This window comes from Schistocerca nitens, chromosome 1 (assembly GCF_023898315.1).
Source record: "Schistocerca nitens isolate TAMUIC-IGC-003100 chromosome 1, iqSchNite1.1, whole genome shotgun sequence".
In the NCBI taxonomy this organism is placed as follows: Eukaryota; Metazoa; Arthropoda; class Insecta; order Orthoptera; family Acrididae; genus Schistocerca; species Schistocerca nitens.
This window is the reverse complement of record NC_064614.1, coordinates 1035274095-1035346183: the sequence shown is the minus strand read 5'-3', so window position 1 is coordinate 1035346183 and position 72089 is coordinate 1035274095.

Sequence of the window (72089 nt, the reverse complement as noted above, 5' to 3'; positions counted from 1 at the left end):
ACCTTCAATTAGCACTGCACCAGATCTCCGACAATAATCATCGGTTACAGCCTTCACTCGACGTCCCTCTGCAAGATCGCGGAGTGGAACCATTATGTCATCCGCGTAAGCACAACCTGCTGTTGTGTCCGGAAAGCGTCCAAATTTTCGGCTGGGATGCCACAATGAGAAGTAAGGGATCCAGTAACAACACAAACTCATTGACACTGGGCTTCCTTGAGCCATTCTCCTGCGGATATTTGTTCGGGGCGTCAGTTGGCCATTAACAAAAATGGTTCAAATGGCTCTGAGCACTATGGGACTTAACATCTGAGGTCATCAGTGCCCTAGTACTTAGAACTACTTAAACCTAATAACCTAAGGACATCACAAACATCCATGCCCGACGCAGGATTAGAACCTGCGACTGTAGTAGTCACGTGGTTCCAAACTGAAGTGCCTAGAACCGCTCGGCCACACCGGCCGGCGGCCATTAAAAACAGCCAAAGCTGATATATCTGTAAACAGATTTGAGAGCACTCGCCGTGTGTCAACAGTAAAGCCAAGTCTCGAGAATCCGAAGCAAGATGTCGTGGAGTTGAGGTGAATGCCTTATCAAACTCTAAAAAAGCAAGGGCACGAGGGTCAGACATTGTGGTAGCGACTGAAACCACGTCACGACACTGGACTGTAGGGGTAAGAATGGTATGACCAGGTACACAGCTTTGATGTTTTCCAACAATCGTCACCATCAGATCGACATCCTACTATTAACTGCACTCACCACAGTCTTATAATGAAAGTTTAACAAAGGAATTGGGCGAAAGCTATCAGGGAGCCGGTCAAGGGCGTTTTGGGATTAAAACAACCTTCCCCACTCTGAAAGAGATCGGCACTAATCTCTCCTGTAACACTTCATTCGAAAGGGATGTAGAAGTACCACCCAACAGAGGGAGAAAATGCACGCAAAATTCTTTGGGACGTCCTTCCAGATCTGAGGACTTTTTGTGAAGGTGATCCCATAATGTTTATAAACTTCCTCAGCCTGAAGGGCAGTTAAGAACGTTCCATTATGTTCATGTTTAATTGTCATATCCAACGTGTTGACTAGTGGGTCGTGAAAGTTATCAATTGACGCATCGACGTCGTAGATGACGATATAGTTTGGTGTAAGACAAGCACTATATTGATTTGCCCCATTACGATACGTCTATCATTTGTCGTGGGAGAATGCCGAAGAAAATCATAGAAGGAAGTCAGTTCTTCCGTGACTAAAGAACGTTGCTTGATCGCAGTTCCGAATTTTCTAATTGTAGCTTCTTCAACTTCAACAATTTGGACTTGACACGAATAACGTGATCGATAGCATCATAACGTTCACGCAGGATGGAATAGCAAAATTCCTGAGTTCTCCGAAAGTCCCGCGTTTTGGCAGCACAGAAAAGTAGGAAAGCTTGCCTGAGCCTGTATTGTGCCGGTTGTGTCCACCAGTCAAGGATGGAACAATACTTCCCAGTGGATGGGAGAGTACGCTCCTGCAGGGGTCGCATCACGTATCGAGAGCGACGTTTCAAATCCATGGAGTGCGAAACTATGTGACCAATTGAGAGTTGCAGTCTCAACGTAGTGATCCGCAAAGGATGCAGGGATGATTTCAACATCAAAAATACTATCGCTCAGTCTTCTGACAAATAAAACCTATCCAATCTGCTACTAGAAGTCGCAGTAAAGAGGGTAAATTTTACTAACGTCGCGTACTTAAAACCTCAGACCTCTTTCAGGAGTAAGGAGCGGACCAATTAATGTAATTCACGACAGAAATTAAAATTTGAAGATTGATCTACAGGACATTCCACGCAGTTAAAATCACCAACCAACAGAATGACCAGAGAACACTTACACAACATATAAACGACTTCCTCCGTATAAAAACGCGAACGATCCACTGTGCGACCAGTGCCAGACGGTGCATATAAAAGAACCGAAGTAAGGTTAAAAAGTTGACAACCTATGTCCTTGCGAGAATCTAACATTTCCACCTCAGCAATAGGAATGTCTTCGCGAAAGAGTAAGGTGGACCCCATAGAATATTCGGGTTGCTGTATTAAGGATCATACGAAAACTAAGTAAGGAGAAATGCCTAAATAAGACCTCCTGTAAGAATATTACGTTCGAACATGAATAATAAATGAAGCCAGTCGCAATTCTGATTCCACACGATTAACGTTTAAGGAAAGGAACGTGTAGACTTGGGTCATTGGCCACACTTTTAGTAACTTCACTCATGTCTTGACAACACATGGCCAAAATTATACAGGGATATACGGAGCGTACCGAGAACATTTATGTAGACAGCTGATCCTCAAGGTCCACTGCGGAATCCACAGATGAATGAGAACCCCCGTCATCGGAACCTATTTTTCCTACATTCCTTACTTGTCACCAAATGGTCGGGTTCTATATGCTATTTCTGTATGCTACGTGGCATGGTGGCCTCTGCAGACGCAGGTGTGGGAGGGGTCATAGGCACAGTTTACTGCCCCTCAGTACAAGGTACATGTAATGCATTTACAGTCACTAAGGTGGAAGCATTCTGTGGAGCCATCAATGCTACAGGCGACACTTTGTTGCTAATTTTGTTCTCCTCTGGAATTACTGAAGACATCAAATTCCGTAAACCGTCGGCGGTTGAAGACGAAGGAGCAGGACGACATTTCCACGTCTCAGACTGTAACGGGGCACTTAAGGACGGGTTGTATGTGTGTGGGGTGTGGGTGGAGGGGGTTGTGGGGAGGAGGGTGGGTTGCTCCCTTCCCACACGGAGACAGCTCGGAAGGAGCCACTTCCCGAGCAGGAGGGATGCCGCAGCCACTCACCGTACTACGGAGGGGGCATCCTATCAATGAGAGGAACAGTGGCAAAAATTGATGCGGAGTAGGTTGGGGTAGAAGAAGGCACAGCCAAATTCTCATCGTGTGTGCGACGTCATTTTTTTTTTTTCACTGATGCAGGTTCTATCCAGGGGGCAATAGGATTGTTCAAAAATGGTTCAAATGGCTCTGAGCACTGTGGGACTTAACTTCTGAGTTCATCATTCCCCTAGAACTTCGAACTACTTAAACCTAACTAACCTAAGCACATCACACACATCCATACCCGAGGCAGGATTCGAACCTGCGACCGTAGCGGTCTCGCGGTTCCAGACCGTAGCGCCTAGAACCGCTCGGCCACTCCGGCCAGCAAAATGATTGTGATCATGTCGGGGAGGTAAACGAGGAAATTCATTTGCATGGTTTGCAGTATTGTCTTTCCGGTCATTATGATCCAAAGCAGAAGTAGACCCCACTTCGTGAGTGGAAGGAACATATCAGCAATCGTTCATTTACAGCGCTGCACTAATGACAGCTTCAATACAAGCATGATCCGCGGGGAATTGGACCAAACGTGTCCACTTTCACAAGATATGAAGTGCGTTCCCTTTTGCCCATGACATGAATTCGGTTAACACATACTTGTAAATGTGTGGAGTATTGCGTTTGGTATGCAATTCCGCAAAACGAATTCCACTATCACACTTTAATCTGTGTTGAGTAGACCAACGTTCACGACAGATGTTTTCCACCTTACCATAAGGAGTCAATATACCCTTTAGAAAGTTCTGCCGGCCGCGGTGATCTCACGGTTCTAGGCGCGCAGTCCGGAACCGTGGGACTGCTACGGTCGCAGGTTCGAATCCTGCCTCGGGCATGGATGTGTGTGATGTCCTTAGGTTAGTTAGGTTTAAGTAGTTCTAAGTTCTAGGGAACTGATAACCACAGCAGTTGAGTCCCATAGTGCTCAGAGCCATTTGAACCATTTTTTTAGAAAGTTCTCATCTACCTCCGGTGGGAGGTTGAACGGTAGAACATTGGTGTAGTCTCAGCAGTTTGGTACCATAGGAACTTACCACAAACATTGGTATAGTCAATTTCAGCATCTGCGAGTGACACCATACTGACGGAATTATCGCGATGCCCGAAAGGGACTTGAGAACGATGTCGCGAGAGTAATCCTTCAATCTGCGTCAAAATAAGCGGTGTAGACCTGATCATAGTTTACATGAATTATATCGACAAGCCAGTGGTGGATTTCTTGAGAACCGGCCTGCAAGTGTCGCATTGTTTCATCGAATGTAAACCGCACAGTACCGTTTCGTGGAATACACGTGGAAACCATTTCAGCGATAGCTGAGCGGCCGTCGTCGCTGCAAGTAGACGAACACAAACTATCATTAAGGCGCAGCGGAGGCGCTACGATTCACTCTACAACCAGAACAACACTAACGAGGATAACTTCATACAACCAAAGATTATTTAAACAAGCAGGGTTCCTCTCGGCGCTCCAAGTGAAACTACCCTTTGATCTCAGGTGTCTCTGAGTATTATACGATATTAATTACAAAAGATCATTTGTGACACATTGCGTATTTCCTTTAAGTTTTATAAATGGGAAATGATACTGAGAGAGGTTTATTCTACTGAATTTCTCTTTAGAAACGAGGTTCTCACACTATTGCATAAAATCCCTAAATATAAAGCATATGAAAGAAAACGTCTTCATTCAGGGGAGTGAAGTTTTGAGTCAAATAAATGTGGCTTTGCACACAATAAAGCTCTTAAAGTAATAAATAAAAGGTGAATGATGACGGACTAATCTCGAAAGACTTAAGCGAACACGGTCGACAGCATGTAAGGAGATGTAGTAAAATCACTGACCCTTCCTTCAATTTGTGCATTCCACATTCTGTCAATGATCTTCCTCATACATTTAGTTCAAAGTGGAAATGTTATTTGGATATAAATTGATGGGCTGAGAAAGGTTTCAGAATCGTCTCATAGTAAAAAAGGTACTCACTGCCTACTTGAAAACTCCTTAACTGATGTTATGGTATTATTTCTAGTCTTTAGAGAATGTACTTGAATAATGTGATCTTTCAGGATTGGGACTGTTGTGGGATGTAACGGACGTCATGAAGTGGGAAACATTACCATGGCTGAATATGAGTCTCTGCTGCAGCATAATTTTTTGGGTGTAGCAGAGCGTTTTGGTATGAACTACCGAAGCATTAAAAGATGTGGTGTGTGTGTGTGTGTGTGTGTGTGTGTGTGTGTGTGTGTGTGTGTGCGGTACGGCAAGAAGTAGTAAATTTACAGAGGGACACGGGTTTACCATGTCATTTTATATGGCTATTTCCAGGAACAATGCTATTCTTCACACAATTTCGGTACGTTATGAACACTTCAACATTCCTAGAATTTCTCATTACGGACATAACCCACGGTACGCCATCTCCTGTTGCGAGAAAGTAGACCTCGGAGACTAGAAATGAAATGAACGCAGACGTCAGAGAATTTCATTATTTTACGCACTGCAAGACACTATTTTGTACTACTTTATGACTGTGCATAGAAAAAAACTCAAGAAATGATTTCATTTCGCTGCTGTAGAAATACGAGACCTGGTTATTAAAGCATAACGAAGACTGTATCCAAAACTGCGTGAGAAATTCACACGATAAAACTGCTGAACTTTGCGAGTGTCGCTTTAGATCGAGATTACAGGAAATCACATACTAAATGCATTATCATCTGCCATTAATGTTCCGTCAGTCGCACGTTGTTAGAGTTGAGCTGTTACATGGCTACATTGATGTATTTAAAGTTTTTATCGAGAATACCTACAGTCTTATGGAGAATTTACTACCTACATAAGAATAAATCACTTTAGAACAGGGGCTACTATTATTTTAGATAGAAATAACAGTGTCGGTTATTTTAGAAACTGTTGTGGTAGGTGTGATATTTGAAGCACGTGTTGTTAATGCAAACAATTGTAAAGCATATATGCCAGGCGTTTGTGTTATTTTGCTTTGGGACTGTGTAATTTGTGTCCCCCAGAAATATGAAGAAAGTACCAGAATCAGAGAAATTTTTAATTTCTTATTTCTTGACGTATGATTTTCATCACGTATGTTGCAATTTGATACACTTATGTAAATTACTTCGTGCATAATTGGGACTTGCTTTACACTGGTGAGTCTCAACTCCTTTGATGTTGATGGGACGTTCCTAAAGACATAATTTTATACTAAGAAATATCTTGACTCACGCAGAATCCTTACTTTAGAACACGACCTTACTGGTAGAACCCCGATTATGTGTCAGGCTCCAGTTCAGAAGGTGCATTTGCAGTTCAGAACGTTCATTTTCAATTCAGGGGCACATAATATGTAATTATACTAAAAAAATTGGTCGGTACAATATAATAGCGAAATACGTGGAGATTCACTGCCAGTAAATAACCATGAGCCAATAATAAATACAAAAATTTATGACATAATTGATGAATTAACGATTCCTCATGGCAAACATGATCCTGCTCGTATAATCCTAGTTAGAGACTTTACATCCATGATTTTCGGTTGAGTTACTTCAAAATGCTGACCAAACCTGATAACCATACACCTAACACTGCCATTTCCCGCATAAAACCAGGTACATTGGGCAGGAATAAAAGGAATAATAAGAACGTTTTCTAGAACTATAAGCGATAACTTTTCATTAGAATCATATTTAAGAATGTTGCAGAGGGCGTAATACCAATAGAAACAAACATTTTTAAGTTTCACCAGTTAGCAGGGTAAACCCTATTCAATGAAAACAAAGCATGAGCCGACATACCAGTAATAAGAAAAAAACAAAATGTGTTTGCGAATCAGCATTTACTTCATCATCACATATATGACTGACGATTAAATATTTACATATGTAGTCGTATCTATTCTATATGACAACACCAATCAGGTTGTCGTATGAGACTGTACTAGTTATGGTATCTGGTCGCTTGAAAGATGTCACAGACTTCCATGAGACCACGTTATTTGACATCAGACATCAAAAAGCTTAGAACAGTGACAAATTTGATATAACGCTCACCTAAATCATGCAGCTCTTTCCTTCAGCTGATTTGATGAAATGGTTTAAAATAATCTTATCAATAAAGACATTTGAGTAGTTGAAACATTGCTTGTTGTGAACTGTGTGTATTTACATTCATAAGGGACTATCACTTGCCTAGGTCAAAATTCGTTCATTCAGATTACACCAGTAGTTAAGCTTTTTCAATTGTCACGTTAATTCGAAGTAACAGTAGTACTGCTTTTATTGAAGTTTTGGGCTGTAAGACTGTTTATCTTGCCCGCTTCAAGAATTGTTTGCCTAAATGGGTGGTAGTTTAAAAAAAAAGTTTTAATAACTTCTGTAACCATGAGTATACGGCCAGCTGCTTATAATGGTATTATTCTGTAACTGCTTTTTTCCAGTGTTTGTATCTCGGTTTTGTCAAATTAATCTCTTTTTTTCTACTGTATCCCCAGATTGTGGCTCGGGTTTTCGATCCAGCAGACTTCTTCCCTGATACCTACCTTAACAAAGTTTGGTCGGGAAGTAATTCCACGCCCAGGTTATTCACCTGATATTGCTTCCTCAGACTTTCACCTTTTCCGCTCTGCGTCGAACAACCTTAAAGGCACTTCCTTCCCGGATGAAAATGCGCTCCGAACGTGGTTCGAGGAGTTCCTCAGCTCAAAACCGACTTGATAACCACAGTCGCGGGTCCGGAAAGCTACCGTCGCGTTGGCAGGCTGTGTAAATGGTCTAGGAGAATATATTATCGATGACTAAAGCCTCTGTTACGTGTTCTGTTGTGTTTATTATAAAACGTATGGAAAAACGTGACGAACGTATGCATTAACCCAATATAAACAATCTACCCGGTGATATTTGTCGTAATGGTGAAGTACCTTAAACGGAATATTATCATAAATGACTTAATTTTCTTCTCTGATGGCGCTAGTCAGTAGAAATATAACACATGAGGCTCATAATCATACTGAGGATATCTCATACGTATCGTAAAACTTGCTGGGTTAGCATGACTGTAACGATATTTAAAAGTATAGTTATTTCAGCTTCGTTGAAAGTACGTAATTTTAGACCTGCATATGCGAAGGCAGTTACAATTAAATTTAAACAGAGTACCAGAGAAAAGTTCGCAGGATCTGAAACCAATAACTGTATAATGTGGAATTTTAATTACGTTGCAAGGGCAATTAACTTTCATCTCCCTCTCCATAATACGTATGTTCACAGAAAAAGAATAAGTCTATTGCTGAAAATACAACACAGGTTGTACAACTTAATTATCTGCGTGTAAATTAATTACCTTTAAAAGTCATCCTTTTTAACACAGTTACTCAGTTCGCGTTTAAAAGTCTGAGAGCAGAGTTTTAAAATTTTATTTACAAAAAGTATTTGAACCCGTCAGATCTATTAAACACATAGTAACTATTGGATAATTGAATTAATTGTCGCTGTTTGTTGGATGAAAACCATTTGCTTATTTTAACGGAATGGTATCAGATAATTTAGTGAATGTAGTGTTCTTCGGCTGATTCCACCATAAAACAACTCAGGTCTTTCTGTGATGATTCATTTGTGGAGTCGGCTTTCGAGATTATTAAAAGGTATGCGGGATTGTTTGAGAAAGGACAAGCTGCATGGGCCAAAGCGCGTGGAAATCTGGGGGTCGTTGCCTGGAGAATATGGAGGCGGCTGTGTAAGACAACCTCCCTGAAATCCCTTCAAGATATCCATCACTTGATTTGCAACGTCTGGGATTGTCATGAAGCATCACAAAGCACAGTGTTTCCGAGTAGAGTATACTGCAGGAGCTCTTTTCCTTTTCTTTTAAGTGCGCGATTTCAGTTGAGTAATTGTGCTACATTGTGTCCAAAATTCTCTGTTTGACCCGGTTGCAGCAGATCATTTTAAACAACATCGACTAGGACGCATTTTGTTACCTCAGAATCGTTACCTCTGAATCGGCTTACCAAATTACCCAGTCACTGCACGTTGTCTCTGACTTAGCTTGTTGCCGGCCGTTGTGGCCGGACGGTTCTAGGCGCTTCAGTCCGGGACCGCGCTGCTGCTACGGTCGCAGGTTCGAATCCTGCCTCGGGTTCGGATGTGTGTGATGTCCTTAGGTTAGTTAGGTTTAAGTAGTTTCTAAGTCTAGGGGACTGATGACCTCAGATATTAAGTCCCTTAGTGCTTAGGTCCATTTTGAACTTAGCTTGTACTCTAGGTGCTTCTACATCTACGTCTTCCTGCAGATACACAAATACTTCGCAAGCCACCGTGCGTCGTGTGGCGGGAGGTACGTTGCACCAGTACTAATAAATACTCTTCCTGCTCTACTCGCCAATAGAGCAGGCAAAAAACAATTATCTACATACCTCCGTACGAGCTCTAATTTCTCTTATGCTCGCGATTCCTACGTGAAAAGCACGTTGGCGGCAGCACGATGGTTCCGCAGTCTGCTTCAGACAACAGTTCCCTAACTTTCCTCAATACTGCTTCGCGAAAAGAACTGCGCCTTCCCTCCAGGGCTTCCCATTTCACTTTCCCAAGCATCCCTGTAACACTTGCCTGCTGATCGAATCTACCGAAAACAGGTCTAACAGCCGACCTGTGAATTGCTTCGATGTCTTCCTTTAATCCGACGTGATGATGTTCAGAAACACTCGAGCAAAACTCAAGAATGCGTAGCACTAATTTTCCATACGCTGTCTCCTCTACAGAAGAGCTACATGTTCCAGAAATTCTTCCAACAGGCCGGAGCCAATCACTCGCCGTCCCAGCTACCGGCTCGACTTCATCGTTCCATTACATGCAACGTTACGCTCAGATATTTGCTCGATGTGACTGTGTCAGACAGCAGAAAACCAGAGTTGTATTCTAACGTTACAGGATTGTTTTTCCTAGTCATCCGTATTAACTTACACTCTTCTACATTTAGAGGAAGCTGCCACTCACCACACCAAGTAGAAATTCTGTCTCAGTCATCTTGTGCCCACCTGCTGTCACTCAACTCAACATTGTCACCAACAGACAACCGCAGCTCATTTATGTATATACAGAATAAGAGCTGCCATACCACACCTTCCTGCGACAACGTACTGCTTTCTATCACTTGAAAAGTCTTCCATCCTTTCAAATATTTCGGAACCTAATCCATGTGCTCGGACCTTCTTCAACAGTATGCAGTTGGCCATTGTGCAAAGATTTTGTGGAAATCTAGGAATATGGATTTTGCCAGTTTCCCTTCGTCCATGGTTCGCAGGATCTATGTGAGAAAAGGGCAAACTGAGTTTCGCATGAGCGATGCTTACTAAAACCATGCTTATTTGTCGACAGAAGCTTTTCTGTGTCAAGGAAATTTATTACATTCACATTCAGAATCCGAAACACACAGCAGGCGGCTACACCGGTAGCAGGGGTTGTGTGGCGTGGACTGGGCGGTGTTTTAGGTTAGATGGCCTCGGGCAAGTACAGAAAGGGCAACAGCCTCAAAGGGTGCGGGGCAAAGTCAGGACATTCGGGGACCAAGCAGCAATCGATATTGTAATTGTAAACTGTCGAAGCTGCGTTGGTAAAGTACCGGAACTTCAAGCGCTGATAGAGAGCACCGAAGCTGAAATTTTTATAGGTACGGAAAGCTGGCTGAAGTCAGAGATAAATTCTGCCGAATTTTTTACAAAGGCCCAGAATGTGTCTAGAAAGGATAGATTGCATGCAACCGGTGGTGGCGTGTTTGTCGCTGTTAGTAGTAGTTTATCCTGTAGTGAAATAGAAGTGGATAGATCCTGTGAATTATTATGGGTGGAGGTTATACTCAACAACCGGGCTAGGTTAATAATTGGCTCCTTTTACCGACCTCCCGACTCAGCAGCATTAGTGGCAGAACAACTGATAGAAAAGCTGGAATACATTTCACATAAATTTCCTCAGCATGTTATAATCTTAGGTGCAGATTTCAATTTACCAGATATAGGCTCAAAAATGGTTCAAATGGCTCTGAGCACTATGGGACTCAACTGCTGAGGTCATTAGTCCCCTAGAACTTAGAACTAGTTAAACCTAACTAACCTAAGGACATCACACACATCCATGCCCGAAGCAGGATTCGAACCTGCGACCGTAGCGGTCTCGCGGTTCCAGACTGCAGCGCCAGAACCGCGCGGCCACTTCGGCCGGCTTTACCAGATATAGACTGTGATACTCAGATGTTTAGGACAGGTGGTAGGGACAGAGCATTGAGTGACATTATACTGAGTGCACTATCTAGCAATTAAACAGAGAACCGACTCCTGGAGATAACATCTTGGACCTACTGATAACAAATAGATCCGAACTTTTCGACTCTGTAAGCGCAGAACACGGAAACAGTGATCATAAGGCCGTTGCAGCATCCCTGAATACGGGAGTAAATAGGAATATAAAAAAAAGGGTGGAACGTTTATTTGTTTAGCAAGAGATATTCGTGATAAGTGCAAGCTAAGTTAGGAGCCAATGCCGCATAGTACTCTCTGAAAAACCGTTAAATTGGGGTTCCATCTGGGCACGGAGACTTATTTAATCCTCAGTTGGTTCTCTACGCCATGGGTACGTACACTATGTGATGAGAAGTATCCGGACACCTGGCTGAAAATGACTCACAAGTTTGTGGCACCCTCCATCGGTAATGCTGGAATTCAGTATGGTTTGGACCCCACCCTTAGCCTTGATGACAGCTTCCAATTTCGCAAGTACACGTTCAATCAGGTGCTGGAAGATTTCTTGGGGAATGACAGCCCATTCTTCACGGAGTGCTGCACTGAAGACAGGTATCAATGTCTGTCGTTGAGGCCTGGCACGAAGTCAGCGTTCCAAAACATCAAAAAGGTGTTCTATAGGATTCAGGTCAGGACTCTGTGCAGGCCAGTCCATTACAGGGATGTTATTGTCGTGTAACCACTCTGCCACAGAAAGTGCACTATGAACAGGTGCTCGATCATGTTGAAAGATGTAATCGCCATCGCCGAATTGCTATTCAACCGTGGGAATTAAGAAGGTGCTTAAAACATAATTCTAGGCCTATGCTGTGATAGTGCCACGGGAAACAACAAGGGATGCAAGCTCCCTCCATGAGAAACACGACCAAACCATAACACCACCACCTCCGAGTTTTACTGTTGGCACTACACACGCCGGCAGATGACGTTCGCCGGACATTCGCCATATTCACACCCTGCCATCGGATGGCCACATTCTGTACAGTGATTTGTCACTCCACACGTTTTTCCACTGATCAGTCGTCCAATGTTTACGCTCCTTACACCAAGCGAGGCGTCGTTTGGTATTTACCGACGTGATATGTGGCTTATGAGCAGCCGCTCGACCGTGAAATCCAGGTTTTCTTACCTCCCACCTAACTGTCATAGTACTTGCAGGGGATCCTGATGCAGTTTGGAATTTATGTGTGAAGGTGTGGATAGATGTCTGCCTATTACACATTACGACCCTCTTCAACTGTCAGCGATCTTTGTCAGTTAACAGACGTGGTCGGCCTGTACGCTTTTGTGCTGTACGTCTCCCTTCACGTTTACACTTCACTATCACATCGCAAACAGTGGACCAAGGGATGTTTAGGAGTATGGAAATCTCGTGTACAGACATATAACACAAGTGACACCCAATCTCCTGACCACGTTCAAAGTCAGTGAGTTACACGGAGCGCCCCATTCTGCTTTCTCACGATGTCTAATGACTACTGAGATAGCTGATACGGAGTAGCTGGTAGCAAGTGGCAGCGCAATGCACCTAATATGAAAAAAGTATGCTTTTGGGTGTTTCCGGATACTTTTGATCACATAGTGTATTTCTACGTTCTCCACTCAGGAGTGTGTGCGACAGTTAGCGGACGGTATTTATGTGCGATCCTCCTGCGTAAATGACTTCTTAAACGTGGAATTTAATGCTTCATCTTTCCTTTTGTTGTTTTCTGTTGCCATCCCAGACTGGTCGTTGAGAAACTGGACGTAAACCTTCGATACCTTTAATAATTTTTGGTACGATAACTTCCTCGGATCCTCGCAAAGATCTTTCGCTAATGACAGTGGAAATCGTACGTTTCGCGCATCGAACTTCTTACGGACGGACATATTTCTAGTAACCTTTCCCTTTAGATGAAATGATAATTAAATAGACACGCTAGCTGCATACAGGCGTTGATGTACTTCATTGGGGACATGTTGAAAATGTGTGCCCCGACCGAAACTCGAACCCGGGATCTCCTGCTTACATGGCAGACGCTCTATCCATCTGACCCACCGCGGGCACAGAGGATAGTGCGTCTGCAGGGACTTATCCCTTGCACGCTCCCCGTGAGATCCACATTCCCAACATGTCCACACCACTACATTCGTAGTGCGCCTAATAGATGTTTGCCCATCATACTCATTACTCGTGGCAGATTAATCTACCAAGTCCCGTACGAGTTCGGACATAGCGTGTGCGTTCGCACTAGAAGGTCAATGAAGTACATCAACGTCTGTATGCAGCTAGGGTGTCTATTTAATTATCATTTCATTTCTAGCAAAGCTGCATGGTCATCCACGGTAACTGTCCTTTCGGGAACAGATACTACCGTCATATATAGTTAAAATATGGCTTCCCGGCCATTGACCTTCTTGTGCGAACGCACACGCTATGCCCGAACTCGTACGGGACTTGGTAGATTAATCTGCCACGAGTAATGAGTATGATGGGCAAACATCTATTAGGCGCACTACGAATGTAGTGGTGTGGACATGTTGGGAATGTGGATCTCACGGGGAGCGTGCAAGGGTAAGTCCCTGCAGACGCACTATCCTCTGTGCCCGCGGTGGGTCAGATGGATAGAGCGTCTGCCATGTAAGCAGGAGATCCCGGGTTCGAGTCCCGGTCGGGGCACACATTTTCAACATGTCCCCAATGAAGTACATCAACGCCTGTATGCAGCTAGGGTGTCTATTTAATTATCATTTCATTTCTAGCAAAGCTGCATGGTCATCCACGGTAACTGTTGTTTCGGGAACAGATACTACCGTCATATATAATTTCCCTTTAGACATTTCCACGTTCTTTTTTGAACCGAGAATGCTAATTCTCTGCTCCCTCAGCATTTCCCGGATTTTTTTTTATTAAACCTCGGTGATTTTTCTCTATTCCTAATCCTCTTACTTCGCATATTCGCTTCCAGAACACGACTTTCAAACAGTTTAATCGTGTTCCATAATTTTTCTACGTTAGTGAGGTTGGGTTGTTTGGGGGAAGAGATCAAACAGCGAGGTCATCGGTCTCATCGGATTATGGAAAGAAGTCGGCCGTGCCCTTTCAAAGGAACCATCCCGGCATTTGCCGAGAGCGATTTAGTGAAATCACGGAAAACCTAAATCAGGATGGCCGGACGCGGGATTGACCCGTCGTCCTCCCGAATGCGAGTCCTGTGTGCTAACCACTGCGCCACCTCGCTCGGTCTACGTTAGTGATATTGAGTACGTTATCTAAGCGACGCTAACAATTGTTTACGTCCTTTTTCTAGCATAAATACTCTGCTAGCCTTCTTGTTGGATTTATTAATACCTATCGTCGCTATAGTAACATCATGATCACTAATATTCGTCTCTATACTGACACTGTAGATAAGGTCAGGTGTTTTTGTAGCTACACGATCGAAAATAGTTCCATTGTATGTGGGATGTCTGACCAGTTGTTCAAAGCAATTTTTCAAAACTTCTTCACAAGACTGTCTGTCCGTACCACCAGGAGTGAATTCGTTTAAGTCGCAGTCTATATTTGGTAGACTAAAGTCACGTTCAATTAATATTGCATGATATCAGTATTTCCGTTATACTGAATGTGGACTTGCTCTAAATTTTTCTACAACTGTTAAGGCACAATAGGGTGGCTGGTAAAAACATTGGTTAAATAACTAGAATTCACACAGGTCTGTTATTTGTGTCCAGATACCTTCACAACCAGACTCAATTTCGACCTCGACAGACACCGTGTTATTATGGACAGCAATGAACATCCCCTCGGCAATGAACATCCCCTTCCCCTCTTACTATGGCTGTCTTTTCGGTATACTTTCTATGCCTTGCTGAATACTTCTGAGCTTTGCAGTAAGGTTTCACGCTGCTCCCGATCCGAGAATAATTTGATAGTGACAATTTTCCTGTAGGACTGTATGTTCAATAAAGTCTTTATGAATACTTCTATAATTTAAAGTTAAAAATTAGAAGTCGAAGTGTCTCTACTTTTTACGAGATTAGGTTTGGCTCTCTGCATATCGAATAGCGAGCGTTGATCAGAGGACCTTTAACCACCTTCTAGTGCAAAAAGAAAGCATGTGCACTCCACAAGTACTCTGCTACGCGAGTAGCTATTTCCTTCGTGCAGTGGACCCCCGGCCTATGAAGGGAAGCATCACAACTCTCCACTCCATAACATTGGTCCAGAAATCTTGGGGGCGCTGACCTGACCGTCAAAGTCTGTGGTTGAGATCCTTTACTCAGCTAGAAACTGAAGAACCCAGATGGACAGTTGCAGTGATGATGCAAATTTTGTGCTCTGATTGCACTCTACGAGCGGTCCAAGCAGTCTTCAGTACTTCAGTCAGCCGCCCATCGGAACTGAGGATGGCCTCAGAACACAAGTGTCAGTTGTCACTGGTGCCGACATGATCAAAAGCTGGCAGACTATTGATCCATGTATCTTCAGTAGCAGACGGGGCCTCCTCCATAGCTAGGTCGAGGCTCAGCGGGAGACACCCCAAGCGCACAAAGAATTTCTTTCCAGCCCTGAAAGCTATTTCCCTAAAGCGTTCCTTAACGCATCTAACATTGGAGCTTCCGATAGCTAGTAAACCCCTCTCCCCGTGTACCTTCTCAGACACTGCTGAGCAGCAGCCATCTGCCCACTCACTGAATGAATGGGCCAGACAAGATGACTAGCCTCCACATTCATCCTCCATTTCTAGGGAACTAGTAAAATATTGCCACTCACTCTGGAGTGAATGCTGATCCCCCGCTTCGAGTACAATGGAAGGTCCTCGACATCAGAACCCACGGTCGAACAAGCAACGCCTACTGGCGCCACACCCAGAGGCAACAGCTGTAGATGGCTACATACGGTCATAAGCGCCTTCATCCATTCGCGAACGGTGGCCTGCTAAAGAAGTCACCCTCTTCTCCCAACGGCCTTGTCAAAAAGGATGGAGGAGCGGGCAGAGGTTCAGGGCACTCTTGTGTCTTTGGGGTTGGAAACTGACCCTAAAGGCGGAACGATTAGTAATGATCAACGGCATGAGGATGCAGAAGGCAATGGAAGCCACAGCATTAAAGACACACGAAGTCCGTCCACAGGATATACGGCCTGTAGTTGTAAAAGTGTCATGATGATCTCTACACTGGGAAAAGATTTTGGAATATTCCACCATTCGGATCTCCAGGAGGGGACAGCCAAGGGGGAGGTGGCATTCAGAAAAAGATTCAATAATCAACGAAAGATTAACGTTCTACGAGTCAGGACGTAGAATGTCGGAAGCTCGAATGTGGTAGGGAAACTATACAATCTGGAAAGGGAAATGCAGAGGCTCAATCTAGACCTAGTGGTGGTCAGAGAGCTGAAACGTTAACAAAACAAGGATCTCTCGTCAGATGACTACAAGGTAATATGAGCAGCAGCAGTAAATGATATAACAGGAGTAGAATTCGTTATGAATAGGAAGCTACAGCGTAGAATGTGTTATTGTGAACAGTTCAGAGATAGCGTTGTTCTTATCGGAATCGACAGCAAGCCAACACCGACAATGGTAATTCAGGTGTACATGCCGACGTTGCAAACTGAAGATGAACAGACAGAGAAAGTATTTGAGGATATTTAAAGAGTAATACAGTAGTAAAGGGAGATGAAAATTTAATAGTAATGGGGAACTGGATTGCAGTTGTAGGGGAAGGAATAGAAGAAAAGGTTACAGAAGAATATGGGCTTTGGATAAGGAATGAGGGACGATAAAGACTAACTGAGTTCTCCAACAATTTTCAATTAGTAACAGCGAATATTCTGTTCAAGAATCATGAGAAGAGGAGGTATACTTGGAAAACGTCGGTTGATATGGGAAGATTTCAGTTACATTGCGTCGTGGTGAGACAGAGATTCCGAAATCAGATATTGGATTGTAACGCGTACCCAGCGGTAGATACAGACTCTGATCACAATATAGTAGTGATGAAGACTAGACCTAAGATTAAAACATTAGTGAGGAAGAATCTATAGGCAAAGATGTCGGATTCGGAAGTACTAAGGAATGACGAGATATGCCTGAAGTTCTCTAAGGCTATAGATACGGCAGTAAGGAATAACTCAGTAGAAGTTAAAGTTGAATTGGAATGGACGTCTCTTAAGAGGGCCATCACAGAAGTTGGAATGAAAGAGATAGTTACATAGAAGGAAACTGCGAAGAAACAATATGTAACAGAAAAAATACTCTAGCTCTTTGATGAAACCAGGATGTATAGAAATGTTCCTAGAAACTCTGGAATACAGAGATACAAGTCGCTGAGGAACAAAATAAAAATGGCTGCCTTTCAGGCAGGAGGAGGACCGATTCCGCATATAGAAAAGTTAAAACAACCTTCGGTAACATTAAAAACAAGGATGATAACCATAAGACTGCAATAGAAATTAAACTGTTAAATTCAGAGGAGAAAGCGAGTAGGTGGAAAGAGTACACTGAAGGCCTGTATGAGGGTAAGATTGATCTGATATGATGGAAGAAGAAAAAGGAGTCGATTTAGAGAGGATAGCGTATCCAGTATTAGAATCAGACTTTAAGAGAGCTTTGGACGACTTAAGAACAATATGCCAGAAGATAAAGGTAACATTCCATCGTAATTTATAAAGGCATTAGCGGGACTGGCAAGAAAACGACTGTTCACGTTGGTGAGCAAGATGTATGAGTCTCCCGACATATCACCTGATTTTCGGGAAAATATGATACACACAAAAATGGTTCAAATGGCTCTGAGCACTATGCGTCTTAACTTCTGAGGTCATCAGTCGCCTACAACTTAGAACTAATTAAACCTAACTAACCTAAGGCGATCACACACATCCGTGCCCGAGGCAGGATTCGAACCTGCGACCGTAGCGGTTGCTCGGCTCCAGACTGTAGCGCCTAGAACCGCACAGCCACTCCGGCCGGCTATCATACACATAATCTGGATGACTGCAAGAGGTCACAAGTGCGAGAATTACCGCACAATCGTTACAGCTCATGCATCCAAGTTTTCTGACAAGATTGCTATACAAATGAATGAAAACCAAATTTGAGGATGTGTTAGATGACTATCAGTTTGGCATTACAGGGGAAATCTAAAGTTGCGGTTGATAATGGAAGCACAGACTAAAGAAAAATCAAGACACGTTCATAGGTGCAATCTGTCAATCGAAGAAGCAATTGACTGCATAAAACACAGATTCCGGAGTGTAATTACAATTCAAGGTGAAAGAATATCAATGAGACGATTCGCTGGTGACATTGCTACCCTAAGTGAAGCTGGAAAAGAATTACACCTGCTGCTGAATGGAATGAACAATCTAACGACCACAGAATATGGACTGAGAGTAAATCGAGAAAATGGCTCTGAGCACTATGGGACTCAACTGCTGAGGTCATAAGTCCCCTAGAACTTAGAACTACTTAAACCTAACTAACCTAAGGACATCACACACATCCATCCATGCCCGAGGCAGGACTCGAACCTGCGATCGTAGCGGTCGCGCGGTTCCATACTGTAGCGCCTTGAACCTGCTCGGCCACTCCGGCCGGCTGAATCGAACAACGACGAAGGTAATGAGAAGTAGCACAAATGAGAACAGCGAGAAACTCAACATCAGGATTGGTGGTCACGAAGTACATTAAGGAATTCTGTTACCAAGGCAGTAAAATAACCAATGACAGACGGAGCAATGAGGACATCAGAAGAAGACCAGTAATAGCAAAAAGGGCATTCCTGGAAAATAGACATCTACTAGAATCAAACACAGGTCGTAATTTGAGGGAAAAAAATTAAGGCCAATTGTTCATAATGGTAGACTTTCTAGCCAGGAATGCCCTTTCTCCCAGTGCTCTGTGCGGCATTGGTTATTTGGCTGCCTAGGTAGTATAATTCCTTAACTTTATCTACTTCGTGACCATCAGTCCTGAGCCGACTGGGGTGGCCGAGCGGTTCTATGCGCTACAATCTGGAACCGCGCGACCGCTACGGTTGCAGGTTCGATTCCAGCCTCGGACATGGATGTGTGTGCTGTCCTTAGGTTGGTTACGTTTAAGTAGTTCTAAGTTCTAGGGGACTGATGACCTTAGAAGTTGAGTCCCATAGTGCTCAGAGCCATTTGAACCATCAGTCCTGATGTTAAGATTTTCCCTGTTATAATTTCTGCTACTTTCGTGTTTCTTCGATTTCCTCTCAGTCCATATCCTGTACTCATTAGATTGTTCATTCCCTTTAGCATATGATGCAATTCTTCTTCACTTTCGCTCAGGATAGCAATGTCTTCAGTGAATCGTAGCACGATATTTTTTCGCCTTGAATTTTAATTTCTCTACTGAACCGTTCTTTTATTTCTATCATTGCGTCTTCGATGTAGAGATCGAATAGTAGGGGCCAAAGATTAAATCCTTGTCTTACACCCTTTTTAATTAGAGAAAATCATTCTTGGTCGTCCACTCTTTTCATTCCCTCTTGGACTCTTGTACGTATTGTATATTACCCCTCACTCCCTATTGCTTACCCCTATTTTTCTCAGAATTTCGAAAAATATTACACCTTTTTACAATGTCGAACCCTTTTTCCAGGTCGACAAATCCTGTAAACGTATTTTGATTTTTCTTTAGTCTGTTTTTCCATTATCAACTGCAACGTTAGAATTGCCTCTGTAGTGCCTTTATTTTTCCCATATTATTCTAGCAGTAAGTCGGATGTATGAGCTGTTAAGCTCATTGTGAAAAAATTCTCGCACTTGACAGCTCCTGCAGTCTTCTACATCTACATCTACATACGTGGAGGAGGGTACCTCGTACCACAACTAGCATCTTCTCTCCCTGTTCCACTCCCAAACAGAACGAGGGGAAAACGACTGCCTATATGCCTCTGAACGAGCCCTAATCTCTCTTATCTTATCTTTGTGGTCTTTCCGCGAAATGTAAGTTGGCGGCAGTAAAATTATACTGCAGTCAGCCTCAAATGCTGGTTCTCTAAATTTCCTCAGTAACGATTCACGAAAAGAATTTTGTGGATGATATTTTTCAGAAAATCAGATGGTATGTCGGGAGACTCGTACATTCTACATACTGACGTGAGCAGTCGTTTTGTTGCCATTCCCGCCATTTTTTCTTTAGAAATTCCGATGGAATGTTGTCTTTCCCTTTTGCCTTATTTGTTCTTAAATCGTCCAAAGTTCTCTTACATTCTCATTCTAATACTGGATCCGCTGTCTCCTCTAAATCGACTCGTGTTTCTTCTTCTAGCACATGATCAATTTTACCCCTCATAGTGGCCTTCAGTGTACTCTTTCCACCAATCCGCTTTCTCCTCTGCATTTAACAGTGGAATTTCTATTACAGTTTTAATCTTACCATTCTTGCTTTTAATGTAAAGCAAGGTGGTCTTGACTTTCCTATATGCTGAGTCAGTCATCCCGACAATCATTTCTTTTCCGATTTCTTCACATTTTTCATGCAACCATTTCGTCTTACCTTCCCTGCACTTCCTATTTGTTTCATTCCTTAGTGATTTGTATTTATTTATTCCTGAAATTCCCGGATTTCTGTTTCCCCTCTTTCACCAATCAACGGAAGTGTTTCTTTTGTTAGCCATGGTTTCTTCGTAGTTACCCTCTTTGTACTATGTTTTTCTTCCCATCTTCTGTGATGGCCCTTTTCAGAGATCTACAGTGCTCTTCAACTGTAACGCCTACAGACCAACTCCTTATAGCTCTATCTATAGCCTTCTAGGAATTCAAGCGTATCTCGTCATACCTCAGTACTTCCGTATCCCACATTTGTCTCTATAGATTCTTCCTGACTAATCTTTTAATTTTCCGTCTAGTCTTTATCATAACTATCTTGTGATCTGAGTATGTATCTGCCGCTGGGTACACGTTATAATCCAATATCTGATTTCAGAATGTCTGTCTGACCACGATGCTACGTAACTGGAATCATCCCATATCACGAGACCTTTTCCAAGTATACCTCCTCTTCTTGTGATTCCGGAACAGAGTAGTCGCTATTACTAACTGATAATTGTTGGAGAACTCAATGTACTAGACAAATTAAACGGCTTGTCTGGAAACTAGTTACCATAGGGAAACTTCGCTAGTAGTACGGTACTCTCCGCTTACTCCAGGTCTTCCAAGCCAAAATGTTTGCATCAGGGAAAGCTTCAAGGCCACCACAGTCTGCATGGCTCCCCCATACAACAGCCAAGGTCAACCATGTACTGCCTCCAAACACAGCACTACCGTCACATGTGAACTGCATTCTCAGTCCACGAAAGACATTTGGACCACCCATAAGCTGCTGCTTATTGAATTGGCCAGCAGGGTCATTGTCTATTGCTTTCAAAGACTTGTACACAGGAACACTGCGCCGCCAACGGCGACAAAATCCATGTCGCAAAGGCATTGCAGAGGTACGTTAACACAAGTCCCTCACCCCTTCTGCCAAGCCCATATTCCCCTTGAACGTTTTCTTCTATTCCTTCCCCTATAACTGCAATACAGTTCCCCATTACCACTAAATTTTCATCTCACTTTACGTACTGTATTACTCTTTAAATATCCTCATATGCTTTCTCTGTTTCTTCATCTTCAGTTTGTGTCGTCGGCATGTACATCTGAATTACCATTGTCGGTGTTGGTTTGCTGTCGATTCTGATAAGAACAATGCTATCGCAGTAACACACTCTCTGCTGTAGCTTCCTATTCATAACGAATTCTACTCGCGTTATATCATTTCCTGCTGCTTCTGTTGATATTACCCTATACTCATCTGACCACAGATCCTTGTTTTGTTTACATTTCACCTCGCTGGTCCCCACTATATCGAAATTTCCCTTTCCAGATTTTCTAGTTTCCCTACCACGTTCGAGCTTCCGACATTCCACGCCCTGACTCCTAGAACGTTAGTCTTTCGTTGATTATTAAATATTTTTGTTATGGTCACCTCCCCCTTGGCAGTCCCCTCCTGGGGATCCGAATGGGGGAATATTCCGGAATCTTTTGCCAATGGAGAGATCATCATGACAATTTTTCAACTACAAGTCATATCCTGTGGATACACTTCATGCAATTTTTCAACTACAAGTCTTATATCCTATGGATACACTTCATGTGTCTTTAATGCTGTGGTTTCCATTGTCTTCTGCATCCTCATGCCGTTGATCATTGCTAATCGTTTCGCCTTTAGGCGAACCCCAAAGACACAAGAGTGCCCTGAACCTCCGTCTGCTCCTCCGCCCTCTTTGATAAGGCAGTTGGCAGAATGAGGGTCACTTCTTAAGCTGGATTTCTTCGGCCGCCAATGTTGATTATTAATAAAAAATTAAGCGTTGTTGGCAATCGGACCTGGGCCGGAGGACACTTCGATTAGTAATCAAAGACGCTACCCATTTACCACGTGTGCACCTCTCAGTCTACAGAAGATGTTGTTTCTCTGTTATGATGTTGATAATCTCGACTTCCTCTCTTGGGCAACCTCTTCACTTCGTACCAGTACTTACAGCGTATGTCGTCAATTATTTCTTCGATATATTCCAGTCTCCGTATTGCCCAACGATTATTGCCCGTTATAGGTCCTCTCTACTTCTTCCTGATGTCGTAAAACGTGTCATGTCATCCTATCACTACTTCTCATCAGTGACTTTTGTTGTATTATTAGCAGATATGGATAAAAAAATCAGAAAACTCCAAAAAGAGAACATATTAATCAGCCTTTTTTACAGTAGTCACACTTAATAATGGAGACTGTATTGCCTTGAGTTTTTCTGTGGTGCTGAGCTATACAGGGTGATTTAGCTGCCGCTACCTATGGGTCTTAATCAACCTGCAACGTCTTCAAAACCCTAGTGTGAAATTTTCATGTTCTCTCGCTCGCTGTGCACAAACAATTAGTCTTAGAGAAGTAATGAACAGGTCCCATCCTGAAGAAAATTTAATGTGTGTAAATTTTGTACTAGGATACGTTTTCACTACAGACTGTAGTTTTCGAAATATTCAAGAAAAACGTACGAAAGTGACATTCAGACATGTTATTCTTGAATAACTCGATGTGGCCTCTTGCGCAAATGTAATCAAGCACAAAACTGAACTACGTTAAATTTTCTAAAATAAGGTCCTATTAGTTGTCTCTGTAGGAGCAATAGCATGCATGTAGCGAGTGTGAGAACATTAAAATCTCAAGTGCGGTTTTGAAGGTATTATGGGTTGCATAAAATTCATTGATAGGGGCAGCTCTGAATCACCCTATATACACTGAAGAGCCAAAAACACAGGTATACTGCGGAAGTGCCACAACATGACGTCACATGGACTCGACTAATGTCTGAAGTATGCTGGAGGAAACTGACACCATGAATCCTGCAGGGCTGTCGATAAATCCGTAAGAGTACGAGGGGCTGTAGATCTCTTCAGAGCAGGTCGTTGCAAGGCATCCCACATATGCTTTGGAGAGACTGGTGGCCAGCGGTAATGTTTAAACTTAGAAGTGTATGGCTGGAGCTACTCTGTAGCTATTCTGGACCTTTGGGGTATCGCATTGTCCTGCAGGAATTGCCGGTCTGTCGGAATGCTCAATGGACGTGAATGGATGCAGGTGATTAGACAGGATGCTTACGTTCGTGTCACCTGTCAGAGACGTATCTAGACTATCAGGGGTCCCATACCATTCCAACTTCACACGCCCCATACAATTACAGAGCCTCAATCTGCTGACACACAGGTTCCTTGGATTCATGAGTGTGTCTCTATACCCGTACACGTCCATCCGCTCGATAAATTTGAAACCAGCCAACATATTTCCAATCATTAACAGTCCAATGTCGGTGTTGACAGCACCAAGGAAGGCTGACATCAAAGGTACAGAAGTGAGCCTTCGGCTCCGAAAGCCCATATGGATGATGTTTTGTTAAATGGATCGCACGCTGACACTGGTTGATTGGCCAACATTGTAATTCAAATGGCTCTAAGCACTGTGGGACAAAACATCTGAGGTCATCAGTCCCCTAGACTTAGAACTACTTAAACCTAACTAACCTAAGGACATCAGACACATCAATGCCCGACGCAGGATTTGAACCTGCGACCGCAGCAGCAGCGCGGTTCCGGACTGAAGCGCCTAGAACTGCTGGGTCACAGGCCAGCATTGCAATCTGCAGAAATTTGCCGAAGGGTCGAACTTATGTGTCACGTTGAACGGTTCTCTTCAGTCGATGTTGGTCCCATTCCTACAGGATCTTTTTCCGGCCGCACCGATGCCGGAGATATGGTGTTTTACCGGATTCCAGACAATCTCGGTACACTAGTGAAATGGTCGTACCGCAAAATCCCAACTTCATTGCTACTTCGGAGATGCTTTTTCCCATCGCTCGTGTGCTGGCTGTAACACCACGTTCAAACTCACTTAAATCTTGATTACCTGCCATTATAGCAGCAGTGACCGATCTAACAATTGCGCCAGATACTTGTTGTCTTACATAGGCGTCGCAGACCCCAGAGCCGTATTCTACCTGTTTAAGTTTATCTGTGTTTGAATACGCGTGTCTATATCAGTTTCTTTTGCGCTTCAGTGTACAAAGAGAGCAATCTTCTTGGTAGAAGCAAGCAGAGTTTAGTGGTGATGGACTTCGTCTCTGCATATCAGTAGTACTTTGCAACGTCGTGCTACGTCAATAGGACTGACCTCACTGCAATCTTCCATACTGAGGGTATGCTATTGCTTAAGAGAACGCGCTGGCCTATCAGAGTTGCAGCAGTGACTTCATGTCAATTTAGCATCCTCTGTTGATGGGAAAGCTTGGCGCCACCCGACGGAGAACAGTGAGCGATGGATAGAGGGTTCGCACGGCGGCGTGCTGGCGGGAGTTTAAAAAGCTTTGACTCTCACGTAGCTGTGAGGGGTGGGAGGAGCGCAGGTTGCGCGGTGTCGAAGATAATGCCGATGCATCATTTTCCGTACATTTCTTTCCTTCATGATTCTTTGTAGCACCTCTTCATATTTTATGAGTCCATCTAATTCAAGCTCCTTGCATAGCAAACTCAGATGCATCGATTGTCTTCTTTTCCAGTTTTCCAACAGTCCTATATGAACTACATTACAATGTTGTGCTCCAGGTATGCAGGGCGAATCACCTAAATCTTCCACAATAAATACTGCGGAAACAGAAATTGCTGTTGAATGGCGGTTTTCACAGAGTGGATTGGTGGTTAGGGGCGTCTATTGTTAGCCAATCAACAGATTGTAATAATATTTAGAAAGTATATTTTGTGTGCAAACATAAACTTTTTTAAATGGAAGAGTGCCTATTACCATTAACAAACTGCCCTCAGAGCCCCACCAATCATTTGCTGGGTAATGGCTAGGCGACCACAGGGTTTCTGAGCCAACGGTTGTTAAGCGCTGCCAGTCTTCCGTCACCGCAAGCTCTGCGCATGCTGCAGCGACCGCCGTGCGGCGCGGCGATGAAACGATGTGTATCAGAGGGAATTGGGATCCTGGCTTGACGGCCTGGATCGCGGTTATGATAAAATGATCTATTAACAACCCCTCAATCTCAAGGTGTGCTGTGTGCCGATGCGATGCAACAGTTGTTAGTGGGCAATGTCTGGGGAACCGACCGCACTTCAGCTGTAGAAGTTTTATCTAGGCACGTGTGGCTAAGTCCAGTTAGGCGTTTAATTCCCTAGTTTCTCGTGGGACCAATATGGATCCATTGATATCTTTTCTTCCTCGTCCATGCGGAAAGGGTGGACTGCTGGTAGGTACCAACATCCAATGAAACAAGATGTCTCGTACAGTCAGTCTTCTCGACTTGGGGATTACAGATCCTCTTTCAGTATTGCAGTACATCGTAACAGAACGCATTCTAGTGGCCACAACGTGTTTCCTATAACTGAATGGAAAGACCAGAGCTTTGTGACAATTTCGCCTTTATACTTTCAAAAAGGTTTAGAGACTCTTTCTGGAAAATTAAAATCTGTCAGACGCTTCAAAAACGGGACGCTGTTGGTACTGACTTCTATTTCGCAAGAGGTGAAGAAGATACACAGAGGTCAATGACTCGGGGAGTATGCAACAGAAAGTGAACTACGGCAGTGACTTGCAGATCTGGTTAACATTCTCTGAAAAGAACTGAAAACAGTTGACCCATGAAGGCATCGTTGATTACAGGACATAATGAACTGGGTGGATAGCAATCTCGTAAAATAGGACTCTTTTGTACTGACTTTCAGCAGCGCGAAACTTCCAGAGCACGTTAAGGCTGGTTTCTTCACCTCAACTTGCAGCCTTATTTTCCTAAACCAATGCGCTGTTTTACATGCGAACTCTTTGGGCACACCACTTTATGCGAAATGTTGTAAGGCTGCCCATGAAAGTGTTTGTTTTTCATTTCCTCCAAAGTGTGTAAACTGCTCTGAGGATCGCCATGTCTGGATTAAGGTCTGCAGAGTCTTCTTTGAGGAAAGGAAGATAAAGGAGATGAAAACTACTAAGCGTATCTCGTATGGCGAGGCCAAAATGATCTCTAAGGCCATGCAGCTCTTGAAGTTTGCTACCTCCTTTGGGTGTTCTTAAACACCCAGTTCAGGCTAGTGCTGCTATATAGAAATGGAGGTTGCCAGTGTCAGCACTAGTACCTGCGTTTGCCAGTGCACTTGGACTGCTACAGGCCTCCAGTATTTGGCCTTCACTTACTCCTGGAACATTAGACAAGTACGTATCCGCTAACGTTGTGGAGCTTCCTGCTCGTCGAAAGGTTGAGTCTGGTCCACCGTCCAGCTATGCCACTACCACTACCTTGGTTGTGGCTCCAGAGACTACCCAGGACAAAAAGTCAAAGGCCAATCGTCCACCACTCATAGCATCTGGAAGTAAACAGCCCGACGATGTCGGCTACATCCTACCGTCGCTCTTGACTCTTCATTAGAGCTAATGCGCCCTAGCCACGCGGGATTAGCCGAGCGATCTACGGCGCTGCAGTCGTGGCCTGTGCGGCTGATTCCGGCGGAGATTCGAGGAGTCCTCCCTCGGGCATGGGTGTGTGTGTTTGTGCTTAGGATAATTTAGGTAAAGTAGTCTGTAAGCTTAGGGACTGATGACCCTAGCAGTTAAGTCCCATAAGATTTCACATACATTTGAACATTTTTGAATGCACCCTATATCGGACTGCTCGATCATCTCAGCCAAAGACTCAGCCTTGCTCTTTACAGGCTCGCCCTCCCAGCGGAAAGGTGGAGTGAAAGTGCAACTCTCATGATAGATGGCTCTCACATTACAGTGGAACTTGAATGGGGTCAGAACACATGTGAAGGAACAGAAAATCCTTGCACAGTAACGCCCACTGTGTTTGTGTTTGCAAGGAAAAGACTGATGCCCATGTACTGTGGGGCGTTATCCTGTATCACAAGGATGACCAAACTAAGGAAAAGGTCAAGGGAGGGACCACTTGTTTCATCAATAACGCATGGCACTTCATGTTCATCAGAGGATCACTTTTTGCTCCATGTATCAACCTCTGTAAGATGCAATAGACTCTGAGGTCCTCACATATCTTATGAAACATCCCAACCATATCTCCTACCGGGAGACTTCAATGCACATCATGTTTACTGGGCCTTAACATCTATTTGTCCACAACTCATGATCTCTGCTTCCCTAATAAAAATACTTCCACCAATTTTTGAGCTGCCATTGAGTTATTCTCCGTCTTCGACCTCACTTCCTGCTCTCCAGCCCTCGCAGACACTGTTCAATGGGAGGTGTAATATCCTTATCACCACTTATAGACTTGTACCATAGGATTCAAAGGAGACTATGTTATTTGGTGGCTGGTATCCTCTTTCTACAACACAACTGCACACATGTATTAACAGGGTTCTTTATTTACATTAACAGGAAGATACTTATCTTTCAGAGAGTCTATGTGTTGTGGTACAAGTTCTTCAAATAACAGTCCCCATTGGCCTCACTGCTGGTCAAGTCCTGCTATCAGCACTATTCCAGTCGCTATACACTCTCATACCCAGTGATGTGAACTGACATACACCAAATATGATAGTGATTGAGTTAGTGACTGAGAGACTGAGTCGGAGACTGACTGAGCTAGTGACATACTGAGCCCTCCGGTCCATGGTTGCGATCTAAATACTTGCGGTCGAAAGGGCGTTGGCAGTGTGTTGCTTGCTAGTCTGTCTTTGGCCTTTCTCCTAATAGGCGCTCTTGATTGTTCACCTAGTATTGATCTCCTTGCTACAGCTTTGCTGAACGGTGTTCTGGTGTCAGCTTAAGTTGTCACATTTATTCCCCCGCCCAAAAAAAAAAAAAAAAAATGCTGCACCCTGGTCTTATAGGGAGGATGCAGACAACAATGAGGAGGGAGGCAGGATGCTAGATGTTGATATGAGCTGGGAGCTATGACCGTGGAGAGCGTTGTATTCCCACCTCATCTGCCATTTGACTTGCGAGGCAACAGGAACACCAACAAGAAAACTGCTGCCAGGGCACATGTCCTGGCCTGATGGCATGTATGAGCGATGACGGCGACGACGACGGCGACGGCGACAGCGATGGCGATGGCGAGCCTAAGTGCATCTTGTCGGTGAGCGGGGACGTGGGGCGGGGGGGGGGGGGGGAGAGGGCGCTTCGTCCATCCGCTCCTCCGGTGGTGCTTGGTGGCATCAGCGTGTGAGTGCGAAGGTCGTGCGGTTCCAGAAGGCCGTGAATCCGGGGGAAGAAAAGCTGCAGAAACATGGGGCAAATGACACGCACTGATTTAGTTCTGGTGGCGGCGCTGCAAACCATCGGGACCTGCAATGAAGTAATAAAAGAGCCAATATGTTCCTGAATCACCCCTGTCTCCCTGCGGCAACGGTTGCCACAAATACTGAAAAGAACGATCGTGTGGTGCAAAGCGATGCTTGTGGGCCATTGACGCCGCTGGATGCTGCAGTGGGTGTAGCAACTGTAGCAGCGTTCGATGGCGGCGGACATGCAGAAGCTACGCCGATAATGGTCTGTCTCGTGGGTGGGAGCGGTAGCAGGCGAGAAAGAGTTGCAGCGCATGTTTCCGTGTGTGGGTATTGCGAAGCTTCGCCATCTATTGTTTGAAAGAGCTTACGGAGCGTTCTGCTTCTCGTTTGGACTGAGGTTGAAACGGAGGACTTGTTAGATGACGAACGCCATTTCGTTCAGAAAGCTGTTCAAAATCACGTTTTATGGAAAATATGGAGGACAACGCTTGAATGGTGCTAGAAGCCATAGGTACCGCAAATGGAAACCTGCTAAAACAGTCTACCACTGTGAGCCAACGAGTGTTCCAAAATGGCCATGCAAAGTCAATATGCAGTCGTCGCCATGGCGATTGAGTCTTAAGCCTAGCTGGGAATGTCTGTGGTGGAGCGGATTGGTTTTCTGCGCATGTGCGACACTGTGACGTCATCTATTCAATGCGGACGTCCATGTGCAGCCAAGTACAGATGCCGTCGCGCTAACTGTTTACTGCAAACAATTCCCCAACGTCCTTCGTGGAGCAATCGCATCCTTTAGCAACATTTTGGGAATAAGCAAACGTGATTTTCAACTGCCATCTTGAAATAGAATCACACCCTGTTGAACTGGTCTGCTTCCGTGGCATATGCAATTTTTCTGTACTGCAAGAGAAAAGATTGTAGCAATTCAGAGTCCTGCGTATCGATTTGGCAACAAGATGCGGCAAATGCATCAGTGTCTGGGCCAATCGGAAGGCGAGGAACGGCATCGGCATTGCCATGCTTTGCCATAGGTCTATATGCAATTTTATACTGATACTGGGAAAGCAACAAAGCCCATCGTTGCAATTTTTGAGCAGTGCGTGTAGGAACGGGCTTTAACGGATGAAACAAAGAATGCAAAGGCCTGTGATCTGTGACTAAATAGAATTTGCGACCATAAAAATAGTGATGGAATTTGGTCACAACATACACAATAGGGAGAATTTCTTTTTCAATTTCAGAATTATTGCACTGAGTTTGAGTTAACAACTTTGAGGCGAAAGCATCTGTCTTGTGCACCAATTGTTTGCGAAATGTACTAAACACCTGTCTCTAAGCAAGGCATTTTTGAGTTTCTGAAATGCCTCTTGATACTCTTTAGCCCATTTTTGAGACCCAAGGGTCTCAATGAAACAGCGATCTGAGCGGCATTCGGTATGAACCGAATGTATTATGTCATATTGCATAGCACTGAATGCTGTTCAGACACATTGCGAGGGACAGCCAGGTCAAGGATTGCAAACAAATGAGATTGAAGAGGGTGCACACCTGAACGTTTATCACATGGCCTAAGTACTGTACTTCACTTTTGAAAAATTTCACACTTTTCTAGACATCACTTGGGTCCTGCTTCGGACAACACTCTAGTACGCAAATTGGCAATGTGTTTCTCTGTTGTATGACCTAAGGCGACAACAATGTCAAGGTAGTTTGAACAAAATGACACTTTTGGAGTCAGCTGTTCCAAGTAACGTAGAAAAATGGCGGATACGGAAGCACTGCCGAAGGGCAAACGGAACTACTTGAACAATCCTACGGGTGTATTAAAAAAAAAAAAAAAAAAAAAAAAAAAAAATCTTTGTGTGATTCTTCATTCAATGGAATCTGCAGGTATTCATCACGAAAATCTATCTTAGTAAAGTAATGTCCTGCACCAAGTCTGTCTAATAGTTCCTCAAGGCGAGGTAACATATGTGTCAACCACTGTCTGTGGGCTGATTGTAAGGTTGAAGTCAACACAAATGCCAATGCGACCAGAAGTCTTAGGCAACAAAACGAGAGAACTTGCTCACTGACTAGCTTCTTCCACTTCTTTAAATTCGCTGGCTAGTTTGTCTCTTAAAGCAATTGGAATGGGGCGGGCCTAGAAAACCTTAGGCTGTGCATTGTCTGTGCACTGTCTTTAAATGTAACATGCGCTAGAATGTTCTTAGCTTTTCCCATTCCTTCTGAAAATAGCTCATAAAATTCCTTAAGCAAGCTAGCAACACTGTATTTTGGTACAAAAGCCTATACTAAAAGTATATTGTCTTGGTTGCTTATGCCAAACAAATCAATGACATCTTAACCGAATATGTTCTCACTGTCTCTTGATTTTATCACACTAAAATTCACTGTCCTAATGTGATGGTTAGTGGCAGGACAACTACACTGTCGAAGCACTGGAATCTCCTGTCCGTTGTAAGCAATGAAGTGCCTGCTGGATTTAGAAAGGCGTGGTAAGACTAACTGTTCGTCGTGGCTCGATTAAGCAAAGTTACTGAGGCACTTGCGTCTAACTGAAAGTGCACACGACGGCCAGCGGTCCGAAATGAGACAAATAGTTTGTTAGAACGACGTTGCACAGCACTATGGCGATAATGAGGCACAATTCTCATCTTACTTCTGTAAGAAACTGTAGTAGGTTTGAGAAACACAACGTTCACTGCATGTGCACGACCCTGTTATTTCTGGGGGTGGGCGAAATTGGCGTTTTTGTGCCGTTGCAAATAAATCACTTGACATGTTGTGTTACACGTTGTATTACATGATGGGAAATCCTGTCTTTTACGGCGAGCATAACATCTCGGGCAACACTTCTCCGAATACACAGGCCATCCGGGAGGACGACGGTTCAACCACGCGTCCGACTATCCTCATTTAGGTTTTCCGTACTTTCCCTAAATCGCACCAGGCAAATCCCGGTATGGTTCCTTTGAAAGGGCACGGCCGACTTCTTTCCCCGTCCTTCCCTAATCCGATGAGACCTATGACCACGCTGTTTGGTCTCTTACCTCCAACACTCCAACTCCAACACAGGCGTGTCTACACGTCTACATGGCTGTCCGCGCGGCTGTATACGCGCTAGTAGCTGTCGCTGCTTGGGGCGGTCGCGAGTAAGGGGCGACTCGACCCGACAAATCGGGGACTGGTCAGACTTATCGGCCGCTATGTACCCGAATCATATTGGTTCAAATGGCTTTGAGCACTATGGGACTTAACTTCTGAGGTCATCAGTCCCCTAGAACTGAGAACTACTGAAACCTAACTAACCTAAGGACATCACACAAATCCATACCCGAGGCAGGATTCGAACCTGCGACCGTAGCGGTCGCACGGTTTCAGACCGTAGCGCCTAGAACCGCTAGCCCCCCCTCCCCCCTCCCCCCCCCCCGGCCGGCAAATCATATTGCTTTAAGATTTGCAGTACTGGTGGAAACGACGGATCAGAGTACTTTACGATCTGTTCCCGTATTCTACATTGACGGTACCATTGTGTACCATTGACGGTTCTTCTGTTCCGGATTTTTCTGCAAGCGGAAGAACTGAAATCTGGCTGCAGCTACTTGGACTTGCTGGTCAAGTACTTGGCTAATGCAGCGATTAGTTGATCATCGTTGAGTTCATTAGGTGTCGCTGTTGGGAATACTTTTTGTTTTAACGTGAAGACTACCCCGCAATCGAAAGGAAATATTGTAGCTTTACAGCATCGTGTACATTATGAGCTTGACGATGTGCTCCGGACTGTCAGGTGTTCGAACCATTCTTCTTCGGTTTTTTTAAACTGCCGGAACGACGGAATGCTGGTCTGCTGCACTTGTTGGACCGGCTGGTTGGCCTGTCGTGTGGCCGATTTAGCTAGTGCTGCCAGTAGTTGTACCGTCGTTACTAGGGTAGCGATTTGTTGGTTCTAAACTGGAAAACTTGTGTTTCATCCATCACATTGGCGGCTGCGGCTGAGGCGCGGGGGCGAGGGTTGGAGGGGCGGAGTAGCCATGGTTTACACAGATACGTAGTACCAAAAAGCAAGCAAAGCGTTTGAAAAGATAACTTTGATTAGCCCTGCGGCTCGCCTCCTGGAATACATGCAAGAACACAACAACAAATTAGCAAGTAGAAACGAGCACCCCTGCAAGCTAAAAAACAAGAGAAGCAAGCAAAATCTTCCACCAAGTTGATTATCTTCGATCATCATTGACGTATCCTATCCTCGTCGCCACTGCAGTATCCTTGTTGCCATTGTAGAGTCTTGTATCATAGAACTCAAGGGAGAGGATGTTGTTTGGTGGCTGGTATCCTCTTTCTACAACACAACTGCACACATGTGTTAACAGGGTTCTTTATTTACATTACCAGGAAGCTACTTATCTTTAAGAGAGTCCATGTGTTGTGGTACAAGATCTTAAAATAATAGTCCCCATTAGCCTCACTGCTGGTCAAGTATAACTTCCACAGTAAACAGTACTCCGGTCGTTATACACTCTCATAACCACTGATTTGAACTGACAGACGACAAATAGGATAGTGACTGAGCTAGCAACTGAGAGACTGAGTCGGAGACTGACTTAGCTAGTGACTGAGACTGAGCCCTCTGGTCCGCAGTGTCGATCTAAATACTTGCAGTCGAGGGCGCTTTGGCAGTGTGTTGCTTGCTAGTCTGTTCAAAAATGGTTCAAATGGCTCTGAGCACTATGGGACTTAACATCTATGGTCATCAGTCCCCTAGCTCTTAGAACTACTTAAACCTAACTAACCTAAGGACATCACACAACACCCAGTCATCACGAGGCAGAGAAAATCTCTGACCCAGCCAGGAATCGAACCCGGGAACCCGGGCGTGGGAAGCGAGAACGCTACCGCACGACCACGAGCTGCGGACTGCTAGTCTGTCTTTGGCCTCTGTCCTGATATGCGCGCTTGATCTAGCACCTAGTAATGATCTTCTTGCTACATCTTTGGCGACCGATTTGCTGGCAACAGGTTACGCTAGAACACATTGATGACCTCCACTCCAGTGACTCCTTACCACGCCACATTCTCCTACTGGATGAAGTACTGCCTGAACAGAAGCCACCAAACTGGATGGTCGTTGCCGTTCAGCCAACTGGTTGTATCTGAACACTGCGACACTGTCCAGGAATGTGTGGTCCACAGTACGTAAGTAATCCATCCTGTCGCTCCCTTATCCACCCTACAGTCCTCAGGCCATCTTAGGTGGCAACCTTTACCTTGGTAGATGCAAGAGTGTCGCTCAGAAATTACGACCAGGTCTGCAACTCTTCGATGGTTTATGTACCGCCTGACAGCAAAGAATGTCACAGCATTTTGTATCTTAAAGGCAAAGCCTCGACCCATAGTTGAGAAGAGCAAGAAAAGGTCATGACAAGCTTCTTGGATTCCATCGACCGTTCATTTTGCATTACCATAGTATGGGAAGCCATCCAGAGGAATTACGGTAAACACAGTCGATTACCAATAGCAGCACTGCTGAAACAGAGGTGTTCCCAGACAATGCCCAGAGACATCGCCAGCCATGATGCAGCATCTCTTCGCTACCATGCGACTATAGAGATGGGAAAGTTGAGTTTCAGATCCACTATTCTGAATCTTGCTACTTCCCTTATTCTTATGGGAGCTGGAATCGGTACTTTCTCATACATTTGACACAGCATCCGGTAACGACTAAGTCAGGCACTACATGCTTCGATATTTCCCATTGGCATCAAAGGACGTCCTACTCGAATGTTTAAATCTTACATGGCAGACAGGAAACTTCCCTGACTCGTGGGGAGAGGCAATTCTGGTACATCCTCAAACCAGGAATGGACCGTATATGTCTCAGTTGTTACCAGAGCATGTAGGAAAGACACTGCAGCGAATGGTTAACTATCGCCTGGTTTGGAGAGATTGGGCAACTTCTTAGCTGCTGTCGGTGTGGATTCCAAAGATTTCGGTCCACTGTCGACAACGTGACCCTACTAGAGGCGGCTACTCAGCAGGCTTTTAACGTAAACGTAACTGTCTAGGTATATTCTTCCATATCAGTGAGGTGTACGATACAACTTCCAGACACAATATTCTCGTGCAGTTCCATCAGTGGAACTTTCATGGCCATCGCACCGTTTTCAGACGGTCCTTCCTGTCTAAGTGCTCTTTTAGCTCTCCAGTCGGTGACGTGCTGTCGGATTGTTTGCAGCAGGAGAATAGTGTGCCTCAAGGCAGTGTTTTGTTACCCTCTTTGCCATAAACATCAATAGTTCCACGTCTACAGTAGGGAGTCTTGTGCAGTGATTCTTATTTGTGAACGATTTGGCTGTTTTCTGTTCCTCTTGACGCGTAGCAACAGCGAACAATCAGTTGCAAATAACAGTGCAGCGGTTGGGGGAGTAGCCGGCAAATATGGGTTTGCAGTTTCCTTCAGAGAAATGTGTGTGTGTGTGTGTTCATTTTAATCGTTTCTATGAGGACATCATTCTACATATAAAAGATTCAGTGAAAATCCCGGGCCTCAATTTTTACTCCAAATCGTCGTGGTTGCAGCACCTGAACTATATGAAATCTAGAACCCAGTAGGTACTAAATTATCAAGTGCCTTAGCCACAGCACTAGGGGAGCAGACAGGGCACATCTACTTCAGTTTAATAGGGCTTTTGTACGTCAGTGAGCCTATATTACCTGAAGATAAATGGCGCTATCCACCATGAGGCGATTACGCTAGTCACAGGTGCTTACAGGTCCAGCCGAATATTCTGCCTCTGTGCTGAGGCTGAGGAACCAAGTCTCAACATCTGGTGACAGCTCCTCATGCTGCATCATGCAAGCAAGTTCCTTACAGCTCTAAATTCCCCTGCATACCACACTGTTTCTTGTCCACATCTGGATCGCCTTTTCTCCAGTCGTCCAGAGCAACACTGCCGTTTGGATCTACGTGCAGCGTTTGCTGGATCATTTGGTGTGGACTACGACCAGCGAAAAATCCAGGCTGTAATCGCCCGCCACAATGTTTGCTGCGGAGACGCAGTGTGATTTTAGATTTAGTGCAGTACAGGAAAGATTGCCCCTCATGCATATGCTTTTAACACTTTACTTTTTGCCACTTGAACAGAGCACTACATTTCTACAGCTCTCTTTACGGATGGTTCGAAAGAGGACTACTCTGTTTGTTGCGGGCAGTGGAGCAGATGAGACGTTATTCGATGGTTAATTGCTCACCTGTTCCGACTCCGTGTGTGGCCTCATTCTCTCCAATGTTGTATCCAGCAGACAAACTAGTCCTCCTCAAACTACAACGATTAGGGAAAAAATATGCGTTTATGCTGAATACCAAGGCACTTCAGTCTTGTTAGGAACGAAATAGTGAATGTATCAGCGATGGAGACGTGTACCGATCCTCAGTTGTCTCAGCGTGCTATCCCCCTGCGTGCTATCATTTCCCTGTTGAGGTACGGAGTCACGACGAGTCGATGGGAAGACGAGTGACTGTATATGACTGACAATGAGCTGCGTCTAGTAAAGCCCACTACACGGCCGTGGCGTACTTCCTTTCAGCCATGAAAACGGGATGAGTTCCTGCTTACTCGTCTTCACATAGGCCACAGCTCGATAACGCATGGCTTCTTGCTCCAGCAAGAGGACTCTCCAATGTGTGGTGCCTGCGGTGTACAGTTCACTGTGCGCCACATTTGATTACAATATATTTCATTTCCGGATGAAAGGGTAGTGGCAGATATGCCAACATATCTGCCACGTAATTTGAGAGATGTTCAAAAGAGTGTGGGTAGGGTTTTAAGGTTTTGGGATTTGTCAAACTTGTTTGTGAAAATTTTAGGGCGATGTTTTTTAAGTGTTAACAGCGTGTCTAGTTCATCTAATTTTTTGTTTCGTAAGTGGTCAGCCAGTTACATTTCCTTTATGTCTTTGTTTTATCTCTTCTATGGTTTTAGATCTGCTTTAATCTGTTTCCCGTTTTAGCTGTCCTTAGGCGTGTGAGACAGAGTGATTTTTATGGCTCAACGCGAGTGAGGTGGAAGCCAGTGAATGAGTGGTATTTTAGAGATCTCCTCCTCAATGTATGTATGGAAATTTTATCCACATTCGTTTGTTTCATGAGTGCAAGGGCGCTGATCGCATCGTTGTTGAGCACCCGAAAGCTCCAAACACACACACAGCCGGCCGGTGTGACCGAGCGGTTCTAGGCGCTTCAGTCTGGAACCGCGCGACCGCTACGGTCGCAGGTTTGAATCCTGCCTCGGGCATGGATGTGTGTGATGTCCTTAGGTTAGTTAGGTTTAAGTAGTTCTAAGTTCTAGGGGACTGATGACCTCAGATGTTAACATTCATAGTGCTCAGAGCCATTTTGAACCACACACACACACACATTAACAGATTAAGCTGTCATTAAATTAGAAAGACAGTGGCGTTTGTTGCAGGGTTCTAGTGGGAGTCGTTTACGAGATATCTTATTTTGAAAAGATCACTCACCGACACTTGGCTCAAATGGTTCAAACGGCTCTGAGCACTATGGGACTCAACTTCTCAGGTCATTAGTCCCCTAGAACTTAGAACTACTTAAACCTAACTAACCTAAGGACATCACACACATCCATGCCCGAAGCAGGATTCGAACCTGCGACCGTAGCAGTCTCGCGGCTCCAGACTGCAGCGCCTATAACCGCACGGCCACTTCGGCCGGCACCGACACTTGTAGAAGGTAATCCCAAAAGTAAAGTCTCCTATTTTTTTGTAAGTAGATAGACATGTTTATTTCTATAATGGTTTACATTAGTTTACAGCTTGAACATTTAGCTATTTTTCGACTTAATCACCAATTCTGTCGATGCATTTTTGTAGACATTGTGGCAGTTTTTGTATGCCCATGTCATACCACTTGCCACCATGCAGTTCAGAAAGTTATGAACCTCTTCTTCCACCTCGTCGTCGGAGCTGAATCGCTTTCCGGCCAAATGTTCTTTTAACCTAGGGAACAGGTGATAGTAACTGGGCGCCAAGTCAGGACTAATGGGGTGGGTGGGTGATTACGTTCCACTGAAACTGTTGCAGGAGAGCAACGGTTTGTCGGGCGATATGTGGGCGAGCGTTGTCATGGAGAATGTGTACGACCTTGTCAACGTTCCTCTTCTCCAGTTCTGAGTTGCCCGTTTGATTTTTTCAGAGTCTCACAGTACCTGTCAGCGTTAATTGTGGTCCAAGCGATTCAGCTCCGACGACGAGGTGAAAGAAGAGGTTCATAACTTTCTGAACAGCATGGTGGTGAGCTGGTATGACACGGACATAAAGAAACTGCCACAGCGTCTACAAAAATGCATCGACAGAAATGGTGATTATGTCGAAAAATAGCTGAATGTTCTAGTGTGTTAACTTCGGTATATGAGTGTCTATGGCCCCAACATGATAGCTCTCGTGAACATAGTGTACGAAGTACTACAGCACGTCTTCAAGAATTGTTTCCAAATCATTGGATTGCAAGCAGAGGATCTGTACCATGGTCGGCCCCTTCCACGAACTGGGTGCCTGTAGATTGAGTGGAAGCTATTCTATTAGAAGACTGCGATACTACTTTGCACGTTTCGTGTTCCGTCTACGAAAAATGGGCAAGTGAGCTGATAGTTCGATACCCCTGATCACACGTTTACACTCCATGGACGCCAAAGTTCCACCTTACGAAGGCAACTGGGATTGTCAACATACCAACAGTGCATGTTGTAAACCATTGTAGAAATAAACAGGTCTATGTACTTATAAAAAAAATAGACCTTACTTTTGGAATTACCCTCGTACAATACCTGTGATAGCACACACTAAATAACAGCGCATAACACTAGTTATGCGGATTCTGTCCAGTAACGAGACAAATGACCATCATCGGTTGTGTTCTAAATGACCGCCGGGAGCGGCAATACAAGCATCCAGTCTGGTATGGAACGACTACTGCACACGTGCTAGCATTTCAGCGATTACCGAGCCAGCTGCAGTAATACGTCGTTGCATGTCATCGGGTGTAGTTGATATCCTTGTAGACACCGCTTTCAGCTTACCGAGAGAAAAAAAAATCTACAGGGGCCCAATTCGTGGAAGGGGCCGACCATGGTACAGATCCTCTGCTTGCAATCCAAAGATTTGGAACAATTCTTGAAGACGTGCTGTAGTACTTCGTGCACTATGGTCACGAGAGCTATCATGTTGGGGCCATAGATTCCTCCTATTCTCTGTAGGAACGTCTTCTAGCATACGTGGAAGCTTTCTATTAGGAGACTGCGATACTACTTTTGCACGTTTCGTGTTCCGTCTACGAAAAACGGGCAAGTGAGCTGATAGTTCGATACCCCTGATCACACGTTTACACTCCATGGACGCCAACGTTCCACCTTACGAAGGCAACTGGGATTGTCAACATACCAACAGTGCATGTTTCGGTGGTTTATCTGGCCATAATTGGTAACTGTTCCTTTGTCACCAAGCAAGATACATGATACATCTGGAGTATCCTGTCTTAACACTCATATACCGAAGTTAACACGATTCTCATTATCGTTTCCATACAGCTCTTGATGGAGAGTGGTGTGATAGGAATGGAAAGTATGTCGATGAAGAAGGTATATGAGGTTTGCTTGACTTATTCCACTCGCGATTGCACAGGAGCTAACGTGCGGATTATCTGCAACAGCGGGAAGAACATTAATTTCCCCGTCTCCTGTCGGAACCTATTTCCTTCTGTTGTTTTGTCTAGGTGTCACACTCCTACTTTCACGTATCTCGTTGAAGAGTACGAATAATAACTGTAGAGATGGTTAACGTATATTGGGTTACCCTGTCGCATGCACCTTACAAGAAGAAGTGCATTCTTTGTAAACTCTATACATCAAGAGCGTATTGGCTTTTTCTGCATTGATAAATGTAATTGTCCCCTCACGACCTACTGCTTGGTGTGCCCCACACTGACTGACTAGCAGGTCGCAATGCATTCAAGGAGTACACAAGCACATTGTAAGCAACTAATAGCATCTACACAGATCGAATGGCAGGAAAAAGTGCCGGTGTGGAAACTTTTCAAAATATGATATCTCGTAAACGACTCTCACTGGAATCCTATAACAAATACCACTGATATTCTAATTTACCCTACCTTTAGTCCGTTAATGTCGGTAGTCGCTGTTCAGTTTTTAAAAAAACGTACTTTTACAAAAGAAAATCCCGTTGTAAGCAGTATTAGAATCCGTTTATTGGCTGACAAATGGCTCTAAGCACTATGGGATTTAGAATCTGAGGTCATCAGTCCCCTAGAACTTAGAACTACTTAAACCTAACTGACCTAAGGACATCACACACGTCCATGCCCGAGGCAGGATTCGAACCTGCGACCGTAGCAGTCACGCGGTTCCAGACTGAAGCGCCTAGAACCGCACGGTATTGGCTGACAATAAGAGCCCCTGACTACCAATCCATTTTGTGTAAACCGCGTATCAATAGTACTTTCCATTTCCGAATTACAGGTGATTCACCCTGTATACTGTCAGAAATTAATTCCATAGATTAATGCCACTGTTTGATACTAGTACACTTCTTTTGGCCAGGAATGCACATATTTGGCTCCGTGAGTCCAAAATTTCGTCTGTATAATATTTCATTCCATATCATAGGGTATTGTTGCTTGTAAACAAAGCTTTATAGTTACAGACAACATAAGGTTGAGCCTCCACTCCTTGGAATCGTAGAGATTTAGATATCATGTACAGTCTTCACACATGATTCATAAAAGGGTCCCCAATTCTTCATTGGTTACAGTGTCATCCAGTTCGTAAATGAAACAAACTGAAGAAAAAGTTATATGTGATTTCTAGTATGGTATCATAAGACAGGTAAAATGGATCTTTTCATTAAAGAATGAAAATTATTCCATTTTCACCGATGCCAGCTTCATCAATGTGAAACTGACATGGTTATGATTTGATCCACTTCGTTCACAAAATGAGTTACTTGGCTCTGAGCACTATGGGACTCAACTACTGTGGTCATTAGTCCCCTAGAACTTAGAACTACTTAAACCGAACTAACCTAAGGACATTACACACATCCATGCCCGAGGCAGGATTCGAACCTGCGACCGTAGCAGTCGCACGGTTCCGGACTGCGCGCCTAGAACCGCGAGACCACCGCGGCCGGCGAGTTATTTAATCACTTTAGTTTTAGGGAGCATACTGATTGAGATAGTCTTTTCAGAAATGTTGGACGGTTACAACGTGTTTCACAATGTTTCGACGATGTCACATTTGAATGACGCACGTTAATACAAGATACAGCGATGGTGGCGTCGTGTATTAGTTGCGCGTAGTGTCAAGTTTCATCTCATATACAGGTCAGTAATCATCACCTACTGATCGGAGAGACATAGTGCGTTAACAGTGGAGTACTATCATCGCTACGATGATTATGTCAAGCACGTGTAACGTGCTTTTCGTTAGCGTTTCAGTATTCAGCCGCGATATCCAATTCATGCTCGTGATATAATACTGATCTGAGGAACAACCTTCCGTAGAACTCCAGTACATCGAATCGAAAGTCAACCGGCCCTCGGAAAACCAGCCAAACTCCGAAGAACATCGAACGTGTGCGTCAAAGTTTATGGGCAAGCCCTCGTCGTTCGTTACGAAAACTTGATCCCAACAAGACGGCGCGACATACTACACATCTAATAACATCTTGCAACTTCCCGGGAGGCGCTTGGTAACAGCATACTTTCCAAACGCTCTTGTGTCGAATGGGGACCTCGCTTACTTAATTTGACCGTGCCATACTTTTACCTAAGGGGTTATTTGAAAGGGAGAGTGTACTCCGATTGGACGAGAAGCATGCAAGAATAAAAATTTCGGGTTCACGATAAAATGTGCACTATTTCTCCAGGAGTTATGAAAGATGTGTCAAAAAACTGGGAAAAATACCTCGAGTATTGCATAGCCATGAATAGTCATCTTTTGTCCGATGTACTACTTCAGAAGAAAACTTGAATTAATGTTGTATCTTGTATAAAATGTTCTACTTCCTTTTGGGATTAATTTGTGTGTTACTTAAATTTGAAATCGTCAAAACATTGTGAAACACCCTGTAGCGAGATGTATTATGCTACTATACACGAGAGACGTGAGTGCACGTTCCCTATTAACAGTTGAATACGTGGTATAGATTCGAGCTGGAGCAGACGTGTGTCAGAGCTACGTGAGGAACACAAACGCGCGTGAGGTGTGTGGCTGGTGCTTGAGGTGCAGTGTTGGTTTCTGGCTAATGAGGTGGCTGTGTCGGTGTCAGAGCCGCACTCCACCTGCCCCTCTCCCCCTACGTGACCTCAGGCGTGTCACGGGCTCCACGCTAGCACACTCGTCAAGTGCTCCTGAGACTCGCAGGCACTGCATCTGGAGTCGACACACACGTGCAGTTCTCTTAGCTGTGGCGGAGAGACGCGGCACTCGCTGCGACGCTACTGCATTTTCTTTGGACTGCTTTGCCTTTGTCTGACTACAAAATGTCTCTGTGGCATCTCAGAAAGAAGGACTGCACCTCGGAAATGAAAAATGAATACCCCAAAGCAATACTGCAACATCAAGTAACCAAAATACACATTCACTACTGGCCATTAAAATTGCTACACCACGAAGATGACGTGATACAGACGCGAAATTTAACCGACGGGAAGAAAGTGCTGTGATATGCAATTGATTAGCTTTTCAGAGCATTCACACAAGGTTGGCGCCGGTGGCGACACCTACAACGTGCTGACATGAGGAAAGTTTCCAACAGATTTCTCATGCACAAACAGCAGTTAACCGGCGTTGACAGGTGAAACGTTGTTGTGATACCTCGTGTAAGGAGGAGAAATACGTACCATCACGTTTCCGACTTGGATAAAGGTCGGATTGTAGCCTATCGCGATTGCGGTTTATCGTATCGTGGCATTGCTGCTCGCGTTGGTCGAGATCCAACGACTGTAAGCAGAATATGGAGTCGGTGGATTCAGGAGAGTAATACGGAACGCCGTGCTGGATCCCAACGACTTCTTTTCACTAGCAGTCGTGATGACAGGCATCTTATCCGGATGGCTGTAACGAACGGATCCTGCAGCCAAGTCTCGAGCCCTGAGTCAACATATGGGGACGTCTGCTAGACAACAACCATTTGCACGAACAGTTCGACGACGTTTGTAGCAGCGTGGACTATCAGCCGGAGACCATGGCTGCGGTTACCCTTGACGCTGCATCAGAGACGGGACCACCTGCGATGGTGTACTCAACGACGAACCTGGGGGCATGAATGGCAAAACGTCATTTTTTCGGATGAATCCAGGTTTTGTTTACAGCATCATGATGGTCGCATCCGTGTTTGGCGACATCGCGGTGAATGCACATTGGAAGCGTGTATTCGTCATCGCCATACTGGCGTATCACCCGGCCATGCCATTGGTTACACGTCTCTGTCACCTCTTGTTCGCATTGACGGCACTTTGAACAGTGGACGTTACATTTCAGATGTGTTACGACCAGTGGCTCTACCCTTCATTCGATCGCTGCGGAACCATACATTTCAGCAGAATAATGCACAACCACGTGTTGCAGGTCCTGTACGGGCCTTTCTGGATACAGAAAATGTTCGACTGCTGCCCTGGCCAGCACATTCTCCAGATCGCTTACCAATTGAAAACGTCTGGTCAATGGTTTCCGTGCAACTGGCTCGTCACAATACGCCAGTCATTACTCTTGATGAACTGTGGTATCGTGTTGAAGCTGCATGGGCAGCTGTACCTGTACACGCCATCCAATCTCTGTTTGACTTAACGCCCAGGCGTATCAAGGTCGATATTACGGCCAGAGGTGGTTGGGTACTGGGTACTGATTTCTCAGAATCTATGCACCCAAATTGCGTGAAAATGTAATCACATGTCAGTTCTAGTACAATATATTTGTCCACTGAATAGCCGTTTATCATCTGCATTTCTTCTTGGTGTAGCAATTTTAATGGGGAGTAGTTTATTACACTATGAGCCATTACAATTTCTACAGCAGGAAGGATACAAGTGACGGATTTTTCTTATTGTACGGGCGACCTACAATGAGTAATGAACTCGTTTTTTTCGATCGGCCAGTTTTGACTGAAAACATGCGGAATTTTTTGTGGGACTTAATGAAGTATTTCTGCTTCTGATGGGTGGTGGCGCTATACGTAGCCTTTAAAATGGCGCCTACACTTAAGGAGCGTTCCAAGCAGAGACTTGTCACTCAGTTTCTTTTGGCGGAAAACTGGAGCATCGCAGATATTCACAGGTGCTTGTAGAATGTCTGCGGAGACCTGGCAGTGAACGAAAGCACGGTGATTCGTTGGGCGAGGCGTCTGTCATCATCGCAACAATGTCGCGCAAATCTCTCCACCTCCCGTTTACCGGCCTGCCGTACACATCGGAGACTCTTGCAGTGTTGGAACATGCGGACACTGTCATTCGAGATGATGCCAACGAACCTCTCCTTCTTCATGTCAAGGCATCACCCAAGTCCCGAGAGGAACTCAGAAGCTTAGTTGGACTGTTCGTCCTCATCCACCCCAAAGCTTAATCTCGCACCTTCCGACTTCCATCTGTTTATCCGAATAAAGAATACAATCACCAGAAACAGTACTTGAATGATGGGGAGCTTATAGATGCAGCAAGATGTTGGCTCCGACGTCAGCCAGTAGTGTGGTGCCACGCATATGGGCATATGAGCACCCACAGTAAGGTGGCGTAAGGCCGTCTCATTAAAATGACATTATGTTGAAATGTAGGGTTTTGTAGCCCAAGGGGTGATTACAGTTCTGACTAAAACCAACCTACTTAAGAAAAAGTGTTGCATGACTTACTGGAAACCCCCCCCCCCCCCTTGTAAATACATAATCTAGTAGCAAGAGCCGGCCGGAGTGGCCGTGCGTTTCTAGGCGTTACAGTCTGGAGCCGAGTGACCGCTACGGTCGCAGGTTCGAATTCTGCCTCGGGCATGGATGTGTGCGATGTCCTTAGGTTAGTTAGGTTTAATTAGTTCTAAGTTCTAGGCGACTGATGACCTCAGATGTTAAGTCGCACAGTGCTGGGAGCCATTTGAACCATTTACTAGTAAGGCTACATGATTAAATGTAAAGATGGTGAGCCGTGGCGGCTTGCATGAGGGCGTGCCCTCGATCCTACTGGTGAAACTTGTGCGCATGATCCAACGACTCTAGCCATTGTCCTATCATCTTTGCTGGGTTCTGGGTTCCCTCCGAGGCTGTGTGGTGGTGAGTGGACACGGACATGGACGCTTGTGTCTGAGTACTCGGCGTCCTCGTGATTGCAATGAGCTAACACTGTTGAACATTGGGCTATAGGGGCCCACGTTTTCCTGGTCGTTGCTACCGGCGAGTTTAGTGGCCAAGGTGCTGCTCTCGTCAAGTGCAAGCTGGTTACGACACGCCTCAGTCAGTTTTGGTGTGCTAAATACGCCGAGAAGTATTGATCAGTTTATTAGCGGCCAAGAGGAGCAGGACAGTAATATCTGGTGCCTACGTGGAATGTTGGAGCTGTTGACCTTCTTGGCATTTCTTTGAAATTGGTACGTACTGTACTTAAAGTCTGTTAATGCCGTCCTGTGTGAGCTGGCCAGGAACCCAATCTTAATACCTTTTGGGGACTGTGTGTCTCAATTTGGAGATTTCTGTATGCGTCGCCTAATATTTGGAATGTTTATCTAGTATTTGAAATCATGGTTTGTTATTTTTCAGTTATGATACTACTGATAGTAATTTCTGTTTGTTGCAGACCTAATGACCCTTCATGGGGCAGGTTAATAGATTTGACCAGAAACTAAAGTTGTGTGCGCTCATCCTAAAAGTACGAACGTGTGGGTCATGTGTGTATGCATGCTTGTATTTGCACAGTCCCTTATTCCGTGTCGAGGAGCCCTTCGGGTTAGAGGTGTACAGTTTAACCAGCCCTCTGCCATTACAGTGTCAATAGCTTCTAAAGTAAAGGTACATATAGATTTTTTAAAATCTTGTTGGAATTGTTATGTAATTATTCTTTTTAAACGACCTTGTACATTGCCTCTTGTCATTGCTGGGAAGATTAACTTGGAATGTTATGAGCGGGCCATTCCCATACTGAAGTAGTAATAGTGAATTTTCAGTTGCCCTTTTAAGTATTACTGTGTATGTTAATATTAACCAAATTTGTTTTGCTGTGTGTTGTTTCGGAATATGGTGACAGCCTTGTACTGGCAGCGGTTGACAGGCTGCTGTTCTGCTAATCCAGGGCAGGAACACGTTTTCCTGCAACTTCGGCGGTTTTCCCGTCATCGTACATGTCTAAGTGTTGGCAGGGCACACGTGAGTCTGTGAACCTCTCGTTCCAGCCTCGAGTTAAGTAGTTTGTTGTTATTATTTTGGTATCGTGTCAAGGCGGGTGTGTCACCGGATTAGGAAGTTATTGACTCAGTAATTCTTTTATTCTAAGACTCTTAGTGGCATGTGATGAAAGTCTCTGGGCAAACTGAGAATTGAGTTTCTTGATTTCTTAAAAAAGTTAAGGGTGTAATTGTCATTATCATTTTAATTGTGTTTTAGGGGCCCAGTAACTTATTTAAGTCGTATTTAACGTGATCTATTTGGAACAACCTTGTAGCCGGTCAGTGAAGTGCTACTGTTGCTTCGGAGACAATGTGGGTAGCCTTTGTGCAGCTTGGCCGTATCTTGTCTATATGAGAACAGAATAACCAGCGGACATGTAGGCATTTTAATGTTTTTTTTATTTATTTAATGTTTGTTGAACTTATACTCAAGTCCTGTTGTGAGTTTAGCCCACACCTGCGATGCAGTTGTGGGGACAGAGTATCGCTACTCTTTGAAGTCGGACCACCACTGTGTTACAACAGTTCACATCTACATCTACGAAATTACTCTGCTATTCACAATAAAGTGCCTGGCAGAGGGTTCCATGAACCACCTTCAAGCTGTCTCTCTACCGTTCCACTCACGAACGGGACGCGGGAAAAACGAGCACTTAAATTTTTCTGTGCGAGCCCTGATTTCTCTTATTTTATCGTGATGATCATTTCTCACTATGTAGCTGGGTGGTAACAGAATGTTTTCGCAATCGGAAGAGAAAACTGGTGATTGAAATTTCATGAGAAGATCCTGTCGCAACGAAAAACGCCTTTGTTTTAATGATTGCCACTCCAATTCATGTATCATGTCTTTGACACTATCTCCCCTAGTTCGCAATAATACAAAACGAGCTGCCCTTCTTTGTACTTTTTCGATGTCAGCCATCAGTCACACCTGATGCGGATCCCACACCACACAGCAATACTCCAGAATAGGGCGGACAAGCGTGGTGTAAGCAGCCTCTTTAGTAGACCTGTTGCACCTTCCAAGTGTTCTGTCAATGAATCGCAGTCTTTGGTTTGCTCTACCCACAATATTATCTATGTGATCGTTCCAATTTAGGTTATTTGTAATTGTAATCCCCAAGTACTTAGCTGAATTTACAGCCTTCAGATTTGTATGACTTATCGCGTAATCGAAGTTTAGCTGATTTCTTTTAGTACTCAAGTCAATAACTTCACACTTTTCTTTATTTAGGGTCAATTGCCACTTTTCGCACCATACAGGTATCTTATCTAAATCATTTTTCAAGTCATTTTGATCATCTGATGACTTTACAAGACGGTAAATGACATCATCATCTGCAAAAAATCTAAGACGGCTACTCAGATTGTCTCCTATGTCGTTTATATAGATCAGGAACAATAGAGGTCCTATAACACTTCCTTGGGGAACGGATACTACTTCTGTTTTACTCGATGACTTTCCGTCTATTACTACGAACTGTGACCTTTCTGACAGGAAATCACGAATCCAGTCGCACAACTGAGTCGATACTCCGTAGGCACGCTGTCTGGTTAGAAGACGCTTGTGAGGAACGGTGTCGAAAGCCTTTTGGAAGTCTAAAAATATGGAATCAATTTGACATCCCCTGTCGATAGCACTAATTACTTCATGAGTGTAAAGAGCTAGATGTGTTTCACAAGAACGATATTTTCTCAATCCGTGCTGACTATGTATCAATAAATCGTTTTCTTCGAGGTACTTCGTAATGTTCGAATACAATATATGTTCCGAAACCCTACTGCAAATCGACGTTACTGATATAGTCCTGTAACTCAGCGGATTACTCCTGGTGTAATGTCTCTTGCAGCGGTCTCTCCGCGATATTTTCAGAAATTTTATAAATTATATAACTCAGTACATATCTCGAAATATCTCTTCTTATCTTACAGATTCCTAAACTTTAATATACGATGATTATCAATGCAAAGTAGTTTCAAGCCCTATTATTCCTTGGAGCGTCCATTTACTCCATGGAATAGCTTCTCTGCTATCTGTTTTCTCTTATGAAAAGAATGAGGCAATGCTTGCTGATTAGCCGTGAAAGAAGGAGGATGTATATGTATGTATTGTTGAGCTAGTCGCCATCTTGATGAGATTCCGTATGAGAAGGTATTTAATACATGAACTAAACTAAAGTAAGTGTGTTCGCGTATTATTTAACTGTTTATTATTGACAGTGTCTGCTTACTACGCTGTGTTGCACGGGATCAGTGGGGAACGTCTGATTTACACTGGACGAACCTGCCGTTTTGTATGCTCAAGATATCCAGTTACTTCAAATAAATAGGCTAACACGGTCTTACCAGCAGATCTCCGGTCTTCCCCATGTGATCACCGAAAGTTAATTATTATTACAAATGTTTTCAGGAGATCGCCTGACAATTTTCGTCGCACCGAGACTTCTAAATTGCTTCACTGCCTTATGGAATTTAAGTTAAGCTCAATTTAATCAGGATAGAACAGTATTGAACTGTGTGAATGTGATAAGCCTGCTTTGTGAATGAAAATTCCCTTAACATACGCATGTTTTACTATCCTGATCAGTGAAGCTAAATCAGGCCGGTGTGAGAGAGGTTTTTTAAATTTTTAGAATACCACAAAAAAATATTAAATTTGGCTTCACTGTGACAGGACAACATTTTTGAGCATTACTTAAGCATTGTGTGAATTTTATGTTGCATGTGCACGAGAGAAAAGAAGACGAGGCCTGTTCCAGAAGTCACAATTTCGCCACAACCTACGAGAACGTCGTTCAGGCCAGACAATATACAAATAAATTTTTGTAGATAGAAATTTAGAATAACTATTTAAATGTCTATCGGTTTGAATCAGATTGATTGAGTGACTGTTGGGTTAAACTTTAGATAGGAAGTGTTTATTATAAGTGAGTATTATGCAAAGTTTAGGTCAGTGACATTATTAACTCAGATGCGAGTGACTTTACATATTTGTTGTTCTGTGTATTAATGGTCCTTACTAGGGCGTCTTATAAAATGGCAATGCAACAGCAGAGCGAATCACAACAGCCGTCAGCTGTTTCTGAGGTTAGTGAAACATCAGACGCTAGCTTAACTGAAGTAGTGCTTAGCGGCAGCATTGATCAGGCCCTACAACAAAGCTTAAGTGTTTCGATGTCATCTGAGCAGGACGAAATAAGCCCATTGATTGTAATCATGCAGCAGTTAACACTGTTAGCCAAAAATGTAACAGACTTAACCAAAGCGCAAATAGAGACTAAAAGGGAAATGAATGAACAATTAGCAGCCAATCAAGCGAAAGTGGAACAATTAGCAGCCAATCAAGTGCAAGTGCAGGAGCAATTACTAGCTAATCAAACAAAGTTGAATGAGCAATTAGAAGCTAATCAAGCGGAATTAAATAATAAATTAGTAGAGAGTTTTCAGAAACTTGATGATAAATTAAATAAAACAGCGGAAGAATTGAAAATTCAGAATGAAAAGACAGAATGAAAATTAGCTGCTCAAATTGAGCAAGTCACTCAGCAGTGTAATGAAAATGCGAAGAAGTTACGCCTAGAGCTAACCGAGTATGTTGCTACTAAGCTTGATACTATTAAAGAGCAGGTCGAGACAATCCCACAGATAGTTCAAGCACAAAAACAGATGCAATGTTCTATGGCGGTAATTCCGGTATTAGTTGAAGTTCAAGATGAATTAAACCCAGAAGTAAATGAGATGTCAGCAGATATGCAGGATTTGAGACAATCACAAGACAAGATTCCGAGGGACAGCCAAAATTTAGATAAATCCATAAATAACATAAAGGAGAGACAAGACGAGGTTGATCATAAGGTAAACATTCTCGCGGGAAAATTCTCGCAGTTAAGTTTGGAAAGGCAAAGCATTTCTTCAGACAGTATTGTATTTTGAACGAGCATTTTTATCCAAATGCTGGTCCGAAGGAGTATATTTTAATAAAGGTTTGCGAGAAGCCAGAAAACACTTAGGCGAAGAACTTGAATAATCGAAAGAAATCATTCAGGTTGGTCTCGTGACCGGCTATATTCAGGGGTCAGGAGCTATATGGGCATCTGATATGATACCAACTTGGGACACATATGAAGATTTTGAACGAGCATTTTTATCCAAATACTGGTCCGAAGGAGTACATTTTAATAAAGGTTTGCGAGAAGCCAGAAAACACTTAGGCGAAGAACTTGAATAATCGAAAGAAATCATTCAGGTTAGTCTCGTGACCGGCTATATTCAGGGGTCAGGAGCTATATGGGCATCTGATATGATACCAACTTGCGACACATATGAAGATTTTGAACGAGCATTTTTATCCAAATACTGGTCCGAAGGAGTACAAGAACGTTTAAGGCAGGAGGTATTATACCCGAAACTTTTTTACTTTTCACGTGGGTCTTTAAAGAAATACTTTGGGAAATATATAAACAAATCGCGGTATTGGGATAAGCCTATGCCTCTACAAGACGTGATTGGCATATTAAAATCTCGACTTCCGGCCAACATCAGAAATAGAATCCTGTATATTAATGAGCATGACCTTGACTCTTTCATGACTACGCTTGACACTATAGATATGATCGAGGAAGATGAACATCGGCCAAGACAACCTGGTATGCAGAGGAGAGCGATTGAGGCGCCAAACGCAAACCGGAACGGAAACGGGTTTAATAATTATTATACTAGGATCAGTCAGAGATTCAGTGGAAACAATTGCAACGGAAATGGAAATTTCAATAACAATGCTGCGAGAGGCAGATTCAGAGACAATCGAACAGGTCGCAGATACAACCCAATGTTTGGAAATGCAAGAGATTATCAGAACCAGCAGTTTTCAAACAATAATAATTGCGTACAGAAATTCTGACCCTCGATTTGAAGCAAATAACACAACCAGTCATCAACAACAACCAATCATAACAGAAGTAGTAAATGATTCAAGAGGAAATAATATTCGACATTTAAACTGAAGGAGGCCGCTTTATGCTCCGTAAAGTCGGCCGGGGAATACAAAAGGGGCAAACCTGTTTTAAACGAAATTAATTCCGTGGCAATGTTGAGATATAATGAGGGCGAATTAATGACAGATGAATTGACGAGAGACTTAGAGGCCTATGTAGTCGAAGATAAATGGGTTCCTGTGTCTGAGATCATCACAGAAGTGGGAGGAATTTTAACCAATGTTGTATTGGACACAGCTTCATCTACAGACGTAGATCCGGAACTTTGTTTCGCAGAATTAGTAAAATTAAGAAAATCCCTGTTCTACCAGTACAAAATTGCCGAGTTATAGGTGCAGTGGGAGCAAAATCCTGGAACGTCAAGATACAAACGCTTATAGAGATAAAATTGGGAAATATAGCTAAACAATGCACATTCCTTGTAGTGGAAAAGTTGTTAGTAGATTATATTCTTGGCACTGGAACTTTGCAAGCCTGAAATTGCAAGTTGGACTTCGTAGAAGGAAAGGTGCATTTTAAAATCGAAGATCAATTTGTTACATTGATCTTACTGAGAAAGGAGGCAGTGTATGAGCGATATTTCCGTGATGCTGCTGTGCAGTTGATTTGTGCTGAAAATAATAATATGTACCGACTACCGATCAAGTCAATTCAAGTAGAGGATTTCAGACAAACAGTCGAACAGAAGATTGCTGAGTCAGATTGCCTAACGGATAGTCAGAGGGAACAATTATTCAATATATTAACAGAATATGAGTCAGTTTTCGATGAAAAGCCCGGGATTATTAGAGGATATGTTTGTACATTACAGACATTTTGCCGCACACACTATCCCATTCCCTGGCGATTAAAACAACCAGTTCAGGAAGAGATACAAAGAATGTTAAACTGGAATCTTATTGAATCTTCGAACAGCCCATATTGTTCTACGTTGCTTGTTGTACCAAAGCCAGGAGGAAAAGTTCGATTGGTATTAGATGCAAGGGAAATTAACAAAATTATAGTACCTGTGCGTACACATCCGGAGAACATCGATGAGTTAATACAGTAATTTCTAGGTGTATCCTATTTGACCACTATTGATTTGAGAAGTTCGTTCTGGCAAGTCCAGTTAGACAAGGACTCAAGAAAATATACTGGTTTTATATATGGAGGGAGAAGCTATCAGTTCAAGGTCGTTCCGTTTCGTCTCAATATCAGCTCTGGAGTTTTTATTTCTACGTTGGACTATGCCCTTGCACCAAAACTTTTTTTTTTTGTCATCAGTCTACTGACTGGTTTGATGCGGCCCGCCACGTATTCCTTTCCTGTGCTAACCTCTTCATCTCAGAGTAGCACTTGCAACCTACGGCCTCAATTATTTGCTTGACGTATTCCAATCTCTGTCTTCCTCTACAGCTTTTGCCCTCTACAGCTCTCTCTAGTACCATGGAAGTCATTCCCTCATGTCTTAGCAGATATCCTATCATCCTGTCGCTTCTCCTTATCAGTGTTTTCCACATATTCCTTTCCTCTCCGATTCTGCGTAGAACCTCCTCATTCCTTACCTTATCAGTCCACCTAATTTTCAACATTCGTCTATAGCACCACATCTCAAATGCTTCGATTCTCTTCTGTTCCGGTTTTCCCACAGTCCATGTTTCACTACCATACAATGCTGTACTCCAGACGTACATCCTCAGAAATTTCTTCCTCAAATTAAGGCCGGTATTTGATATTAGTAGACTTCTCTTGGCCAGAAATGCCTTTTTTGCCATAGCGAGTCTGCTTTTGATGTCCTCCTTGCTCCGTCCGTCATTGCTTATTTTACTGCCTAGGTAGCAGAATTCCTTAACTTCATTGACTTCGTGACCATCAATCCTGATGTTAAGTTTCTCGCTGTTCTCATTTCTACTACTTCTCATTACCTTCGTCTTTCTCCGATTTACTCTCAAACCATACTGTGTACTCATTAGACTGTTCATTCCGTTCAGCAGATCATTTAATTCTTCTTCACTTTCACTCAGGATAGCAATGTCATCAGCGACTGGTATCATTGATATCCTATCACTTTGTATTTTAATTCCACTCCTGAACCTTTCTTTTATTTCCATCATTGCTTCCTCGATGTACAGATTGAAGAGTAGGGGCGAAAGGCTACAGCCTTGTCTTACACCCTTCTTAATACGAGCACTTCGTTCTTGATCGTCCACTCTTATTATTCCCTCTTGGTTGTTGTACATATTGTATATGACCCGTCTCTCCCTATAGCTTACCCCTACTTTTTTCAGAATCTCGAACAGCTTGCACCATTTTATATTGTCGAACGCTTTTTCCAGGTCGACAAATCCTATGCAAGTGTCTTGATTTTTCTTTATCCTTGCTTCCATTATTAGCCGTAACGTCAGAATTGCCTCTCTCGTCCCTTTACTTTTCCTAAAGCCAAACGGAACGTCACCTAGCGCATTCTCAATTTTCTTTTCCATTCTTCTGTATATTATTCTTGTAAGCAGCTTCGATGCATGAGCTGTTAAGCTGATTGTGCGATAATTCTCGCACTTGTCAGCTCTTGCCGTCTTCGGAATTGTGTGTATGATGCTTTTCCGAAAGTCAGACGGTATGTCGCCAGACTCATATATTCTACACACCAACGTGAATTGCCGTTATGTTGCCACTTTCCCCAACGATTTTAGAAATTCTGGTGGAATGTTATCTATCCCTTCTGCCTTATTTGACTGTAGGTCCTCCAAAGCTCTTTTAAATTCCGATTCTAATACTGGGTCCGCTATCTCTTCTAAATCGACTCCTGTTTCTTCTTCTATCACATCAGACAAATCTTCACCCTCATAGAGGCTTTCAATGTATTCTTTCCACCTATCTGCTCTCTCCTCTGCATTTAACAGTGGAATTCCCGTTGCACTCTTAATGTTACCACCGTTGCTTTTAATGTCACCAAAGGTTGTTTTGACTTTCCTGTATGCTGAGTCTGTCCTTCCGACAATCATATCTTTTTCGATGTCTTCACATTTTTCCTGCAGCCATTTCGTCTTAGCTTCCCTGCACTTCCTATTTATTTCATTCCTCAGCGACTTGTATTTCTGTATTCCTGAGTAGTCGAATAACAATTTTTGTGGACGATCTTTTAATTGCCTCTAAAACTTGGGAGGAACATGTACAACTTATTATGAGGATTTTTGCTGTGTTCAAACGAACTGGTATAACTGCAAATCTAAAAAAAATCCCAATTTTCTCTACAGAGAATTAAATTCTTAGGACATATGATTAATGAAAAAGGCATTATTCCAACAGGAGCGAAGATTAGTGCGATAAAAAATTTTCCAACTCCAAGAAACAGAAGACAACTGAAAGGCTTTATAGGCTTGGCTTCATATTTTCGTCGATTTATTAAAACTCAAGCAATGAACTGAAGCACTAAACCGGCTCCTGAGGAAAGATGTACCATGGCAATGGTCTAATGATTGTGAAAAGGCTTTTTGTGAAATTAAGGATCAACTGATAAATTCTCCGTTTTTATGCCACCCTGATATGAATGTCGGATTCTGTTTAGCCACTGATTCATCAAATGTGGGATTAGGATCTTGTTTATTTCAAATTAGGTTCATCGATGGTGTAGAAACCTTTTGTTCAATTGCATTTGCTAGTAGAGTTTTATCCACCTGTGAAAGAGCATATACCACTACGAAATTGGAAGCTTTAGCAGTTATTTGGTCTTTGAAAAGGTTTAATTATTATGTATATGGCTCAAGAATAACCGCTTATTGTGACCACCAATCACTAGCCTTTTTACGAACTTCTAAGTTGCTGCATCCTCGCTTGTCAAGGTGGACGCTAGCGCTGCCAGAATATCAGTTTCAAATTATTCATGTAGCCGGAAAAGAAAATATTATAGCTGATGCGTGGTCAAGATCTCCAGAAGGAATAACACCTGAAATGGATGTAAATAATAAGGTAGAATTTCCAGTGCTTCTTCTTCAAGGAAATAATTACAAGTTATATTATATTCATTTATGTAAGACAATGGCTGAGCTTCAGAAGAAGGATCGGCGATGGAATGCTATAATACGACAATTCAACCAACAAAATCCTACGGTCAATTTGTAATACTACCGACTTGAGAATAATATTTTATTTTTTAAATCTGGGAAGGCTGAGAATCCAAAGTGGTGTGTCTGCATACCCGAAGAATATGAAGAACGATTAATTTGGTTTACACATTTGACCTGGGGTAATGTTGGTGTTGTAAAGTGTGCTAATAAGATTAGATATTATTGTTACTTCCCAAATATAAGGCGAAAAGTGCACAAAGTCATACAGAAATGCGTTCTCTGTCAAAAGGCTAAGCCGGACAACAAGGGAAATAAAACTGCGCTTCACTCAATAATACCTGAAGCACCAAGATCACTTATATCATGTGATATTTGTGGACCACTTCCTAGAGCCAGAGGTGGTGATAAGTACATTATTGGATTCTGTGATGTGTTTACAAAATATGTTAAACTATATCCTATAAAATCAGCAACTGCAAGAGCTGCCGCAGTAAAGTTTGTAAATGACTACATTCCTCATGCAGGGATTCCAAAATCTATAATCTCTGACAATGCGAAGATATTTATGGAGAAAATTAGTATCACAACTAGCAATAAAACAGATGTTTATATCTTGCTACCATCCACAAGGGAATTTAATTGAACGGGTTTTTCGAGTACTAAACAGATTCATGAGAACGTACTGCCATGATAAACAAACTACCTGGATAAACTATTTGACCGACTTTGAGCAGATTTATAATAATTTACCACATAGTTCTACAAACTTTACCCCGAATGAATTGATGTTCAGAGATAACGAAAGAAACTTTTGGGTAGATAACTTGCCTAAACTCGAGGACACCAAAATGTCATTGTAAGAAAAAATTCGCAATGCTCTCATTAATATTACGCAGAAAGCAAGACAGCGAAAGGAAATCCATGATAGAAACATCAAACGGATTCAGACTATCAATATCGGACAGAAAATTCTTTTAAGAAGACACATCAAGTTATCAAGGTTGAAGAAGACCATCAGAAAATGGAATCTAATTTATACAGGTCCATATATAATAGTTGATATACCGAATCCTGGTGCGTATTTATTAGCATATCCGGATTCTGGAAGAATAAAAGGATTATTTCCTCAAGCAGACCTAAAGAGGTACTTTTAAGGCAAGTGTGTCAAATTAAATGAAAAGTCTGTATGAAGTATTTGGGCGCCGAAAAAAAAAAATTTAAGTGCGAAGGACAGTATGCCTCAGGTACTGTCATAGATTAAATGACAGCATGCCAAGCATCTGTGATAGTTTAATGAACAGTAAGCGATTGCTTCTGTGATAGTATAGGAATATTTGGAAAAGTAAGTGGAACTGTAGCTATTGCTGCTGTGAAGACTTACGGATTATCTGTCTACACGATGATCACCAAAGAAGCTTGTGCGTGTGAAATAATATACATTCAGGGAGTGTTAATCTCCAGTGATAATAAGTTCACTGAAATTATATGATCGAAGACGCGCTTGCGTGTGAAGTTAGTGTTTGTAAACTGACAGTTCACAGGAGAACAAATGAATCGGGTTAGGAAATTAGAATCGATTGCAACTGTCCATAGACATAAAGACTCGCTGGGTTTTTTTCTTTTCTTTTTCTTTTTTTTTTTTTTTTTTTTGTCGCGAGCTAAATTCTATTCAAGAGAATTTAATTAACTAGCTTAGTGTGTGTTTATAAAATTAGAGTTAATAAGAAAGTTCTTCATTGAATTTATACTAATGTGTCATTTTCCAGTTGGATTTGTTTATTGTTATATTGCATTCATGTATGTTCATGAGAAAATGCTGCAATCGGAGTATAAAAGATAAAAATTTGATCGTCAATCATTACTAACAAAGATTAATTTCAGCTGGAGAGGTCATGCAGCAAGACTTAATTAAACGTTCTCTTTCAGCAAAATTTCATTTTCATCATGTATTAATAAGATATAATTTTTTTGAAAATTGTCTCAAATAATAAAGTTTTTAATATTCTCACATGCTATCCACATTCGTACTTGAAACCAAATTAGTAAAGATTCAGATCTACTTCCACCTGGAAAAGCCAACGAAAAAAAAAACATTAGAACCTTTCGGCTTACTCAAGATGATGGATGAAATTATCCATGTTTTCAAAATTGTTTTCGGATCTGGAGTTATGATATTGTGCAACTACAGTATCGATTAAGACACCTAGGTGTGGAATGGATTTTCCCATTCCTCAGATGGAAGATTGGATGGATCAGGTCCATATTTGAGCTCAAAATGAATCTGGAGCAATTAGACTAACCCTTCTCTTCCAGGAATCTTTAATAGTTGACCATTCCTTAGACGAATTTCGATTGTTTCATGCCACAATCCTGAGTACCTGTTCCTGAGGTTCATTCTGGTCTCTCAAATTCGTTACGTCTCCTGTCCGGTAGGCCAATGCGACGCCTGTCCTCCGTGCCGTGTCCCATGTTCCTGTTCGATTAGTTTCACCGCAGTTCAGCAAGACATCGATGAAGAAAATTTTTCAGAAGATTGTAAAACTTTGCATGTGTAAAGATTTTTTTTTTTTTTTTTGGCTATGAGGCAGATTTTATCTTTCCTATGAATTCTACAATATATCTCAAATTTCTAAATTATTCTGTCTTTGATATCAGCTATGATACCTAGTTGGGGTCTAAGCCTCCAGGTTTTCCGGGGTTTCCCTGTGAAGGCCAGTTCCTGAATAGGTAGACCTGATTAACAACTATATAAGTCCATCTTCCCTAGTTATGTACGTGGGATGCGGGTATACCCCAGTACACGTGAAAGCAACAACTAGGTATCTAGGTAACGAAGATCGGTGTTACCTATACCAAATCTCTTTCTTGTAATTAAAAAATCTTAGTAACCTCTTAAAATTTATAGGAACATATGTTCTACAAATTCTAACGAGTTAGCTAAGCCAATAGTTAGCTCGCAAAGTGGATACCTATCAACTTTGCTCGCTGCGAGGGGCGATGTAATGTCTCTTGCAGCGGTCTCTCCGCGATATTTTCAGAAATTTTATAAATTATATAACTCAGTACATATCTCGAAATATCTCTTCTTATCTTACCGCTCCTAAACTTCAATATACGATGATTATCAATGCAAAGTAGTTTCAAGCCCTATTATTCCTTGGAGCGTCCATTTACTCCATGGAATAGCTTCTCTGCTATCTGTTTTCTCTTATGAAAAGAATGAGGCAATGCTTGCCGATTAGCCGTGAAAGAAGGAGGATGTATATGTACGTATTATTGAGCTAGTCGCTATTTTGATGAGATTCTGTATGAGAAGGTATTTAATACATGAACTAAACTAAAGTAAGTGTCTTCGCGTATTATTTAACTGATTATTATTGACAGTGTCTGCTTACTACGCTGTGTTGCACGGGATCAGTGGGGAACGTCTGATTTACACTGGACGAACCGGCCGTTTTGTATGCTCAAGATATCCAGTTACTTCAAATAAATAGGCTAACACGGTCTTACCAGCAGATCTCCGGTCTTCCCCATGTGATCACCGAAAGTTAATTATTATTACAAATGTTTTCAGGGGATCGACTGACAATTTTCGTCGCACCGAGACTTCGAAATTGCTTCACTGCCTTATGGAATTTAAGCTAAGCTCAATTTAATCAGGATAGAACAGTATTGAACTGTGTGAATGTGATAAGCCTGCTTTGTGAATGAAAATTCCCTTAACATACGCATGTTTTACTATCCTGATCAGTGAAGCTAAATCTGGCCGGTGTGAGAGAGGTTTTCAAATTTTAGATCCCACAAAAAAAAAAAAAATATTAAACTGGTATTGGTGTGACTTCAGCAATTTTCCAGTCTTTAGATACGGATCGTTCTCTGAGCGAGCGGTTGTATATATTTGCTAAATATGGAGCTATTGTATCAGCATACTCTGAAAGGAACCTGACTGGTATACAATCTGGACCGGAATCCTTGCCTTTATTAAGTGATTTAGGCTGCTTTGTTTCACCTAGGATATCTACTTCTATGTTTCTCACCTTGGCAGTTGTTCTTGATTGGAATTCAGGAATATTTACTTCGTCTTCTTTGGTGAAGGAGTTTCGGAAAACCGTGTTTAATAACTCTGCTTTCGTGGCACTGTCATCAGTGACTTCACCGTTGTTATCGCGCAGTGAAGATATTGATTGCGTCTTGCCACTGGTGTGCTTTATGCATGACCAGAATGTCTTTGGGTTTTCTACCAGATTTCGAGGCAGAATTTCGTTGTGGAAATTATTAAAAGCATCTCGCTTTGAAGTACGCGCCATATTTCGAACTTCTGTAAAACTATGCCAATCTTGGGGATTTTGCGTTCTTTTAAATTTGGCATGCTTTTTTCGTTGCTTCTGCAACAACGTTCTGACCCGTTTTGTGTACCATGGGGGATCAGTAACATCACTTATTAATTTATGTGGTATATATCTCTCAATTGCGGTCGATACTATCTCTTTGAAAACATTCCACAAATTTTTTGACATTTTTGATTTTTTTCAGTACTATTGATTATTTTGTGTTTAATGTGAATGTTTTTCGTAAGAATTTTGGTAACTGTCAGTTGACGCATCATTGAATTGGTATTAAATATAATTTTTTTTGGAAATGATAAATGACGCATCAAGATGGGCCGCACCTCCTCGTATTTTCCTTAAATTAATCCCAATCCTTGTTCCTGGCGTCAGGCGGTATCGGTGTATGAAAAATTTAGTCTCAGAGCTGCTGCCTCTGGCACTGGCCTTTCAATACTTTATACCATGATGCTTCAGCTCACAACGTATATTTACGAGGAAGTGATGTTATAATAAAAATGTGTGCTATGCTGGTCAGAGCAGCAGTTAAACACCTTTTGTATCGAGGTAGGTGAGGTCATCAAGGACAACATTTATTCTCGCGGTATCTAGATGAAACATAATGTTTCAGAGACGTCGAAGATAGGGCACAGCCACCGGTCTTAATACGTGGCATAAGTGAAACTTGCATCTACTCGTACGACTACATCTACTCCCATATCCACACTTTGCAAGTCACGTTACGGTGTGTGGCGGATGGTACTATGTTTTGGCCTACCAGTATCACTTCTCCCTTTTCCTTTTACAGTTGCGTTTGGTTCGTAGGGAGAACGATTCATGATTAGCCTCCGTGTGGCCACGACTTTCTCTAAATTTATCTTCATGGACTTTTCGCGAAGTATACGTAAGAGGAAACAATGTATTGGTTGATTGTTCTAGGAATGTACGCTCCCGGAAATTTAAGAGTAGACCATAACGTGATGCGGGATGCCTCTCGCAGCGTCTGCCACTGGAGCTGGCTAAGCGTCCCGTGGCGCTTGCGCGCTTGCTAAATGAACGTGTAACTAAAGGTGTTGCTCTTCTTTCGATTTTCTCCATTTTCTCTATCAGCCGTGTCTCGTACGGATTCCACAGTGACGAACAATATTCAAGCACTCGTTGAACAAGTGTTTTGTAAGCTACACCCTTTGTTGATGGACTAAATCTCCTGAGGATTCTTCCAGCAACTGCCTTACTCGCAATTAATTTTATGTGGTCGTTGCACTTAAAATCTTTCGGTAGGCACAATACTGCATATTTTGTGAAAGTAACTGATACCAGTTGCTGTTCTGCAATTTTTGTAATCATTTCATAAAGAATCTTTCTTTCTAAGTGTTCTTAATACGGTGCCTTTGTTTAAGTGGAGTGTGAATTTCCACTCCCTGGACCAAATTTCGATTGTCTACAGGTTTTCCTGCATTTCGCGACTTCTGCGAATGCAACAGCACCATCCGCGAAAAGGATCTTGGAACTGCTGACGTCATCGACTAGGTCATTTACATACACTGCGAAAAGTAAGGGTTCCATAACTCTCCCCTGGAAACGCCCCAAATTACTGGACATTCCTCTCCTTTCAGAATGATGGGCTGTGTTCTGTTTGCAAGGAACTCTTCGGACACAAAATTGCTACGATATTTCATGTTCTCGTATTTTCTTCAGTAGTAGCAAAGCGGAACTGCGTCGAATGCCTTTCGGAAGTCAAGGAACACGGCATCTACACTCCTGGAAATTGAAATAAGAACACCGTGAATTAATTGTCCCAGGAAGGGGAAACTTTATTGACACATTCCTGGGGTCAGATACATCACATGATCACACTGACAGAACCACAGGCACATAGACACAGGCAACAGAGCATGCACAATGTCGGCACTAGTACAGTGTATATCCACCTTTCGCAGCAATGCAGGCTGCTATTCTCCCATGGAGACGATCGTAGAGATGCTGGATGTAGTCCTGTGGAACGGCTTGCCATGCCATTTCCACCTGGCGCCTCAGTTGGACCAGCGTTCGTGCTGGACGTGCAGACCGCGTGAGACGACGCTTCATCCAGTCCCAAACATGCTCAATGGGGGACAGATCCGGAGATCTTGCTGGCCAGGGTAGTTGACTTACACCTTCTAGAGCACGTTGGGTGGCACGGGATACATGCGGACGTGCATTGTCCTGTTGGAACAGCAAGTTCCCTTTCCGGTCTAGGAATGGTAGAACGATGGGTTCGATGACGGTTTGGATGTACCGTGCACTATTCAGTGTCCCCTCGACGATCACCAGTGGTGTACGGCCAGTGTAGGAGATCGCTCCCCACACCATGATGCCGGGTGTTGGCTCTGTGTGCCTCGGTCGTATGCAGGCCTGATTGTGGCGCTCACCTGCACGGCGCCAAACACGCATACGACCATCATTGGCACCAAGGCAGAAGCGACTCTCATCGCTGAAGACGACACGTCTCCATTCGTCCCTCCATTCACGCCTGTCGCGACACCACTGGAGGCGGGCTGCACGATGTTGGGGCGTGAGCGGAAGACGGCCTAACGGTGTGCGGGACCGTAGCCCAGCTTCATGGAGACGGTTGCGAATGGTCCTCGCCGATACCCCAGGAGCAACAGTGTCCCTAATTTGCTGGGAAGTGGCGGTGTGGTACCCTACGGCACTGCGTAGGATCCTACGGTCTTGGCGTGCATCCGTGCGTCGCTGCGGTCCGGTCCCAGGTCGACGGGCACGTGCACCTTCCGCCGACCACTGGCGACAACATCGATGTACTGTGGAGACCTCACGCCCCACGTGTTGAGCAATTCGGCGGTACGTCCACCCGGCCTCCCGCTTGCCCACTATACGCCCTCGCTCAAAGTCCGTCAACTGCACATACGGTTCACGTCCACGCTGTCGCGACATGCTACCAGTGTTAAAGACTGCGATGGAGCTCCGTATGCCACGGCAAACTGGCTGACACTGACGGCGGCGGTGCACAAATGCTACGCAGCTAGCGCCATTCGACGGCCAACACCGCGGTTCCTGGTGTGTCCGCTGTGCCGTGCGTGTGATCATTGCTTGTACAGCCCTCTCGCAGTGTCCGGAGCAAGTATGGTGGGTCTGACACACCGGTGTCAATGTGTTCTTTTTTCCATTTCCTGGAGTGTATTTCGGCACCTGCATGTACTGCTTTCTGCGTCTCGTGAACCAACAGAGATAGACGCGTTTCATACTGTTGTTTTCGGACCTCATGATGGTACCTACAGAAGGGATTTCCTGTCTCCATAAATGTCATAATGCGTGAGCTTGAAACATGCCTCTATCCAAATCACCGACTACGAGAATCGGAGATGATAGTGTCGTGTGCGGAATGGCACCACATACCGTCCCTCTAAGCCACTGGCAACGTTCGTTTTCTTCAAAGGCTCCGCCGATACGTCCATCATGAGGCTGGAGATGAACCGGGAGATATCTTTAAAGACGACAGGGTACCACTACTGTTTCCACTGTTGTTGGTTTGATTATTGTTGGCATGCGTCTCTCTGCTGGGCTTCAAGGTAATATTGTAGACTCCTCATACTAAAGAAAAAGTAATACACATGACATAATAAAAATTCGTATGCTTTCATACGTACGTTTCCATACGATAAAACAATGAGAGGTCTTTCTTTATTAATAACTATTCACTGAATTTATTAATTAGACTAAAGCAGCTAAGCAGTCACCAAAGACTGCTCACAGGTTCTCTCGTTTCATCACAAATTAACAATCTGCTATTAGACGTGCAAATTGATAATGAGTTCACCGAACCAAATACTAGGCATCCCAATGCGTACACACAGAAGAATCGTTAAGCTTTTACACATGACTCAGCAATCGGGTCAAGTGCTCAATCGCGCGCACACTGCCTCTAGGAGAACATGCGGCAGCAGCGATCAGTGAGTCATTTATATTTCGAGCGAACATTGTACGTTAACATGGGTAAACGTAATGGCGTGAGCGAGTGGCAAAACGGGGGAATCGCGTTTGGCCGTGACCATGGCCATGAGGTGTGTCTAGTTTCTGCATTTATTAGTGTTTCCTGGCGGACAGTCTACAAAGGGTGGTGTAACACACGTGAGCACTAAGCAAGGCGTCACAGAATTGTGGTCGGAACAAGATCCTGACTGTCGGGCACCGGAGACGCGTTTCACGGTTTCTGACTCAAACTCCTTTTCAAATTCAACAAGAAGTGTCGCAGTCAGTGAAAGAAGATCAATCCCCACTTATTAGCGAGACAATATTGCGGCGGGAACTGCATGCAATGCGTATCTGGAAATGTTAAGCCATTGCTTACACAGACACATAAAGATAATAATAGCGAAGTTCATTGGGATGAAAGAATATGTGACTGATTTTCTGAACGCATCGAAACTCGCACCCCCCCCCCCCCCAAAAAAAAAAATACATCTCGATGGTGTACAAAGTGACCTGACTTGAACCCCACGCAAAATATGAGGGACCTGTTGGGACTATGGGTAGATGGTTCAAATGGCTCTGAGCACTATGGGGCTTAACTTCTAAGGTCATCAGTCCCCTAGAACTTAGAACTACTTAAACCTAACTAACGTAAGGACATCACACACATCCATGTCCGAGGCAGGATTCGAACCTTCGACCATAGCGGTCGCGCGGTTCCAGACTGTAGTGCCTAGAACCGGTCGGCCACCCCTGCCGGCACTATGGGTAGAACACCGACATCAGCATCGCAGCAAATGGGTGAAATTTTGCGGTCAAGTCCTCAGTGAGTGGCTTAATCTGGATGCAACATACCTGGACAGCTTTGTGGACTGACCTCCTAACAGAATCCAGGCGGTTATTTAGTCTAGGAGCGGAATTGCGCGGTACTGAATGTTGCTTGTAATGATTTCTCTAGAGGCTGCCCTACACCCTGCCCCCCCCCCCCCCCCCCCCGGCCCGGGATATACGGGGACAGCCACAAAATATACAACATAATTTCCTAAACAGATAAAAAGCAAATATGAAATAATGAGTACATTGTTATGGTGGTTGATTGACAACTCGTTCCTTACGTTTCTCTTTGATCTTTTCATAATTGCATTCATCAAAATGAATGTACATCAGTGCCTGTGCACCAAGCCTATCAGTATAACATTTAAAATCAGTTGAAATCTCCGTCTAGCATTAACGTAGAGTAATGACAGATTCTGTCCTGTTCGCTCAAGTACCAACGTGAGGAGAACTGCGCACTGAATGAGGTTTTAAATAATTAGTAGTTTGACGCTACAAAGTGAAACTATGGTGGCCATGCTGACAGCCCGTTGTGCTCCAGACGGCGTCCCACTGTCTGCATGGACTGTATGGACATCTATCTTTCTGCAAACAAGGTCATTTCCTGATTGCAGTTATGTGACATGGCTGTAGGGACCCGTCTGGCGAAGAGAATGATATGTCTATCCTCTCGGGTGCTAGTCGATTGAAGCCATAGAGGCTTGAAGTCGGCTACGGGCTCCTGAATCCACCTGTTCCACATTCACATGACATAACAGGCACGGTGACCAACACAAATAGCAACATCGAGGAACGATAAATCACTGTCTATGTAGACGCTATCGAACTCTGAATCAGGGTACAACAAAATTTTCTCACAAACAACCAACAAATAAACGTGTTATCTCAGGGAGAAACCTGCTTTGCAATTTCTACATATGTAAATAAATGCATTAGCTTCACTTACTTTCGGAGTAGCCGCGTGGTTTTGGGCGCCTTGTCACGGTTCGCGCGGCTCTCCCCGTCGGAGGTTTGAGTCTTCCCTCGGGCATGAATGTGTGTGTTGTCCTTAGCGTAAATTAGTTTAAGTTAGATTAAGTAGTGTGTATGCCTAGAGACCGATGACCTCAGCGGTTTGGTCCCATGGGAACTTACGACAAATTTCTATTTCACTTACTTTCTACAGCTCCAGTGAAATACGTATCCAAGCAAGTAGCTTATTAGACGTTTGTTGCACCCTGTCCCGACGGGAGGCCCTCGTCACACGACATTTCATTTAATTTAATTTATGTTATTGCAAATTATAATGTCCATTAATGTATACAGCTAGCAGTATATCGATAAAAATTATAGAAGTGGATTTACGTACATACACCTTCAGTCCGATTTCAACCAAACTTGGTACTCATATTACTTACTGCCTTAAAATAATCACTGTGGGGTACGAACCACTTGCCTGTCAAAGGACTGGATGTACAGCCCACGACGCGCGACTACCCATGATTTAGTTGTATAGTATCTGAGAATGAGAGCACTTAGAGACATGCTACAAGCTTTACACATAATTTCAAACATTTTTGAAACCTTTTTCTGCTAACGACCTCCACAAAATGATGAAAGGAAATAAGTTTATTGCTTACTACATTTTCACAGTTCATGGAGTAAAACTGTCACTTGAAGGATGACATTTCAATTTATTAATTCTTTACTACTAACTCTAGTCACAACACGTTTCGCACACAGTAGTCAGATATACTGGATGTACCTGAAAACTATATCATTGCACGACGCATAGTTCAGGACATACAACGTAACAAAAATTGAACTCGTGAAAATGAAACTGCAGGGCGAAATTCGCTAGAGGTACAAATGAAATAGATGTACAAATACGTGTGAAACATGTTAAATGCATTTAACAAACATTTTACACGTGCGTACTCTGACACACTCATGAGTAAAAGTCTGTTCCTAAGCCAGTAGAACGGTTTCAATCAAATTTAGTACACGTATTAGTCACAACCCGGAAAGAAATACTGAGTGTGTAAGAACCATCAGCCTTCTATGACGGTGAGCGTGATTATGTGGAGAAAGAAGGCGGATGAGGAGATGGACAGACAACCAAGGGGGAAGAAGGAGATAGGGGCCAGGTTTTTCCGAGATGGACAGAGATGCAGTAGGAGGAAAAAGGCAGAGAGAGCTGAGAGGAAGAGATGGACAGAGAAAAGAGAGGATGAGATGGACAGGGACAAAAGAAGGAAGAGAAAGACAAAGAGAAGGGGAAGAGGAGGTTCAAAAATGGCTCTGAGCGCTATGGGACTTAACATCTGAGGTCATCAGTCCCCTAGAACTTAGAACTACTTAAACCTAACTAACGTAAGGACATCACACACATCCATGCCCGAGGCAGGATTCGAACCTGCGACCGTAGCGGTCACGCCTAGAACCGGTCGGCCACCCCGGCCGGCGAAGAGGAGGTGAACCGACAGAGGGGCAAGACGATATCAGCAGAGAAAGGTAAAAGGAGGAGGTGGACAGAGAGGAGGGAGGTGGACACATGGACAGAGAAAGTGGAGTTGATGGAGAGTTGGGAGGAGGGGAAGGACAAATCGAGGCGGAGGACGAAACAGAGAGAGGCAGGGAGGAGTAGATGAACTAATAGAGGGGGAAAAGAAGATGGAATTAGAGGGGAGGAGGAGACGGAGAGAGAAGGGAGGAACAGATGGACTGAGCGGAAAGAAGCAGATGGAGGGAGCGCACAGGAGAAGATGGAGAGATAGAGGGGAGATGGACAGAGAGTGCGGGTGAAGAAGGATATGGACAGAGAGAGGGGGGGGTGGGGGCGGAAGGAGATGGACTAATAGAAAATTGGAATAAATACGTACCTGTGCAATGCCAGGTACCTATTAACTATATTATATAAGAGAAGGTAATAGTGTACTAGAGAGATTTATGCGTCTATTGGAAGGTTGCTGTTGGTTCCGTACCTGTCATCATAAGAATGATATAAGACACAAACGTCTGTCGACTTACTGCTGACGAAATGAGTATCTGCATCTGTTCCTTTCTCACTTTTTCTTGCTCTGTTAGAGTTGCTTTGGAAAAGTAACGATCCCTTTTGCAAGTGAAGGATTTTGTTTTTCGACAGTTACTTGATTTTACATCACGCGTACTGTAGGCACATAGTTTCTTTCCCTTTGGCAGTAAACGCTCTGGAGTGGGCGATTAAACAAGGAGAATGCAACTGACTTGGAGTAGTGTCAGCAGCATGTGGGTGGAGCTTTGTTATACTGTTTCCGCCAGATGTCAGGTACGTAATCCGCGAAATTGTTCAGAGTACAACAGTAGAGTGCTCTCTGCTAACATTTCCGCTGTTAAATGCGTTTGTGTAAGCTTTACAAACTGTAGAATGACTAGAAAATGCACTCGGTGGTAAGAGCAAAAGGATCCTGAGTAAAAGTTTAGGTCATGCTCACAGTGTGTTTCCTGGTAAAATGTCTAGCGCAACATTTATAACTAATGTTCTCTGTCTCATCCAATTGCGGATTACACATCTGAGAGAATTTATCTCTAGCTTTTACACAAGAGGTGGTCGCGTGGTAATTACATCTGCAGTTGACCATTGACATTATCCGCTCGGCTAGTATATATTTTCTCTGTGAACTGTGCAGGCCCTTGATAGTGAATATTAAAGGCATGTGTTGAAGAAAGGTAAGGACTTAAATTTCGATGAAAATCGCTCTCTCTCTCCTCTTTGCCAATTCCCGTGGATCATCGTTCTTTTATTATAAACCATTTTCTATTTGTTTATGACTTCTCAACGTGTGTTTCAACTTTTAAGGCAGTTAATACACGTATTGAAGTCGCGAATCAAGGACAACAATGGCAGTCAGCTCATAATCATTTTTACATTACTGATTTCTAGTGTACCCGCTACACATCTATCATTACAAGGACTTAAGAAGGGCACTGAAGGGCAGTAGAAAAAGAAACTGCATTTGACTCAAATCTGAGGAAGAATTTGCAATGAAGTTATGAAACTAATGGTACGTGTCTTAGTGATGGCTATTATATTCAAGTAATAACAAAGAATTTGATACATCATTATACTTAACAAGTTGTTATACGTAATAGCTGTAGTATATGTTATTTCTTCATGCCTTTCATGTACTTAAAACACAGCACCCTGAGTACTGGGCTAGCCACGGGAGGCGAATATCTTAGAGAAATAAATGAACAGTAGCGCTAAGTACGTTTAGTACCGCTCTTATGAGGGTAAAGCATAGCTCCAGGAAGTGATGACAATACTAACACAAAGAACGGACCGTCTCTAATGACCTATACAGCGATAGGACGTTTCATCAACACGCAGCAGAAGTGCATGGATATTTATAGTATGGTTTCAAGAGCTCTGCATTTATATCGCAGAATCCAAGATGGTATAATTCAAGATGACGGTTGCGAAAAATTATAAACTGCAAGAAGGCGGAATCAACCCAGTTGTTTCAGTGGAAAATTATAAAAAGGCGAAGATGGTGGAACTAGACCAGTTATGCTTCGTAACCCCTCTGAGATCAAAATCCAAGTTGGTACCATGTTCAGTAATTTCCGAACGACGTGATTTGCTTAAATTGGCGCCATTTTCAAATGTAACCGAGCGACCTTAATTATTTATCAAAAATACCTAAGGATAATGATGATACTGACGTAACTTACTCGTATATTATTTTCACATCTGAAATATCTGTATTATTAACGAAAAATAGGTAAACATCACAAGCAACTTACACAAACAGTGTTTATAGTAAGTGCCCCAATGTTATTTCCACATTTAAGATCTCCAACATAATTCACTCCCATTCTGCAAATGGCCATGTCAAAGAGAGCGGAGGAGCGTACAGAGGTCCAGGGCACTCTTTTATCGGTGGTGTGGGAAACTGCTCCTGAAACGTGGAGAAATCAGGAATGATCATCGGTGTGGGGACGTAGAAGGCAATAAAAACCACATTATTAAACAAACATAACTTGTATGTACAGAACATGTGGCCTGTAACTGGAAAAGCGTCATGAAAAGCTCTCCATTCGCAAAAGATGGGGAGCTAGACCCCCACTCAGATCTCTAGGAGCTGTCTTCCGAGGGGGAAAGGGGGTGGGGTGCAAGTGATTATGACAACAAGATTGAATAACCAACGAAACGACAAAGTTCTTCGAGTCGTACAGTAGAATGTTAGAAGTTTAAATTTAGAAGCGAATCTAGAAAATCCAAAAAGGGAAATTTTAAAGATAAATCTAGATATAGTGGACGTTAGTAAATGGAAGTGGAATGATAACGAGGATTTCTGGTTAGACGAGTAAAGGATAATATCAACAGCAGTAGAAAGTGGAATAATGGGAGTAGGATTCCTTATGAATAGTAAGTTTAGGTAGGTAGGTCAGAGACCGCGTCACTGTGATCAGTTCAGTAATAGGGTTGTTCTCCTCCTAATCGTCAGCAAACCAAAACCGACAGCAATAGCTGAGGTATACATGCCGACGTCACAAGCAGAGGATGACGAAATAGAGAAAGTATATGAGAATACTGATCGGGTAATTTAGTACATAAAGGGAATGAAGATCTAATAGTCAAGAGGGGAACTCTAGTAGAAAGTATATGAGAATACTGATCGGGTAATTTAGTACATAAAGGGAAATGAAGATCTAATAGTCAATAGGGAAACTGTAGTAGAAAGTATATGAGAATTCTGATCGGATAATATAGTACATAAAGGGAAATGAAGATCTAGTAGTCCAGAGGGAAACTGTAGTGTGGTCGTAGGGAAGGGATAGAATAAAGGTTTACTGGAAAATATGGGCTTGATAGTTATAATGACGGACGAGAAAGATTAATGGAGTTCTACAATAAATTTCAGGTGGAACGAGAGAATAGTATGTTCAAGAATCACAGGAGAAGGAGGCATACTTGGGAAAGGCCGGGAGGTACAGGATTTGAGTTAGATTTCATCATGGTCAGGCAGAGATTCCGAAATCATATATTGGATTATAAGTTCTACCCAGGGGCAGAGATAGACTCACATCACAATTTGGTAATGATAAAGAGTAGGTTGAAGTTTAAGAGACTTATTAGAAAAAATCTGTGTACAAAGAGGAGGGATACGGAAGTACTAAGGACTGAAGAGACACGCTTGAAGTTCTTTAAGGCTATAGATATGCGATAAGGAATATCTCAGTACATCAGTTGAGGAAATACGGACATGTCTAAAAGGGCACGCACAGAAATTGTAAAGGAGAACATAGGTACAAGGAAGGTAACTGCGAAGGAACCATGGGTAGTAGAAGAAATATTTTAGTTGTTCGACGAAAGAAGGAAGTGCAGGGAATTAAAAAATAGAGAAATACAAGTCACATAAGATTGAAATCAATAGAAAGTGAAGCTAAGCAAATAGCTACGTGAGAAATGTGAAGAAATCGAAAAAGGAATGATTATGGGAAGGACTGACTCAGCATGTAGAGAAGTCAAAACAACCTTCGGCGAAATTAAAAGCGAAGACGGTACCATCAAGTGCACAGAGAAGATTCCACTATTAAATACAGAGGAGGTAGCGGACAGATGGAAAGAGTACAATGAGGGCATCTACACTCCTGGAAATGGAAAAAAGAACACATTGACACCGGTGTGTCAGACCCACCATACTTGCTCCGGACACTGCGATAGGGCTGTACAAGCAATGATCACACGCACGGCACAGCGGACACACCAGGAACCGCGGTGTTGGCCGTCGAATGGCGCTAGCTGCGCAGCATTTGTGCACCGCCGCCGTCAGTGTCAGCCAGTTTGCCGTGGCATACGGAGCTCCATCGCAGTCTTTAACACTGGTAGCATGCCGCGACAGCGTGGACGTGAACCGTATGTGCAGTTGACGGACTTTGAGCGAGGGCGTATAGTGGGCATGCGGGAGGCCGGGTGGACGTACCGCCGAATTGCTCAACATGTGGGGCATGAGGTCTCCACAGTACATCGATGTTGTCGCCAGTGGTCGGCGGAAGGTGCACGTGCCCGTCGACCTGGGACCGGACCGCAGCGACGCACGGATGCACGCCAAGACCGTAGGATCCTACGCAGTGCCGTAGGGGACCGCACCGCCACTTCCCAGCAAATTAGGGACACTGTTGCTCCTGGGGTATTGGCGAGGACCATTCGCAACCGTCTCCATGAAGCTGGGCTACGGTCCCGCACACCGTTAGGCCGTCTTCCGCTCACGCCCCAACATCGTGCAGCCCGCCTCCAGTGGTGTCGCGACAGGCGTGAATGGAGGGACGAATGGAGACGTGTCGTCTTCAGCGATGAGAGTCGCTTCTGCCTTGGTGCCAATGATGGTCGTATGCGTGTTTGGCGCCGTGCAGGTGAGCGCCACAATCAGGACTGCATACGACCGAGGCACACAGGGCCAACACCCGGCATCATGGTGTGGGGAGCGATCTCCTACACTGGCCGTACACCACTGGTGATCGTCGAGGGGACACT